Source organism: Schistocerca serialis, chromosome 3 (assembly GCF_023864345.2).
Source record: "Schistocerca serialis cubense isolate TAMUIC-IGC-003099 chromosome 3, iqSchSeri2.2, whole genome shotgun sequence".
Lineage (NCBI taxonomy): Eukaryota > Metazoa > Arthropoda > Insecta > Orthoptera > Acrididae > Schistocerca > Schistocerca serialis.
In genome coordinates, this window is record NC_064640.1 from 608,159,073 (window position 1) to 608,231,161 (window position 72,089).

The following is a 72,089-nucleotide window of genomic DNA, read 5'->3' on the forward strand; positions in this document are numbered from 1 at the left end:
GTTTGTGGCACAACTTGACCAGAAGAAGGGATCGGTTGGTAGGACATGTTCTGAGGCATCAAGGGATCACCAATTTAGTATTGGAGGGCAGCGTGGAGGGTAAAAATCGTAGAGGGAGACCAAGAGATGAATACACTAAGCAGATTCAGAAGAATGTAGGTTTTTGTAGGTACTGGGAGATGAAAAAGCTTCCACAGGATAGAGTAGCATGGAGAGCTGCATCAAACCAGTCTCAGGACTGAAGACCACAATAACAACAACAACAACGTATCATGATGCGCTGGATTCTTCGTGATTGTGCCTAATTAGCCTACTTAACATGGCTTGCAGCCTTTCACCCAATGGATGAAGCTATGTGTCTGCATATGAAACAACTTGGGGGCAGCGAAACGCGAAGAGGAACTGGTACATAGGGAACTTAGAGAGATCAAAAACACACATATTTACATTAACAAACTTCCTGAGTTGCAATGAAACCTTCGCAATCTCCGCGGTGACAGCTCCCTCATTAAAGATGGTGACCGTCTTGAAATTCGGTCTGGCGATTTACTCTTTCACGTCGGAGTTCCAGCGAGCCACGAAAGCAGGAATTCACGGAAGAGGTTATAACATCATTCATTATTTGTGAAGGGATCCACATTTATTAATTATTTTTAAAGCAATAGTACAACACAATTACAGCAGAATGATACCAGCCTAAAAACAGTTTTGAATTAGACATCCTCCGTTTAATACGGTCCTTTAAGAAAACTGACCAATTTAAAACAAAAAATTTTGAAAGTCAAATGTAACAACTACTACCGCAAATTTAGTACAGGTAATATGCTTAAAGCAATTTAGATGTCCCAAGCTAACAGAATGCTTTTCATTACAGTTCAGAATTTTTTAAGTTCAAATACACAAATTAAAAAAAAATTTTGCACCACCTCATTTCCGAGAGTTCCGGAACCTGTACAGATAATTGGAATAGAGATCAACATAAACACCATTTCCGCCATTTTTATTGCTCATGAAAACCACACATTGCACGTTGTATCACCATACAGCGATACCTTCAGAGGTGGTGGTCCAGACTGCTGTACACACCAGTACCTATAATACCCAGCAGCACGTCCTCTTGCATCTATGCATACCTGTATTAGTCATGGAATACTATCCACAAGTTCATCAAGGCACTGTTGGCGCAGAGTGTCCCATTCCTCAACGGCGATTCGGCGTAGATCCCTCAGAGTGGTTGGTGCGTCACGTCGTCCGTAAACAGTACTTTTCAACCTATCGCATACATATTCTATAGGGTTCATGTCTGGACAACATGCAGGTCGCTCTAGTCGAAAGATGTCGTTATCCTGAAAGAAATAATTCACAAGATTTTCACTATGTGGGCGGGAATTGTCGACCACGAAGATGAATGCCTCGTCAATATGCTGCTGATATGGTTGCACTATCGGTCAGAGGATGGCATTCACGTAATGTAAAGCCGTTACGGCGCCTTCCATGACCACCAGCAGCGTACGTCGGCCCCACGTAATGCCACCCCAAAACAGCAGGGAACCTCCACCTTGCTGCACTCGATGGACAGTGTGTCTAAGGCGTTCAGCCTGATCGGGTTGCCTCGAAACACGTCTCCTACGATTGTCTGGTTGAAGGCGTATGCGACACTCATCGGTGAAGAGAACGTGATTCCAATCCTGAGCGATCCATTCGGCATGTTGTTGGGCCCATCTGTATCGCTCTGCATGGTGTCGTGGTTGCAAAGATGGACCTCGCCATGGACGTCGACAGAGAAGTTTCTCATCATGCAGCCTATTCCGCACAGTTTGAGGCGTAACACGACGTACTGTGGCTGCACGAAAGGCATTATCAACATGGTGGTGTTGCTGTCAGGGTTCCTCCGAGCCATAATCCGTAGGTATCGGTCATCCACTGCAGTAGTAGCCTTTAGTTCACTCAGAGACGCCTCGACACTGCTCTTGTTGAGAGCCATTCCTGGCACAAAGTAACCATGCGGACGCTATCGAACCGCGGTATTGACCGTCAAAGCATGGTTGAACTACAGACAACACGAACCGTGTACCTCCTTCCTGGTAGAATGACTGAAACTGATAGGCTGTCGGACCCCCTCTGTTTAATAGGCACTGCTTATTCATGGTTGTTTACATTTTTGGGCGGGTTTTTGTGACATCTTTGAACGGTCAAACGGACTGTGGCTGTGATACAATATCCGCAGGCAACGTCAATCTTCAGGCGTTCTGGGAACCGGGGTGATGCAGAACTTTTTTTGATTTGTGTGTAACGACTAGCGCAATTTTAATAACAGGTAAAGTGTTTAAACAATTTGAATGTCCCAAGTTAAGACAATGGTGTTAAATCAGAAATCAAAGTTCTTGAAGGTCAAATGTAACAACGACTATCACAAATTTGGTAATAGGTAAAAGTTTCTAACAATTTTAAATGACCAAGATAACATAATGTTTTTAAATTACAAATCAAAATTGATACTGATTTTTGAGTAATATAACAAATTTAGGAAATACAAGAGCCAGCAAATGACACGGATGGCAAGGGAAAACTCGACACAGAAAGGGCACGACACCAAAAGGGATCCAAGCCAAAAGACAAAAATACGCGAACTCTGCAAAGATTTGAGCCCACGCGAACCAGGAAGAAAAACTTAACTTAGAGAGCAGTCACAGAGACGTAGAGCTGCTTCACACAAGGTAACGGCAACGGCGAATCTCAAATTTTGTCCAGTAATGTGCCGCCGGTACGCTCGCCCTAGACAGGCCGGGCCGATTGCAGGCATAGACTGCAGAAACAGTAGCTGACACATCAGGCAACAGCAGGGCCCTCGTAAAGTAAGTTTCATGCGACAAGAGGATGCCTAGAAACACCAGCAGGTCAATTAGTACGATAACACACTTCCAGCAAAAAGCTGCCTAAACAAGTAATCCAGAATAAGTTACAATACCTGGCAAACACCGATTTACAGATTAAACTACGAATTTCAAGAATAGTACAATTTAAACACTGGCGCGAACCAAGAATTATTACACTAACATAACCAAACTACAAATATAGTTTAAGTGGTTTCTAAACAACCATTTGAATCCTGGTTCTATTAGTAACATAATGGTCAGATACCAGTACAAGACGGCTCGCAGACCCAATTACACTCGAAAAATCAGGTAAGGAATCTCGTCTTACAACACTCAGATGTGGCGACACAGAAAATTTCGCACCTCTCCGGCAGTGCACCACGTACACTAGTAGATCTGGCCAGATAAGAATCTAAAACAGAAATGAAAAGCACATTAATCATAAATGTTCGTAACAGCACCAGTAGCACATGCGACCGCCGTCGCACTCTCACCGGTTAAACAGTAGGTGGCAGTAATAATTCTAGGCGTCATTTGGCAAGGAGAAACATGATTAAAACCAAATAAAAAAACTATCACCACAGTCATCACACCCAGGGATTACAAATAAGTTATTTTCAGGAAAAAAATACAGGACGCTCAACGAACACAGAGGTGGGCAACATCAAACAGATTCTATAAGCGAAACAAACTACACTACAAACTTCCCGGAAAGCACAAATTCACAACTCAGGGAAGAATCACATACGGCAGGGCAGTAACAAAAGAGCTCGATAATGCCACCAAAACCGATCAAATAACGCTGCCAGACAACAGCAAAGAGGTAACCTTTCATAGCGCGGGAATCTGTTAATCATAAAGTTGTTCCCTTTGCAACGGTTCCCTCAGATTGAATCGGCCAAGACACCGAACACCGCCGGCCGCTGTGGCCGAGCGGTTCTATGCACTTCAGTCAGGAACCGCGCTGCTGCTACGGTCGCAGCTTCGAATCCTGTCTCGGGCATGGATGTATGTGATGCCCTTAGGTTAGTTAGGTTTAAGTAGTTCTAAGTCTAGGGGACTGATGACCTCAGATGATAAGTCCCACAGTGCTTAGAGCCATTTGAACCATTTTTGAATACCGACCACCGGCGAGTGGCTATACACGTCTGCTCCGACAGACTTACTTCCACCTCGTCTCCCGGTGACTGTCTGTTCAACCCCTCGCCCACCTCGCCAAACTTTTCGAACTGGAAGACGCGACCAGAGGGAAAACGAACCAGAGATACGATTTGCAGACCGCAGTCGATACGAGCTGACACGACTCCGGCCCATAACGCCCATCACACTGGTAGACTATATGATTTAGAGTTATTCTCTAACATTTTTCACCTTTAATCCAGAACATGAATTGTTGTTTAACTTGTAAAAAGCTTTATCAAAGTCAAAAAAGCGATAGCCCTCTGTTCAGTTATAGCACCTATGCACTCCCTCAACTAGCAACACTGCTTGAAGGTGATGCTACAGGTGGTACTAACAAGTCCCACCCTAAACCTGAGTCAATGATGGAGGTTTCTGTCGTGCAGAATATAGCGTTGTTTGTTTCCCAGCATTATCAACAGCTTCTGGACAGAACCATTTTACGGGACTACGTGCATCGGACAAAGTGGCGAGTCACTATACATGTCATGCAAGTCGGAAATATAAGACACTTCAACATCCAGAACATATCAGTATCCGCAGCCAAATCATGGATATTTTGGTTCGATCTGGTGATTGCTCTTTCAGACATCCACTGGAACCTTCCAAACCGTAGACTTACTTCCGTGGTGCACGCACAGAGGTAGTTTACACCCAAGTATAGGACGTAACGTCCATCGTTACTCCTTCTGTACTCCTGTACTCCTTCTCACTCATTCGTGGATTATTAATCTTGATGTACCCATATACACTCTGGCAAAGGCCCCATGAACCCACGTTCGAGTAAAAACATATTCTGCTAAATCAGGGACGTCAAACACCTGCCAAACATCCGTCGCGTGGTCATACTCTGCATCCATTACAGCAGTACCTATTAGTTTACTGGCAAATGCGGTTATGTCCAGCAAATTAGTATCGTAGAGTCTCTCCACGGAAACTTTGCGTCATGAGGATATGCGGCTTTGGTGATGTGCGTGTATTCCTGACGCAGTGTTTCAGCAAGTTTTAAAGAACCGAGCATGAAGCGTAGTGAATCCATGAAGCGGGATTGATATACTTAGCTTAATTCTCTTGGAAAAGAAATATACTTTTCATCTGTATCATACATGACGCTGACCTTATCACTCTTCAAACGTTAATCACCCGAGTGCTGAACGGGAAAGTGAGCATAATATCCGCTTATATCCTGAAAAAAGGGGGTTATGTGCCATGGCAGTTGGTATTTCCGGTTACATGTGTTGTAAGCTTCGCTGCGGAATGCTCCGTTAGATGAAAATGCTCCTTACGTGGAGTTCAGGTCTCTCAATCGTCGCCAGCCCACAAGCGTGATAATCAACCACCTGCTTGTATAAGGCATCATTCTCTGGGAAATCGGTCAGGTGAACTTTGTATTGATAAAAGCCATCAACTTCCCACGCTAATTTTTCCAATTCAGCGAGCAAAGATCTCGTAGGTTTATCCTTGACATATGAGTCGAATTTTTAGCGACGGGAGTCATATAAGCATAAAGTTTATAAAGTTGATACACTGCTGCATAAGGTACATGTCATTCCGTGAAGGTAGTATTGGAGTCAGTGGGGCCGCCTTCACAATGCGCCATGGAAGCTAGGAGGCTCTCTAAGTCGTTGTATACAACAAAGGGACATAGCTCATGGTGGTAGAGACTCTTAAACTTTAAGAACTTCTTATCCTTGGTAGGCATTTCCACACGTACAGGCTCCTGGCTCGAGCAATCAGTGAGGCGTTTTCCAAACACTCACTCTTTGTAAACGAGTTGAGACATCTACAGCAAAATGTCGTTTATGTTCTTTTTTAGTCAGTTACGTAGTGTTGCTCTTAACCCTCGAAGAGTTGCGACAAATTTACATTGTGCGGGGGAGGAAGGGGAGGGGTTGACAAGTTCATTTTGGAAAGTAGAGAGGTACAATTATTTTATGCTTAACTTCGTTTTTCCTCACAGAGTTGTGATGGTCATCTTCTTTCTTGCTGTCATCAACACGCAGGGTATGTATGTAAAATGAATAATCGGGATTCTACCTCTCGGAATTTGGTAGGTCCTGGAGTTCAATGGGGAAAGAAATTACTTTGAAATTATAGTGCTCGCGGGTCTCAGCTGCTTCGTATTTATTTGTACACTGGGCATGTTTCGGGTAATTTCTATTGTTCGCCAGATGTGACCATGGGGAACAATATTCATCCCCCTCATATAGATTCTGGATATTCGTAAATGCCTGTTTGGCAGCAACATCTTTCGGAAGGGGGATGAAACTTGATCTCCCATGTGAGTATACGTCATGTACACAGGCAGCTGCACCTTACCCGATCCTCTTTCCTGCATGTTGGAAAATTGGCCGAGTATTGCACTCCTCAAAAAAAGTTTTTAACCATTCTGCAATTGAATTACCGCACGATATTAAGGCAGTCCTCCCCCTTCCACACCCCTCCCCCCAAATTTGGATGATGTTGTTATCTTTGGAAACATCTCTCCCCTATTTTGGGGGGAGCGTGGGATTACAATATAGAGCTGTGTTACAGCCAAAGGCAGGATACTGCAAGTCATTGACAATTTCGTGGAGCACCCTTTCCAAAACACCTTGACAGCCACTGAGAAAAGTTCCAAGAACGCAATAGACCTCATTCAGAACGCCAGTATGGACTTCTGAGATCCTGCCCCCAAAAGCGATAGGAACTGCAGAGTAGTCAAGTGCCACTGCTGGACATACTTGGTAATCCAGAACCGAGTGGGCGTGGGTAGTGCTGCTGCTAAAGCCAGCTTGATGACGAAGCGATGTCTGATGTTATGAAGGTCCATGATGATTGCGAGATGGTCCACAGTGCAACTGCATTAGCAAGTGACGTCGTGTCATTGGCCTGTACCACACTGGTCATTACGGACCCGACTGCGGTGGTGTTTGCGAACGAACCAAATACATCATTGACGAACGAGGCTGGGGCCACGAACGCATCATACTTCGGTTAGATGGTGGAGTAGTTGCGGGTGAAATGCTACATCTGCATTCTCCCACTATGTCATATGCAAGAGAAACGAAAATATTTATAAGTACCATGCATAGTTACAAAATGATATACGTAGGCATCTATAGTAGTTCTGGTCACATAAACTTGCACCCTACGCATAAGTCTACGTCGTTTTCTGCAGCGATAGCGTGTAATACCGTATGCTGCCGATCCATTGCAAATATTAGTAACGAATGCTTCTAGAAACGAAGATCAATAGTGATTGTGAGATAGCCCAGGACACGGTTGCACTGGCAAACGACTGGTGTCTTCAGCCCGTACCATGGTCTTTATGATGTACCGGACTGCGGTGGTGTTTGCAGGCATGACGAATAAATCGTAAGCGAATTAGGCTGGGGTTATGAGTGCATCATCATATTGTCAGGTCATGAAGTAGTTGTTGAAGGTGTAACTCTGAGTCCACACACATCCATCACATCTGCAGCAGAAGATGAAGAAGAAGAAGATAAAGATATTAATCATCAGAAGGCATCTTTAACGCACAAACATGGAGAAAAAGGTCATCTTAACTACACATCTATAGGATCATTGGAGTCAAATCAATTAATTTCCATTATTGCGTGAATGACTTCTCGTACCGAAAGGGCTTGTATTTATAACAGAAAACATATGCCTCGGCATACATTCACCAATGGGAAATGAGTATTCTTATTTGTTGTCACGTAATTTTAGGCAGGACTGCGTATGCTGGGGACAGTGCGCAGGTGACACAGCTTTACACCGCTTCCGCTATTGTTCTTATATGCAATATTATGTTTCAGTGACGGTGTGCACTCTGGTCCAACACGTTGACGATGCATCCACAGTGGACAGAGAAGTGTAATTTAGTGACGCTTTGAGACCTGCAACGTACCACGGCCGCTATCTGCAGAGGACTACCCACGCGCCGGCCGGCGCTGTTAGCTCTGTTCAAAGGGTTCACGGTAGGCTTGCACAACGTTCAATAGCAGTGGGAAGCCGCTATCGCGTGGAGCCTGCCCACGCCCATGTGGGCGATATCTGGAGAGACAGCTGCCCGGCTGAATGAAGACACTTCTAACCCATGGCTTGTGTGTTTAAAAAGTGATAAAAACACGAACATTTTTTCGTAACAGCACTCTGTGAAGAGTTTTTATAAATCGTTCTTTGCTATTTTACTCGAACCTACGAATAGCACTAGTTTGCATAATCGATTTCCATGTTAAATAAGTGAAATTATAGGCAGACAGAGAATATTTCCGATTAGACCCCACGTGTCAAAACAGTTTACTACGAAAAGGACGGCTAGACATTGGTGAGATCTGCAATTGTAGTAATATTACGCAATTACGTAGCAATTGCGAATATTTTTGACATCATATTCTGTTAGGTATGGCAATCATACCTGTTGGTGATAGGCTAAAATTTTTGCTGCACGGGGACTCTTATCTGGATTTCCTACTTATTGCGATTGGTCACCTTAACTTTCTCGGATATCCGTCCACATTTTCAGAACTGATTCAAACCTTCATATGCCACAATGTCTACATCCTATTTTGTAATAATACTACAGCTGCAGATCGTCATCAATGTCTGTTTCTTCAGAAATGAGTGCATGCATATATGAAGGAACGGACGTTGTCATAATACGTATTACAGCCTAGATGAGCGAAACGTCTATAGTACTAACACAGGACACGATTGTCTCATTAACCCTGTTGCCGGAACTGAGGTAAGTTTCTAGCAGTGGCAGTCTACTCACTGTGGCGTATGGATTTGATTGGTCCTGCAAGTGAGCACAGGTAGCCCTGATGTTAAATGTGACTTGTAGTGATAAGCGGGAAATTCGAGTTCAAATTTCGGTCTAGCACAAATTTTCATGTGTCAACAGTACGCATGATTTTCACACCTAATACATCTCATGTCAAAAATGTTCGCATTGTTACAAAATTTCGTAAATAAAGTTTAGTCGATGATTCTTATCAGCAGCAAAAAAAATCTGGGTAAAGACTCAAGCTGGCAACAATTTCGGTCATACCCTCTAAGTGTGGAGGTAATTACGTGTTGTTGTGTGTGAGTGCGTGCTGCTACATGACTACCCCAGGCCCAGGGCTAGTGCAGATGTGATTTTTTTCTGTGTGCATGATCTTATTCAACACACAAAAATACATAGTAATGGAGGAAACTCGCTTTGAAGTTACCCAAGTATACCCCGCGTGCACTTTTATGCAAACATGTCCGCATTTTCGACGTTTCATGTAGTATTCGCGTACATTCTTACGATCTCTGTTAATTAATTTTTTTAGTTTTGGAAATTAGGATTTTTAATTTTTGTTTCCATTTCGTATTGTTAACAATTTATACACTTTCTGAATTCAATTATTGAACTCCATCATTTGTTAATTGTTTACAGTCCGTCTGTTATACAAGTAAAGCTCGAATTATCGATTTATGTTCCTTACAATAGACCTTCCTATCCTTTTAACTTAGAGACAGCTGCGATGTCTGCGTTCCTTGCTTGTGATAGTTTTCATTGAAATGTTTGTTTTTGTTGAATGCACGTGTTCTTAGCGAAACGGTATATTCTTCCAGCTCCACCTTCTTTAAATTATATACTACTTTCGCAGAAAATTGTCTTACTGGGTACGTTTAGTAGCCCCAGGCACAGAAATATTTTTATTACATAAGTAAAGGTTTTTTTTTACAGTTGAACGTTGTGTTTTGTCCATTCTTTTTAAGATAATTTGATAATTTCTCATCATGGTGAAGAGAAAATGCACATTTATGGATAAATTGCGAGACAAATATCGAAGATTTCCTCCCAGAAGAGTAGAACAGGAATCATAATATATGGTTTGTTGCACAGGGACCTATGTTTCAGTATCAAATCTTGGCACCAGCTACCTGAAAGTCCACTTGTAAATGGAGAAACGTATGATATGTCTTGGGGAGCAAGTTTATCAAGTAAAGTGATTTTTTTTTTGTAATGTCCTGTTCTGTACTGGAAACTAAAGTAAGTATTGCTGAAGGCAATCTTGCTTATCATAATGTGTCACACAACAGCAGTTATAAATATATGGATTGTACCACTGGACCATTGAGAGACATTTTCCATTGCTCATCCATATCATCAAAAATTCGTATGGACGTACCGAAACGGGAGCGACAGCACATTCAGTTCTAGCGCCTCATTCAGCAGAATGCATCATCAGAGAGTTAGAATGCATTCCTTTTTGTTGGTTTCTCGGTCGTGGGCATATTAGAATGATCCTCATTATAGTTCATTACTTTGACCACAAGAATGGAGGACTGCCAATTAAGCTTCTTAACACAGATAGTGTAAGTAGGCTGTTTAGGTTTTCTTATTGGCAACGTTACGTAGCACTCTGTATGAAAATCACTGGCTGTGCGGTGTGCAGTCTGTAGCTAGTTTGCATTGTTGCCTGCCATTGTAGTGTTGGGCAGCTGGATGTGAATAACGCGTAGCGTTACGCAGTTGGAGGTGAGCCGCCAGCAGTGGTGGATGAGGGGAGAGAAATGGCGGAGTTTTGAAATTTGTAAGACTGGATGTCATGAACTGCTATATATATTATGACTATTAAGCTGGCAGTAGTGGCGCTCGCTGTATTGCAGTAGCTTGAGTAACGAAGATCTTTGTGAGGTAAGTGATTTGTGAAACGTATAGGTTAATGTTAGTCAGGGCCATTCTTTTGTAGGGATTATTGAAAGTCAAATTGCGTTGCGCTAAAAATATTGTGTGTCACTCTAGTGAATGTTTGAGTACGTTCAGTTTTGCTCAGTTGTTTGAAAAGCAAATAATGTAAGAGGTTTATCAGCACAGTAATTCAGAAATTTTTCTAAGGGGATGTTTCATATGTCGACCCTTAGCCGAGGATAACTCACTGGAATCTACTGATTTTTCCTTGTAGTTTGTGTAATTAGTGTAGCTATTGTTTATTGCTAGCGCGTAATTGTAGAGAAAATCTCCTTTGTAGTTGCAGTCTTTCATTGTTGTTGTGGCATGCATGTAGATTTGCAAGAAGTATTTCGCAGCTGCGCTTGAAATTAACTAGATATTATTTTCAGTGCTATGTTAATGTGTTCTCTTATTTTTGCTCTTCAAATTGTGTTTTTCTGTGTTGTCGTGTGAAATATTGTGACAATAATGGCGTGTGAAAAACGTAATACTAGGCTCCAAAGTAAACTGAGAAATGACAGTGAAGACGAAAGCAGTGTGTTAGCGCCACCATGTAATGAATTAACTACTGTTCAAAGTAGTAATTTGGTAACTGTGCATAGGGAAATGGAGCGCGCTGCAAATAATGGTGTAGGCAGTGAAACAATTAGTGAACAGGGAAGCATTATCGATCGATCGGTCGGCAACAGCTCGCCTCAGGATTCCGAAAGGACAGGACACAATCTTGCAAATACTGTAGATTCAGGTTTTGCGTCCTCACCGTTTTCTAAAATAAATCAAGACACATTTTCTGCTTTTCAAAATGCGAATATTGCCGGCTCAAATGCACTGCCGAATGGAACTGAGGAACATGTTTCAGACACCAGTGCACTGTTATTGCAGTTAATGCAACAAATGGGAAATAGGCTACAAAAGTTAGACACAACGCTTGAACAAAATCAGGAACACATGGGACAAAATCTTCAAAAGTTAGACACAATGGAACAAAATCAGAGACAAACACAGCTAAAGCTTCAAAAGTTAGATACAATGGAACAAAATCTTCGGAAGTTAGACACCACACTTGAACAAACACGTGAAGGTTTAACTGCTGAGTTACTTAAAATCGAAGCGAAATGTCAAAAAGTCTGTAATGACGTAAAAACACAAATTTGTGAGCATTTCCGACCTATTTTTTCGCGGCATGAAAATGCATTACAGAATCACGAAGCAGCCATAAAAGAACTGCAAACTATTGTTCATGAAAATCATGAGACCTTGCAAGCAAAACTTGACTCAGTTGCATCTACCGATTCGGTTACGCAACTTGCAAAAACTCAGGAAAACTTAAAGGACACAGTAGATACTCTGAAAATTGATTCAGAAAGACACTTGGAGGAAATTAGTTCATTATCAGAGAAAGTAGTTGAACTTTCGGATCAGCTAAATAATTTATCTACGAAGGTAGATGATAATCTGAATGACACAAAACCGGTAGTCTTTAATGACACAGAAGAGTGCGAACAAATTAGGAAATTTAAACAAAATCAGAATCAAATTAATACGCAACACCAAAGACGAATCCAGGAAGTACAAGATCAGCTGACACAGGTAATACAAGAATTATGTATTTCAGAGGACACTCGCGCCCCACTACGGGAAGAGGGACATAGAAATACGGAACAGCCACAAAATAATAACACAGCGCATTTCGGAAATTATGAAAGAAATTGGCAAGGTGCACCGAATTTTGAAATGGAACCGCCGAAACGACGTAACAATGACCGATATGCGACTCGCCGACATGATGATTTTGACTATAAGCTGTTCATCACTACACGTAAATTTAAAACATTTAAGAATTCTGGCAACGACTTTCATCCACAAGCGTGGCTCCATCAATTCTCTCATTGTTTTCCTCCCAACTGGTCATTACAGCACAGATTAGAGTTGATGTGTGGTTATTTAGAGAATGAACCAGCTGTAAGAATGCGATCGGTCATTCACGATTGTCACAGTGAAGGAGAATTCTACTGTGCCTTCCTCTCAGCATATTGGTCTCAAGCTACACAAGACCGAGTAAAACATAGCATCATAATGATGAAACATTTCGAACAATCTGAATTTTCCAGTCTTGTGAAATATTTTGAAGACATGTTGCACAAGAATTAGTACCTGTCAAACCCATACAGCCCCTCAGAACTCATCCGCATTTGCTTAATCAAACTACCTGAACATTTACGACGTATTATTTTGGCAGGACGTTGCAAAGACCACATTGAAGCTTTTCACCGACTCTTACAAGAATTAGAAATTGACACTGACAATCGTGGAATGCGAAAACAGGAACACAACAATTACAGGTCACATCCGTCGCAATTCTGCGACGAAAGAAATAATAACTGGACACGACAAGGCTATTCTCACAACACAAATCGTGACCAAAACAGACACCACCCGTATGACAACCGTTGGCAGAGTAGTAATAATTACAGGGAAAGATCACCTCTCCGCAGTAGTGACTACCACAGAGACAATCAGAGAAAAAGACAATCTGGGAACCAAAATAATTATTATCAAAGGAGACAGAATAACTTTAGACGCAACGGTCCAGCGCGCAGTTACGATTCATGGAGAAATTCTCCACCACGTGACCGACAAGAAAGAAACTATGGAATCTACCGACATGACAAGGACAGACGATATGATCATAACGACAGAGCTGAATTGCATCAGAACTGGCGGGATTCAAACAGAGCAGGGCCCTCTCGACAAGGTCAATTTGTAGAAGTTAGGTCTCCAAATTCCAATAACGACGCGCGCCACCAGAGGAACAGACAATGACTCGCACCGCAGGCAGCCGCATGCGCCAGCTGGCTCAGAGAAAAATAACATAGACGCTAACCTTGAGAAAAATTCCAGTATTCCTTACCAACGTATACCGCATGATAATTCCGTTCAAGTTGAACCTCTGCGTACTAGGAAGAGTAAAGGATTGCACCACATTTCACATGTAAAACCGTTTATTGAGAGAGAATCTGCTTTTTAACTTTGTCTTTGCCATAAAACTTTTCACTTCACATTACTAGTATGCTTTGTCAGACTTAGAATCTGTTAACATGCAACAATGTTTGAAGTTAAATATCCAATCAAGAACCAAGAGAACTTATTTAAACAGAAATTACGAATGCATTGTTATAGTGGACAGACGACACAGTGTTGTTACTTGTACATTCTTGCTTTGTTAGTTGCACGATTACGTAACGACTATAAGGCTTACATACTTAGAAAATTTACCAGTACTGCTAATGAGCTTTTAATGCAACATATTGGTTTACTTGAAAATACATTCTGGATTTAAAGTACTTTCTGTGAGATACCAGATGACACAGTGGTTAGTTTATGTCACAGCTACACGATTTTATCGCGACACTACTAATGAGTGACAATTTACAATGTTGCTTTTGCAGTGTTTCTGTTTTATATCTGCACAGTTTTTCTGTATTATTCTGGAAAGTAAAACATGTTTTAGTAGTAACTTTTGTGGTACAGCTACAATGAGACAGCCTTTTCCGTAGCACAACAATACGTTACAGCACAGTACTTTCTTCATCACGGCAATAAGCGTAATAACTAAGATATCTATATGCAAAGCATTTCACTTTTGTTTATCATGAGGTAAGTACACTGACTTTTGCGGAACTTAGCTTTCGGAGGACGATAACTACGACACTTCCACAGAGATTATCTTACAAGACGCACAGTTTAGCGCTACAGTACACGTATTTGAGTGATTAATTTTGTACTTAAACCATTTATTTTTAAAGATATTTGAAGTACAATGATACAAAGGTTTTCCGTGATACATTTCATTCCATTGCTGTAATCTGTAACACCTGAGGGTATAATTACATTAATCCTCAGGGGGGTACACACTTACTTTGTGTACCATGTGTTTGGCGAGCACAAGGAGCCCTAGCTAATATGGTATTTGCTTATACAACTTTACACATCGGTACCATATTTCTCTAACACACAAATTACACAGCTATCAGATCATTTAACTGAGAGATAAACATTTTTTTTACTATGTCAGTGACACATGTTTACGCAGTTACAGAGTTGGATTACTTCACACTTACGAAATTGTGTTTTGTCTGTACTTTGTGAACTGTTCATATTTTTTTGGAACTATTGTGATACTATGAGAGCATTGAATGATGTATTTGGTAAGGGAGCATGATTTTAAAGTACATTTGAGTTAGATGACACTATTTAAACGAGCAGAGAATATTTTTTAGGGTTTGAAATTGTTGGAGGAAGCTACGACGGTTTTGAGATTTGACTGAGATGTTATGATGTTATTTTTACGACGACGATGTGTATTATGCTCTGGAGGTATGTTTATGATCAATAAGATGATGCTACCATATATGAGGAACTTGATTATGCTACGTATTTATTATCATGAAATATTGAAGAAGTGTCGACGAATACGTATATGAATAATGAGTAGTGTTTAGGGACTCTGATTTGTAAAAAAGGATGTTGGAAACCAAGAATCGTACTTTAAGAGTTATGAAATGTATGTAAATGCGTGAATGTATCACAATGCCGACGAAAACTTTTTGAACACTGTTATATTCATAGGATTTTATTACTATACATTTGCAACGCAAATTCTCGACCTGTGAAATTTTTTATATGAGACTGTCACTGTAATGCAAACTGATGTCATAAATATTTCAGTAAGAAAGTTAAGTGACCACCTTCACGTAATGAGTCGTGGGCACCCGGCTGTGTGACAGTCGCCTGGAAAAAAAGCCATTAGTGTGTGCCTTTCAGAGGCACAGGTGGAGGAAAAAAAAAAAGAGGCCATTATCCTCGGTATTGACATTCCTTTGTAGAAAGCATCGCAAATGCGACACGTTCAAACTTGAAATCATATGATTATACTGTGGAGCTCTTAATTTATGGTATTTACTAAAATGCCTAATGAAATGATGAGAAACATTTCACGGCCATTGTCTTGCTAGTTGAGAGAAATGCCATATGGCTTGCTTTATGTATTTATTTACTCATTTTGTTTAATATCTAGTTTCTAGCTGCAGTGCAGCATTGGTTAAAATAAAATTTAATAGATCTACTAATATAGTTATTTTATGCCTACAGATCCAGTCAATTATGAATTTATGATCTACTTCCAAGAAAACGAGGGCACATAAATAGACATTTCCCTTCACAGGAATTGCATAAATAATTTTTTTACGATTTGGTAACTTATCTGCTAGCGTAAGTTCTTGTGATGCATCACCCTAGTGTTAAAATGTGACATAGGTATTAAACATGGCCTTTCTACTGTAATATTTTTTCAGTTTGAGCTATGTCATGTTTAGATGTAAGTTATTGCATTTGCTGCTGCTGTTTGCCAGGCATAGTGCTACTGAATTTCACTTTGTATTACTCTGTTAAGCCAGTTCTACTACTGATTTATTTTTCTTGTTTGCTACAGATTGCCTTATATTAGTTGTAATATTGCAATTGCTTTGCTAATTTCTATAATACTGTTTGCTTTGCAAATCTGCATTTTTTGTCATTGCTGTTTGTGTTAATTGTTTTGTGCTGCTGCATTGCCTTGTCCCTTAGTTTAGCATCTGAGCTCAGTAGATTTAAGTTAGCTTAAGATGGGGTAGGCCATGTAAGAGAACAAGTAGTGATGAATTGGAAGAAATGCATTGAGATGCTATAAGAAAATGGTTTGGCCAAAAAAGTATTTTGGAAGAGGATATGAACCAAAAAAGTAGGGTTTAGGGATAACAGGTTTAGGTAGGATTTTCTTGGAAATAAATGATGAGGTAAGATAATGGAAAATAAATAATGAGGCAGGAAATATGCAAACATATAAATACAGAAAGCATGCTTGGATAGAATTTTTTTGGTGGAAACAAATGTTGAAATAAGAGGAAAGATATATGGAATGAAGTTTTGGGGTGGACTGCAGTACCAAATGTCACACTGAAAACAAACCCTGTCCTGTATTTTTGTGTTATTACACTATGTGAATTTGTGTTTTTCCTGTCTTAATGTGGTTAGCTAATAAGAGTTATGTTGTAGAATTTTTCTGATAATATGTTATTTTCTTTGTAAAGATGTTTAGACATTTATTCTGTTCTGTTTTAATGCTCATGTGTGAAGTTAATGTTTCGAAAGTTATTCTGATCTTTTATGTATGTACTCATGTCATAATTCCTGTAACACTGATGTATATGTTATTTCGATTCTTTTGTAAAGCCTGTACTACAAATGTTATCTGTATTGTTATGTTCTTTAATGATGTATTTTGTACCTTTGTAATTGTGTTCTTATGTTATAAAATTGTAATTGACACCAGTCCATCATATTGTTAACTTGTAAGTTCGATTTCACTGCACACGTTTCTGTTGGTCATAGTATATGGACAATATGTGAGAAGTAAGGACTGTTAGTGTTTGCACGTGTGTTAATAATTCAGCAAGGGACTGGATAACAGCATTGCTGATTCTAAGGACAATTCCAAAAACTTTGTGAGTACACAAGTGGTGAGTTATGGACTTGCTATATTATCTGCAAGACTCTTCAATGGTGATTGTGCACCTGCACAGTCACAACAGATGGCTGCTGTCCATCTCTACAAGGACTACAGTGGGTCTGCATCTTTGATGACCCACCAATACCATTATTTCTACAAGGACTACAGTGGGTCTACACCTTTGCTGACTCACCAGTACCATTATTTCTACAAGGACTACAGTGGGTCTGCACCTCTGGTGGCCCACCAATACCGTAATCTCTACCAGGACTACAGTGGGCCTACTCTGTGATGACCTACCTGCCAATATTCTTCAAAACTTCGAATGACTCTGCTGTGGGTTTGCTCTGTTGTGACCCATTACCTGTCAGCATGTCAAGAGTCAGCATTGTCTTTCTGTTGGAAGGACAACACTACTTCTTCAAGACTGCATGGAAATCCACTATTTCCATGTGCATTTTCTTTTACTGCTCAGACTTTGAGAAAAACACTGCATGATGAACAATCTGGACTGTCTTTATGGACTGTGAGAAAATTCTAGCTTTTGACCAACATTGTATCAACAAGTGTGTGCTTTTGATATCTTTGTTATTGTAATTATGAAAAATTTTATCAAATCATTATTGGCCACTGCCCAAAACAATTTGTAAAATATTTTGTGGGGAGCATGGGGGCTATGTAAGTAGACTGTTTAGGTTTTCTTATTGGCAACATTACGTAGCACTCTGTATGAAAATCACTGGCTGTGCGGTGTGCAGTCTGTGGCTAGTTTGCATTGTTATCTGCCATTGTAGTGTTGGGCAGCTGGATGTGAACAGCGCGTAGCGTTGCGCAGTTGGAGGTGAGCCGCCAGCAGTGGTGGATGTGGGGAGAGAAATGGCGGAGTTTTGAAATTTGTAAGACTGGATGTCATGAACTGCTATATATATTATGACTATTAAGCTGGCAGTAGTGGCGCTCGCTGTATTGCAGTAGCTTGAGTAACGAAGATCTTTGTGAGGTAAGTGATTTGTGAAAGGTATAGGTTAATGTTAGTCAGGGCCATTCTTTTGCAGGGATTATTGAAAGTCAGATTGCGTTGCGCTAAAAATATTGTTTGTCAGTTTAAGGACAGTCATGTATAATTGTTCTAAGGGGATGTTTCAAAAGTAGACCAAATTAAACTGCAGAAACTGTTGCAACTTATATCACTCATGCAACTGAAAAATTGAAAATTAAGGAAAAATATGTGGCGCTTGATGCTCAAAATTGTAACACAATTTTCGGGGGTATTAAAAGAGGTAATGGTCGTAATGTGCTTGCTAACTTCAAGAGGATGCTTAACATGGTGTTGGTTGGAGCAGAATGCCCTGCTCATGTCCTCAACTCTATTAAGGTGTTTGTTTTACACATACACTTAAGATGTTCGGGTCAAAAAGGACCCAGTTTTTTCTGATTTCTGTAGGTATACTTTTACACATTTGTGTACTGCAATCATAAACAATGTTATTACTTACATAGTTTAATGTATTAACCATTCAAAATGCATATTAGAATAGTACAATAACATACTAATCGAGTATTATAATTATGTTTGTTGATTTTACTTCACTATGCCCAAAATTACTTAACAATTTTTACATGTGTATGTAAAATGTTTTTTATAAGTGAATGTTTTTCACTTAACACGTTTCACTGAAATTTTGTTTTAGTTTTTCCACAAAGCCTCTCTTCTTTCTCCTAGGCTCCTTTTATTCCGGTATGGACGGTGCTGATTCAAAGGATGTTCTTCTGTGTAAGTTTCTCTTCCAGCATTTCCTCTTGGAAGATAACCTCGTCTCTTCATATCCCCATGAATTAGATGCTCGCCAAGAGTTTCTAGGAATAGTGTTCTTCAGTATAGGATGTTTGTTTTCTATTGCGGGTAAGCTGCCTTGTATAGCGCGTAAGAGTTATATGCAGATGTGTCGATGATATCGCTTTACTGCATAATTCACCACCATCTTCTCTAGTATGTCCATAGTTCCTTTCAAGCTTTGTAGTCTAAAATAATTTGCAGTTTTCTCTTGATGCTATAACTGACTTTTGCATTGTGGTACAGAGTGCTTTCCACAATAACACAATTCTTTTTACTTTTCGGATGTATGATAAAAACGTAATGCCCTTTCTAAAACCAAATGTTGATAAGCAATTAGGAACCCCCCTGGTCTGCAATAATTTTGGTGGGATGGGAGGCTTGTGTCGTTGCACGTTTCCAATTATTGCGATATTTCAGTTCATTAGCATTTTTCCTAGCTCGTGGGAGGCGACAAAGTTGTCGCAGGTAATGTTATCTCCTTTCAAGCCATAAGACAAGTCCGTTACAACCCTTGGACTATGGTTCTTTTCAGGGGCATTACCTGATCGTTTCACAGTATAGAGATGACTATTTCATACATAATTTGTTTCATCGTCACAAAGTATCCAAAACTTGATGCCATACTTTGCCAGTTTACTAGGTATATAATGGCAGAAGGAACGCTTTCCCCTTAATGCAACAAGCTGTTAGTCTACTGTACAAAACATATTGGGATGGAATAATTTAGGCAATCCTATTTCTCCCACAAGTTCCTTATAGGCGCAAACGTATCTTGTTCACTTTTTTGTAGCCATGTCTCATGGTCACCAAATAGGATAACACTTGATATCTTTTCGAACGTTTCTAGTGACACTGTAGCTCTGAAAACTGGGTGACCTTTGTGCTCATCCCATTAACTTTCGGTAGATTTATTATGTGACTTATAAACTGCTAATAACAACAGACCTATATAAGCAACTAGATCAAGAACATCTAATTTTTTCCACTTATCTCCATGCAAACACATTCCTTCAGCATTAGAGTGAATGAGGATAATGTTTTCAATTCATGGAGGAAGGAACAATTTGAAAGTTGAGTATTCATTTTTAATGGTCCTGAAGTCAAGTGAACTATGTTACTTGCCACATGCCTGTCAATTGAGGTAGAGGTTGTGACTTCTGCTTCATTAATTTATCCTTCGAAAGCGCAACTGCACTGCTTACCATTTGCTGTTCTGGTGTATCATCTGCACCTTCTAGTGAAGATGAAGAGCTGGATTCGAAACATGATTGTCATCCTCCATAACTACATCATCACTATCAGATATGTTTGTTACTGTTTCTGCTGTTTCATCATCTTTTTAAGATGCCATTATCTCAAAAAAAGTTAGAAATTACGTGAATTGTAAAGGTAGATACCTAGTGACATGAATAGAAGCGAATTACTTTACTAACTGATTTGGTTACAGGAGAAAACAATTATTCGCACCCGTCCTTCCCTCCATAGAAACAGATATTCCTTTGCTCGAAACAATAATGACTTCACTTCTTTATACCCACCTTACTGCTCCCATACACGTTACAGTGTTGTCAAATTGAATATGTCTGTGTTTGCTGTAATAATGAGGGTTAAAATGCGCAGGGTCTAAAAAACCCATGCACCTTCGGAAGTAGTATTTCTGTGGATGCCAAACCAAAGCTCCAAATAATTTTGTTCTGTCAGAATACACTTCACTAAGGAGCAAAAAAAGTCAACGAAGGCAGTTTAATTAAAACCAAATATTTTAAGAATTACAGACCATCAAAAGTCCTTATGGGTCAAACTAGATTCGAACACCTTATGAGGGTTAACAGCTGCATTCAGCATACAACTGACATCCTTGAAATTCACTTACAAGGTTTGAAGGTTGGCTATAATTTCGCACCTTACAAGCACTAATCTACATACTTTGCTGTGATTTACATCTGGAATTAGGTATCATTTGACACGTTGTACACGGTATATGTGAATATTTAAAGAAGGCTGACACTGTCACATACACCTTGTAAATAGCTGTAGACGCTTAAATGCATGAAAGGTGATGGAGTGTCTTTATTATCAAAACGGCATAATGAATGATTGCCTGTACTAGGCGAGGTTGGAACGCCAGTGGAAATGAAGCGGCAGGCGTAACTCAGGCCCTGGGTGGAAAAGCCCGCAAAGGTGTGTTGGTCCTGCTTAACACAGGAAGTAACCCAAGACGAACGGTCAGGGCACCTGAGCGCTGAAGCACAATACAGCGGCGGCCAGCCGATATTGTAGTGGGGCAGGAAGGATAACTTGATAATACTCCGGAAACTCTGAAAATCTTGGACGCAGCAGAGAGGAACGAGGAAGCGTTACCTCTGAAATCACACTGGCTGGGTTATTTCCGGGAATTTTTACTCTGAGAAGCGTACCATTGTATGTATTCCTAATCAACGGTGGTAGGTATTTCCTCGCAAAATTTCCACGCTGGACGACAAAAGACTAAAATATGGATGGTCGGCGTTCGGAAAAACTTGTAGAGAGGGAGAATATTCCATGGTTTAGAGAATATACTTCACTTTCTGGAGTTACGAGGGAGGGGAGCTGAGCTTTTCTGGGAAGCCAGCGGTGGAGAGAAAGAGTCTTCCGTTTTGAGCGCAGTATTTTACGGTCGCTCAGTGTCAGCTTTTGTTGGTACAGACGGGCTTGCTGTCTTTGCTCTCAGGAGATTTTATGGTTAGAACGGTTAGACACTGCCTGTTGCGAACTTCTACGATTTTGGACTTCACCTCCGGATAGGGAGTCGTCGTTGAGTACGCAGCGTTCAGTGATTCAGAGCACTTCTTGTGTCTATACTCACGTTGAGGCGTTATCTGAATTCTGTCTTTGTGGCTGGGAGTTAGCGTTTCTTGTCTGCAGAACACAGAGAGGGGAAGACAGTATTAGATTATACTAGTCAGAGGACCGCGTTCTGCCGACCTAGTGTTTGAATGAGTTCTTTTTATATTTTGTGGCTGGAGTTCTTCCGTCGTCGCAGACATGTACGAGGACCATCACACTGATGCACCGGACGCAGTACAAACTGTGACATTGCTAATTGCTTCGGCTTATTAGGGCTATGAAGTTAAACAGCTGTGATCACGTAAGTTTTATTTTCAGTGAGGTTGCACACCACTGTAGATCATCTTTGAAAGTAGTGTCCTCTAGTGTTTGATACATAGATTATGTCAGTCATCTAGTGTTATTTATATTAGATCGCGTAGCCATAAAAAGGGGCAGATTTGGGCAATAGATCCGTAATATTAGATAGGAAAGATAAACATTTGTAATACAAAGGGGTTTTTAATCCACACTAAATGTATAAACAGAAACAACATTTATCATTTAGTAGTGACTAGTTCCCTTAATCATTCGTTTATGTTTAGGTTGTAATTTATATGTTAAAGAGCAAGAAGGAGGAAATAATATCACAATTACGAGATCCTAAGATCTGCTTCAGGGGGGTAGTCAGACAAGGCCAAATCTTGATTTTCGCGTTCAGTATTTTCCGTTGCGCACATTCATTTTACACCCGCGTGCAGTAGCCTCTTGGAGGTTTAATAATGAAAATATGCAACCATTTTCAATATATACTGCCTGCATCAAATCTGTAAGGAAATTTCTTACTTATTTGAAACAGAGTACAAAGAACTTCTCAGTCATAGCAAGGGACGATGGCTGTCACTTTTTAGAATTATTTAGAGATTTACATAGAGGTCTTCTGCTCAGAAGTCCTTCTTCCTGTCTTAAAACAAACCTCCAGCAGTTCTCAATAACTTTATGGACTCTATCAATGAGATATATTTGTGGAAGAACCAGTCTTTAGTTGGTGTTTTTCATAATTATATCAGTAACTGAGAAATGCAAGAAAATTCCCTTACTGATGTGATGAATATACTACATTCTCTTCATGAAGTTGTTCAACACAGAAAAGATAATAATTGCCGGCCGGGGTGGCCGAGCGGTTCTAGGCGCTTCAGTCTGGAACCGCGCGACCGGTACGGTCGAATGTTCGGATCCTGCCTCGGGCATGGATGTGTGTGATGTCCTTAGGTTAGCTAGGTTTGAGTAGTTCTAAGTTCTAGGGGACTGATGACCTAAGATGTTAAGTCCCATAGCGCTCAGAGCCATTTGAACCATTTTTGATAATAATTTTATATCTGTGAGTGTGAATGAAAGGATGGTTCAGATGGAAATGATGGTTATGTTGATGCATCAGAGGTAAAGGAATTTGAGAGCAATTTTAGAATCCTCTATGATGGATGTTTAGGGTATCAGAGTATGTGAATGAAACAACTTAATGAACTTTCTTCTTTAAAGTGACACGATTTTGCTGTTGTATCATGGACTTATGTGGGAGAATCTATCACTTTTTTGTTGGATAAACATACGGAAATTGAGGATGAAAAGTGTTTTGATCAATCTTGAAACTAAAAAGAAAATGTAGTCACATTTGATTGAAAATCTGAACCAAGCCAGAAGAATGATGAAAATACATTGAGTTATGTAGCAGTGAGGAACAGTTTACCGAAATAATTACAATTGTGCACTTCTTCTTTTCAATGCTACCCTGTAATGGTTGTGTTGAGAGGCTGTTCTCCTTAGTACAGGCACACTGGACGAAGGAGAGGAATAGACTGACACTTGGAACATTAAAAGGGATTGTAATGGTGAAAATTAAATTTAGACATTTGAACTGAAAAATGATTTTTTGATATTTGTTTCAACAAAACGAGCATTTGAGAATGGTTGAGTCCAATGAAAAATAAACATGATGTGTGTAATGTGTGTAATACTTTTACTTTCCTTTCGTTTCATCTTAAAATACAGAAAGTATCCTCTTTCTTCTGCCCGCCCGGCTAGCTGCGCGGTAAAACGCGCTGCTTACCGAGCGGGAAGGCGTGCCGGTTCTCGGCACGAATCCGCCCGGAGGATTACTGTCGAGGTCCGGTGTGCTGGCCAGCTTGTGGATGGTTTTTAAGGCTGTTTTCCGTCTGCCTCGGAGAATGCGGGCTGGTTCTTACTCCGCCTCAGTTACATTATGTCGGCCATTAATACGCAAACACTGTCACCATACACCATAATTCATAATTACTCTCCTATGTAAACATCTGGGGCTACGCTCGTCTGGTATGAGAAGTTTCCGAAAAGGGGGAGCGGGGAAGGGGGGAGGGGGGGATGGGGGGAGTCCGTTGTTGGCCGAACCGCACAATACCCATTGGTTCGGTTTGGGGCGGCGGTGGGGTGGGTGGACTGCTGTGGCCTGTTGTGGGGTTTGTGAACCACTGAGGGCTATGGCGGGACAAAGCCTCTCTGTCGTTTCTAGGTCCCCGGTCCAATACACAATCCTCTTTTTCGCATTCTTAAATATGGGAAACCTACACTCAGGTCCACTTGATGTCAGTAGTGTAATTGCTTGTTTAAATAATAATAATGTACTGCAGTAAAATGGTAAGCACTAAAACCATAGATTGGCGACAGGAGCTCGCAAGCTGGCAGATGGAGCTATCGAATGATCTGACGAATCAGCAGTGACAGGCTCAACCGTCCACACAGTGATGATGAGATATGGGCAGTGTCAGCGCTGAATGCATCTTCGACCTTCTTCTCTAACGTGCATTCACTGTCGTACAATACACTGAACTGAATGTGTGTCTAAAGCAGTGACTTCCCCACAGCTGATGCTGCCGGAGAGAACAATCGAAAAAATGGTTAAATGTAGGATAAATAGTATTAATAATTCGGCAAACGCAGAGCTATAGCATTACATGCTAATATAATTCGTGTAGATATAATGTATGCTACCCATGATCAGGAAACGTCGCGTCATTTCATCTACAGTGACGTCAATATGTGATACATGTTTATCGCTTTTCGGTTCTGAAATGATACCGCTTTACATTGCAATCAAATATTTTTACTATTCCAAATACATATGACATGGTGTCACATCTGTTGTGGGAGTATACCATAGCATTCAGAATAAAAAGAGAACACTATCGTTTCCTCACACATACGGAGCTAGTGGTAGTATGACGAATTCGTCTTGTCAACATTTCTCCCTAGAATGCACCGTCTTTCCATTATTAAAGCACGTATGGTGCCATTTTCTCTCTTGTGTCTACTTGTTACAGTCTTTCTCTTCCGATTACTCAATCTGTATAGTGCTTTTTTATTTCTAAGTGTATCAGTGACAATGTCTCATCACCCATCCCTCTGTATAAATAACAAATTCCGGATATTTTTTTCCGAAGCAGATGATACTGTGAGTATCAGAGTTCTCTCTTCTTTGGTATAAACTTGTGGCTTTCTAGGAAAGTGTCGAAGACATATCCAGTCACTTTGATCTAGTGCTAACGGCACAAAAAATGTCGACTGCGTAGTAAGTATAAATACATATACCAAGTATGGCATGTGGTATCTAGAATTTACCGGTATTCTCTACTTTTTTCCATATTTTCCGATTTTTGCCGTATTCTGTGAATGTAGAAATGAATACATGCTATTACTGCTTACATTTGTAGGGAGGCTGTTTAGGTTTCATGTGCTCTGTATGAAAATCGCTGACTGCGCTGTGTGCAGTCTGTGGCTGCTTGGGCTCACTGTTGGAACATTCGCTTGTGTAGTGTAGTGTTGGGCAGTTGGATGTGAGCAGCGCGTAGCGTTGTGCAGTTGGAGGTGAGCCGCCAGCAGTGGTCGATGTGGGGAGAGAGATGCCAGAGTTTTGAGCGGACGATCTGGACGTGTGTCCGTCAGAGAAAGGAAATTTGTTTAGTTGGTTTTTACAAAATTATTTATATATTATGACTTTTGAACGCTATTAAGGTAAATACATAGTTTGTTCTCTTTCAAAATCTTTCATTTGCCAACTATGCCTAACAGTAGTTAGCGCCTTCAGTAGTTAGAATCTTTTATTTAGCTGGCAGTACTGGCGCTCGCTGTATTTCAGTAGTTCGACTAACGAAGATTTTTGTGAGGTAAGTGATTCATGAAAGGTATCGATTATTGTTAGTCAGGGGCATTCGTTTGTAGGGATTATTGAAAGTCAGATTGCGTTGCGTTAAAATATTGTGCGTCAGTTTAGTGATGATCAGAATAAGTAAAGAGAGAACCGTATGAGTACGTTCAGTTTTGCTCAGCCATTTGAAAATCAAATAACGTAGAAGTTTACCAGCACAGTCATTCTTAAATCTTCAAAGGGGACGTTTCACATTTCCAGTAAATTGTGATACAGAGTCCCAAAAATACATGTATATGGATTTGCAGGGGATACTGAGTGTTGACACAATTCTGTTGTAAACAAACACACACACACACACACACACACACACACACACACACACACACACACACACACACACATACGGGATATTGCTCATGGTGAATCCACAATGCACTATGTCCAGGAATAATATTAGGAGTGGATGCAGCATGTGCTATATTCAGGATTAGTTGTTGGTGTGGATCCACCTACACAAAGTCTAGGATAATGCTTTGGGCAGATCCATCTACACAAATTCCAAATTCCAAGCTAACTTTCAGGGTCATCCATCTGCTTAAACAATTCTTCGATAATGTTCGGTATTGATCCACCCATATATAATCTGGGGCAGCATCTAGAAATGGATCCATCAGTGGCAGGACCGAGATGCAGGGTGGGGGTTCCCACAGGAGCATGTATTAATACCCACCGTCTAGATAAGGTGTATGAATACTGATTTGCATGGTCACTTGTGCCGGCAGAAATTACCTGAACCAAACCCACCGTACAGATAAATACGAAATATCTAATATCGGCGAGCATTATAATTTCAAAGGCATTTCTTTCTCCATTAAACTCCAGGACTTCCCAAAATTAAAGAGGCAGAACCCTGATTATTCAATTCACGTACAGCCTACACCATAGATGTTAATGATAGTAAGTCAGAAGATTACAATGTGTACACTGTGCTGAAAAAAGAAGTTAAGCATAAAGTAGCTGGACTACTCTGCTTTTATAAATTAACAGTTCAGTGCGCAAATATGTAGATTTGTCGCTATTCTCCCAGGATGAGGAGCAACACTATGTGTGAATCAAAAGCTTTTCGCACCTAATTTCTCCCAGCTGAGTATATAAAAAAAAACTACATTTTTGCTGTAGATGTCTCAACTCGTTGATTATCTTGAAAGTCACCTCAGTGACGAGCCAGTAACCTGTACATGTGGAAATGCCTACTAGGAATAAAAAGGTCTTAAATTTTAAGATTACCCACCACCAGGAGCGATGTTCCTTCGTCATATATGACAAATTCGAGTACCTCCTACATCCTGTGGCACATATTCTGAAGGTGGCCCCATTGCATTCCACGTGTCTCTACAGAAACTTGCTGAGACGATGCATCAGGAGGACATGCATGTCACTGGACGCACATATCCAGAAGAAGCGAAGTTTCAGCTTGTGACAAAGAAGATAGTTTTTCCATAAGAAAACTTGGGTTCAATGGAGACATTCTATGAAGCCACGTAGTCGAACATAACCCTATTCTGCAGTAATCTAACCATCGCTGCCATAATGGATGTGGATTATGAGCACACAGCGAATGTTTGGTAGGAGTTTAGCATCACTGACTTAGGAGAATGTGTAAGGTTATATATGAACACCAATATACAGGGTGATTATAATTAAAGTTAAACTTTCAAAACGCTGTGGAAATAACACCACTGGTCAGAATGACATCAAATTGCAACTGAATATTATTGGAGAAGGGGGAAAACGTACGGCGGAAGAAAAAAAATTATGCAAAAATTGATCAATAAATGGGGCTGTATGTGTCAGGATACCAAAATGAATGGCTAGCACACTGGACTCGCATTCGGGAGGACGACGGTTCAATCCCGCGTCCGGCCATCCTGATTTAGGTTTTCCGTGATTTCCCTAAATCGCTCTAGGCAAATGCCAGGATGGTTCCTTTGAAAGGGCACGGCCGACTTCCTTCCATGTCCTTCCCTAATCCGATGAGATCGATGACCTCGCTGTCTGGTCTCCTTTCCCAAAACAACCGCAACCCCAACCAAAATGAAAACACCTGTCATGCGCACGACGTTCGCCGCGACTGTCTGAATGCAGGATCGCGCTCAGCTTGTAAAGCTGTGTTTCAAGAATGATAACTGTACACGCGTCGCTCTGCAGGAGTTCAGGACACTGAACGGTTTGAAAAATGGTGTTGATTCGATGATTGCCGCGTGTCTGAAGAACATGATTCGGAAATTCAAAAAGACGGATTCTTTTGGTGCGCAACCTGGTAGAGGGAAGAAACGAATTGATTCGACGTCAGTGGAAGCAGTGGCCACAGCAATGCAGGAGGAGACCAATGGTGGTGTGAAACGTTTAGTGCACAGAGCATTGTCCGAACATTGGACATACCCGTGAGCACAGTGCGCAAAATCCTAAGAAACAACCTTCTTTGTTATCCATTCAGAATTACCCACGTGCACGAATTTCTGCCTGTTGACATGCCAGCAATAGAGACCTTTGCTTTACAATTTCTTGCTCGCGTGGGAGTGGACAATGATTGGCCGGGGAAGATTTTGGGGACAGACGTAGCCCGATCCCATCTGACAGGGTATACAGAATTGTCGAATGTGGGCAATGGAAAATCCGAACACAAATCAACCAGTGCCGCTTCATCTGGAAAGGTCACTATGTGATGTATAATTTATCATAGCGCTATATTTTGTCGAAGAGCCACGTGCTTCCGGTCCTGTTACCTGTACCGTCTCTTGTAAGCGCTATGAGTGTCTTTTGCGCAACCACGTCATTCCAGCTTTTCAACAACGTGGATGTGTGGACGGGACCATTTTTACGCACCGCACATTACAAATCCAGTTAAGCAGCTGCTGAAGCGCAATTTAGGAAATGCTAGAATTATCAGCCGCCATTTCCTTACAGCCTGGCCGTCCCAATCACCTGATCTTAATACGAGTGAATTCTGGCTGTGGGGCTAACTGAAAGATGTTGTGTTCAGTGTCGCGATTGCAAACTTAGCTGCGTTGAAGGCACGCATTACGCAACACATTCTGAACGTGACTCCATAAACACTTCGATCAGTTGTGGAACAATCTGTTTTTCGATTTCACCTTGTTGCAGAAAACGGTGGACAGCATATTGAACATGTTTTGCGCTAGTCACACTGAAATTAATAATCCAATTTGAATTTTATTCATGCTTTTTATGTGCTTTTTGCCCTCAGTACAATTAAAAACCGATCTGATTGATGCTTTTTATGCGGTTTTTGGCCTCAGGACAATTAAAAACCGATTTTTTCCATCCAATTTGATATGACCTTGCTGTGGTGGATGGGCTTACGTAACTAACAGTATCACACCTGTACACCCATGCATACTGTTTAGTACAGTTTGTTTAACGTCAAACGTACACCTCAGGCATTGTTGTATGATTCATTTTGTCATTTGCAGTCGACCACTATTAAATTAAGATGCTTACAGCGCCATCTATTGCTTCATTTTGTAACTATTTATTTTTCTTCTGCCATACGTTTTCTCCCTTCTCCGACAATATTCTGTTGCAATTTGACGTCATTCTGACCAGTGGTGTTATTTCTACAGCGGTTTGAAAGTTTAACTTCAATTATAATCACCCCGTACATCTGCTCACGGGCATTGTGGAGCTATTCTGGATTGCATGCCTGCGCTCATACTCTCTGGAACCTGCCTTCTATTACTTAGCCTCACGGTTTTCGTGGGATGCAATATTAAAAAGAACATGTGTCAGCATGGAACTGTTGACCGATGTTGACATGCTGCTTTTTTTTCGAATGCTGGATTCATGAGGGCACTTTGCCAGTGCACAGGTATACCATAGCGAATGATCCGTGAATGAATGACAAGTTATACAGGACATCTGATAATTGCGTTACATCCTTAACTTGGATGTAAGAAATCTTCGCAACTGGGAAATCTCCAGAATGAAGGAAAAGATCCATTATTTGGCTGCGGGCGCTGGTAAGGGATATGTTCCTGCGGTAGAACTGCCAAATCCTGCCCATTTGCATGACGTGCATATCAACTTGTCATTTTGTCCGGATCACCTAGTCCCGCGAAATGGCTCCGTCCCAAAGCTGTTGACAATGCTAGGGAACTAACAATGTTATATTCTACGCTACAGACACCTTCACCATCGTCTCATACTGGGAATGGAACTTGTTAGTGTCATCTGTAGTATCTCCTTTAAGCAGTGTTGCTGCTTGAAGGAGTGCATTGACGTTAACACCAAACAGAGGCATCTCGTGAAGTGTGACCTGTAAAAGAATTTTTACAGTTTAATGAATGAATAATACAATTTTCGGAAGAACAATGGAAACTGTTAGAGTTGAAACGTAGTACTTTAATTCTTCTATAAGGAACAATGAAAAAGTTTCCATTTGAGTGCATTGCTGCAGTGTATATGCAATCCCGCGCGATTCCGATGTAAACATAGAAACACTGTAGTTAGAAACTTTTTGATCACCCCTTGTAGCTTTAGTGTAATGTACACGACAGTCATAAGTCTTCAAAAAATAAAAATTACAAAAAACAATGTATATCGGGTGCGATGCTTAAATTCGGACAAATGAAACTTTCTCTAAAAGCAAATTTATTAAAACGAAATACAAATGAAAACGAAAATCCTTTTACATATAAGTAGTGGTATCATTCAGGAGTAACATTACTCGAATTAATCCCCCTCAGGCGCAATGACCCCCTACAATCTTGCCTTGAAGCAATCGCAGGCACTCTTTAAAACAGCGCTGTCCATATTCGAGAATACTGCTTCGATAGCTGTGCGTAGACATGTGGCGTTAGAGTGCCTTGTCTCATTGATAACTCTTTCGACTACGCTCCAAACGTAGTAGTCGAGGGAATTCAAATCCGGGCTGATGGGGTCCCAGTACTCCTTTGACTATAACATGACAATGTTATCCGAGAGCCAGTTTCGGACTAAATGGCTCGTATGAGGTCCTCCTTTGCCATCCGACGCATTGCTCGCTCGCTGACATTCAATACCGACGAGAATTTCCTCAGTGATTGCCCCGAGTCCTCCGAAATCAGCGCCTGAGCCTTTTCGATGACTGCCGCTGTTCGTGACACGCGCTTTCTTGAATGAGGTATCGTCGCTCGGTTAGCGGAACCTTCCACAGACTTCTCCGAAGCATTATACTTGGCCACCATATCGTAAACAGTCGATCTCGGGTGCCCGAAGAATCGAACTACTTCAGTGGGCTAAAACCCAACGCTAAGACTTTCGATAATCGCGGGTCTTCGGTTGTACTCTACACTTGTCCGTCACACCTCGGTCAGTTTGAGGTTCTGAATGTTTACTACATGCCTTCAGCTTTCTAGAACGCCAATCGCGACCTCCGGCGAAACTACGATGTTGCCGGAAATTCAGATTGAAATTTGTCCGGATTTGAGGGCCGCATCCTGCATATACTTAAGAGGAAAACAACACAAAATGTAAGTCACTTTATATAAGAAAACAATTGGTTTGTAAAGAAAAGCACTGTGTTTATCACAAATGGATTTGTAAATAAAATGAAAGTGTGTTAATAAACAACAACAAATTATTATAAAAATGGATTGCAAAAACAAAGTTGTTAATAATGTACTCTAAGTTAACTTGTTATACAATTTTTATTATTTTCAACTCTGTCACTATAGAAGTTTTGCCCATAACAAACCTGTACCTCTTCCCATGATGCACAGACCTTAAATGAAGAGGCCTACACAATTGAACTATTTCTAAAAGATGATAAGGCGAGGGGGATCTCGAATTACGTTGATCCAGATGGTAGGGGATGATTTCCCTCCATTTGAATGTGCTCCCATTTCCTAGGGGTTCCCACATATTTTGTATCACATTATCTGTACTGAGTTACGTCATGGCCTAGTTCACTTGACTAAGGTGTGTGCGTAGTGCGGGGCTTGCCCTGGATGACACTGATCAGTTGTCTGGAAGGAGTGGAGTGGGGGCTAACCTCGAATATAAGTCACCGAAGTGTGTAACATGACACAGGAAGTCCTTATCAGTGACCTTGGGTAAGAACGTCATCTGGGCCAGAACACAGACAGGTAACCTATTGCTTGTCAGCTAGTCTTATAATGTCACTAGATGTACGGGCTGCCTCTCCTCCATGCCACTGAGCTCATACTATCACTGAGATCCTACTCATATCTCAAAGGACTTGACCTTTTGTTTTGCCCCTACGCAACATCTACGTAGTCCTTTATAGTTTCTTATGCTTCATTGTTGGCTCCTTGGATTTCTCCTTTCCATAAGGTTTCGTCAATTAAGCAAGTCCCGTACAACTGTTCCTGCCAAAGGACAGATAGTTACCTCAACTTTAAGAGTTAACCTCATGTCTGGTAGGCTGTGACTGCTCGCAATGTTCAAAATTGCCCACAGACCTTCTTGTCACAACGGCAGCTAGTGAACAGGGCTACAGAAGTGCACGATGGTCTTCTTAAGTGAACATAGCAAAAAGGATAATTACTCGATTCACGGAAGAAAGCATTTTAATTTCCCTCTGTAAACCTGGAAAGGTACTCAGTTGCCCAAATAGCTAACGTCATGTTACAAACATAAGCTGCATGACAAATACCTTACAGTGAATGACCTCCCGCCATATTCCCTGTGCCTTTGCACCAAAGAAGCTCTTCATTCGTCTTCACTGTGTGTTCAAGTGATATAACAGGACTTTTGATAATACTACCTTCCTGGAGGCGGCTATACAACAGGCTTATGCTATCACTTGTCTATTACGAGCGTGAAGCAATGGGAAGTACCAGTCGGTTTTGTATTTCCTACAGAAAAGTCGCTGTGTGTTGCTTCAACCATCACTACTCTACTTTTAACCATATTTAACGCAGAATTAGAATCACGTTTATCAATTTTAAATATTATACGTTGTTACTGGACATCATGTTTTGACCAGAAACTTGCTTGGCTGTTGCACCTGAGTGACCTGGGAACAAAGTCCCTCAAAGAACGTAATGTTTTAAAACGATTGCACATAGGACATGAGGAGCAGACCGATCTTGGTTATAGATTCATAACGTGCGGATCCACATGATTCAAGATATTCGATGTACCCCAAATTAGAGACTTAGGCCGGTCACCAAGAATTCTGATTATGCCCATCAGCAGCCGACGTTCTTGTGCTGGCGAACCACCAGTTGACAACACCCGTGTGTGGTAATGCAGTAGTTTACACGTGTACTCTAAACTAGCGATCAGGAGCAACGCGATTCACAACGCCATCCAGCCTCTACCGTTTCCTGCGTCACTTGACGAAGGTGTTTTACATGAGCAAGATGCGACGGACATCTTCTTCCCAGTCTTACTTTTGCACCCTCTGTAGCTATCTGCGCGTCGACGAGACGCTAAACACTAACTTACCTATCTGCATTTCTATATAGATGTTGCTCACTCTCCAGAAAAGTCATTATCGTCATTTTTTAAATTATCAGTTACCGGATATAGTCCTCTTCCAGACTTTTCTATGCTTTCCTATTTTCAGCTTTTCACATATAAGTTTTTGCTGCTTGTTTATTTAATTAAATTTACTTCAACAGACAGAGCTCAGTTTCTCAAAGAAAATTTCAGTCTATTCGTGCTTTCATGTTTATTTCTTTACAAAATCCGCTTGTTGTTGTCAGTTGTTCTAAATATAGAATTCTAAGTATAGAATATAATCATCGCTTACCATAAATTATTATTTTTCTATCAGCATAATGATGGTATATTATTTTGATCTTAATGCTGTTATTCCTTGGGCGTAGCGTCGAACTTGCACTATTCAGTTTCTTTTTCTAATGTCCTACTGAAACCGAACCATTAGTTCATGAGCCCACTCGAAGCGTAAATGGTTGCGAAAGCATACTTGACCTCTTAGCAACAAATAATCCTGAGCAAATAAGGAGTAACGTGACGAATACAGGTATTAGCGATCACAAGGCAGTTGCAGCTAGGCTGAGTACCGTAACACTTGCAACCATTAAAAAGAAACGCAAAATATGTCTATTTAAAAAAGCTGATAAAATGCTCTTAACGTCCTTTTAAGAGACTCCACTCCTTCCGATCTGATCATGTAATCGTAGAAAAGTTGTGGAATGATTTCAAAGGAATAGTATCGACGGCAGTTGAGAGATATATACCACAAAAATTAATAAGTGGTGGTACTGATACACCGTGGTACACAAAACGGGTCAGATAGCTGTTGCAGAAGCAACGAAAAAAGGATGCCAAATTTAAAAGAACGCAAAATCCCGAAGATTGGCAAAGTTTTGCAGAAGTTCGAAACATAGCACGTACTTCAATGCGAGATGCTTTTAATAATTTTCACAGCGAAACTCTGTCTCAGAATCTGGAAGAAAACCCAAAGCGATTCTAGTCATACATAAAGCACACCAGTGACAAGACACAATCAGTATCAGCACTGCGCAATAGCAACTGTGAAGTCACTGATGACAGTGCCACTAAAGCAGCGTCATTAAACATTGTTTTCCGAAACTCCTTCATCAAAGAAGACTAAGTAAATATTCCTGAATTCCAATCAAATACAACTGCCAAGATGAGAAACGTAGAAGTAGATATTCCCGGTGTAGCAAAGCAGCTTAAAACACTTAATAAATGCAAGGCCTCCGGTCCAGATTGTATACCTGTCAGGTTCGTTTCAGAGTATGCTGATACAATAGCTCCATACTTAGAAAATACATACAACCACTCGCTCACGGAAGACCCATACCTAAAGACAGGAAAATTGCTCAAGTCACACCAATACCCACACAGGAAAGTAGGAGTATTAAAGGCCCATATCACTAACGTCGATTTTCAGTAGGGTTTTGGAACATATACTGTGTTCGAACTTTATGAAGTACCTCGAAGACAACAATTTATTGACACGTAGTCACCACGGATTCAGAAAATAGCATCCTTTCGAAACTCAACTACACTCCTGGAAATGGAAAAAAGAACACATTGACACCGGTGTGTCAGACCCACCATACTTGCTCCGGACACAGCGAGAGGGCTGTACAAGCAATGATCACACGCACGGCACAGCGGACACACCAGGAACCGCGGTGTTGACGTCGAATGGCGCTAGCTGCGCAGCATTTGTGCACCGCCGCCGTCAGTGTCAGCCAGTTTGCCGTGGCATACGGAGCTCCATCGCAGTCTTTAACACTGGTAGCATGCCGCGACAGCGTGGACGTGAACCGTATGTGCAGCTGACGGACTTTGAGCGAGGGCGTATAGTGGGCATGCGCGAGGCCGGGTGGACGTACCGACAAATTGCTCAACACGTGGGGCGTGAGGTCTCCACAGTACATCGATGTTGTCGCCAGTGGTCGGCGGAAGGTGCACGTGCCCGTCGACCAGGGACCGGACCGCAGCGACGCACGGATGCACGCCAAGACCGTAGGATCCTACGCAGTGCCGTAGGGGACCGCACCGCCACTTCCCAGCAAATTAGGTACACTGTTGCTCCTGGGGTATCGGCGAGGACCATTCGCAACCGTCTCCATGAAGCTGGGCTGCGGTCCCGCACACCGTTAGGCCGTCTTCCGCTCACGCCCCAACATCGTGCAGCCCGCCTCCAGTGGTGTCGCGACAGGCGTGAATGGAGGGACGAATGAAGACGTGTCGTCTTCAGCGATGAGAGTCGCTTCTGCCTTGGTGCCAATGATGGTCGTATGCGTGTTTGGCGCCGTGCAGGTGAGCGCCACAATCAGGACTGTATACGACCGAGGCACACAGGGCCAACACCCGGCATCATGGTGTGGGGAGCGATCTCCTCCACTGGCCGTACACCACTGGTGATCGTCGAGGGGACACTGAATAGTGCACGGTACATCCAAACCGTGATCGAACCCATCGTTCTACCATTCCTAGACCGGCAAGGGAACTTGCTGTTCCAACAGGACAATGCACGTCCACATGTATCCCGTGCCACCCAACGTGCTCTAGAAGGTGTAAGTCAACTACCCTGGCCAGCAAGATCTCCGGATCTGTCCCCCATTGAGCATGTTTGGGACTGGATGAAGCGTCGTCTCACGCGGTCTGCACGTCCAGCACGAAGGCAGGTCCAACTGAGGCGCCAGGTGGAAATGGCATGGCAAGCCGTTCCACAGGACTACATCCAGCATCTCTACGATCGTCTCCATGGGAGAATAGCAGCCTGCATTGCTGCAAAAGGTGGATATACACTGTACTAGTGCCGACATTGTGCATGCTCTGTTGCCTGTGTCTTTGTGCCTGTGGTTCTGTCAGTGTGATCATGTGATGTATCTGACCCCAGGAATGTGTCAATAAAGTTTCCCCTTCCTGGGACAATGAATTCACGGTGTTCTTATTTCAATTTCCAGGAGTGTAGCTCTTTATACTCATGAAGTAATGAGTGCTATCGATAGAGGACGTCAAATTGATTCCATATTTTTAGATTTACAGAACGCTTTCGACACCGTTCCCCACAAGTGTCTTCTCACCAAACTGCGTGCCTATGGAATATCGCCTCAGTTGTGCGACTGGATTCGGGATTTCCTGTCAGAAAGGTCACAGTTCGTAGTAATAGAGGGAAAGTCATCGATTAAAACAGAAATAATATCCGGCGTTCCCCAAGAAAGTGTTATAGGCCCTCTATTGTCCCTGATCTATATTAACGAAATAGGAGACAATCTTAGTAGCCGTCTTAGATTGTTTGCAGATGATGCTGTCGTTTACCGTCTTGTAAAGCCATCACATGACCAAAACTAATTGCTAAATGATTTATATGAGATATCTGTATGGTGCGAAAAGTGGCAATTGACCCTGAATAAAGAAAAGTGTGAAGTTATTCACATGAGTACAAAAATGAATCCACTAAATTTAGATTACACAGTAAGGCACACAATTCTGAAGGCTGCAAATTCAACTAAATACTTAGCGATTAAAATTACAAATAACCTAAATTGGAACGATCACATAGATAATGTTGTGGGCAGAGTAAACCAAAGACTGCGATTCATTGGCAGAACACTTAGAACGTGCAACAGGTCTACTAAAGAGACTGCTTACACAACGCCTGTCCACCCTATTCTGGAGCATTGCTGTACGGTATGGGATCCGCATCAGGTGGGACTGACGGATAACATCGAAAAAGTTCAAAGAAGGGCAGCTCGTTTTGTATTATCGCGAAATAGGGGAGATAGTGCCATTGACATGATACGTGAAATGGAGTGTCAATCATTAAAACAAAGCCGTTTTTCGTTGCAACGGGATGTTTTCATGAAATTTCAATCACCAGTTTTCTCCTCCGATTGTAAAAAACATTCTATTGGCACCCACCTACATAGGGAGAAATAATCATCACGATTATATAAGAGAAATCAGGGCTCGCACAGAAAAAAATTAAGTGCTCGTTTTTGCCGCGCAGTGTTCGGGAGTGGAACGGCAGAGAGACAGCTTGAAGATGGTTCATTGAACCCTCTTCTAGCACTTCATTGTGAATAGCAGAGTAATCACGTAGATGTAGATGTAGATGAAGGAAACAAAACAACTTTAACCTTCGACGTACTCTCTCTTCTTTTACGCACTCTCAATGAGCAAAAGGGCTTAAGTAATTGCTTGGCGGATTTTTGAAGCTTATTTTATTCGTAGGTGTCTAGCGAACAACCACATGCCCGTCGCATTCCCCTGTCACTCTTCTGTTAACTTCCTTTAACTTAATTAAATTCAACTAAATTCAACTCCGCCACACAACGTCAGGTGGCTTGCGGAGTATGGATGTAGATGTAGATGTAGATGTAGAAATGGCAAGCAAGATTATGCTTGGCAAACATTTAGTGTACTAGTGCTTAGAAACGGCATATAGTCGTGGGGTGTAAGACGTAACACACAACCCACAGAATACGTGTACGTGTATATGTGTGTGTGTGTGTGTGTGTGTGTGTGTGTGTGTGTGTGCGCGCGCGCGCGCGTGTGTAAATTCCTAAGGGACCAAACTGCTGAGATCATCGGTCCCTAGACTTACATACCACTTAAAGTAACTTATGCTAAGAACAACACTCACACCCACGCCCGAGCGAGGACCAGAACCTCCGGCGGGAGCGGCCGCGCAGTCCAAGACATGGCGCCTCAAACCGCTCGGCCACTCCGCGCGGCATATATTTGGCGAAATGAATAAATTTCTTTAACTCAATATGGGTACTGCTGAGTAAATAAAGTGTTTATTGAACCATGGCTTAACCCTGTGAGTATAGCGACAGTTTTATTTGCCAGATCGATGAGCAAGGCATTAAGTCCAGTCCACCACATGGCTGTTCCGTATCTAAAGTACAACTGTAGAGTGGGTGTTCAGACTTATTTGGTCACCTCGTTTTTCCCTTTCCTGTCGTGCCATTGGCTATTCTGTACCTTTACTATAATTGATTTCACGTATGCAGCAGGCGTGAAATATTTTTATGGCCTCTGAATTTTTTGCCATAGTAGCACCCATACGCCATGCGCTGTCCAACAACGGCATATTACTTGCTGCTCATCTAATAGCCGAATTACTTCGTAGTCCCTGTATGTCGTCTGCTGGTCAGAAAGACTGCACTACATCTTACCTTCTCGCGAGCTACGTTCTGTCAAAGCAGAACGCCTATAGTCGCTCGTGTATTTCATCTCACAATCTGCAAATCCAAGGATGTTCTGATAAGATCCGTTTACCGTTCCTTATAGAAGTTTAATTATGTGAATACCTCTTCTTAGACCGCATAGCATAACTGTGACGAAATGGAGCCCCTTGCCTTACTCCTTTCTTGGTTTTGAACTTTCCCAGCTTTTGATGTAAGCGAGTGGAAACTTTAGCTTTATTCTATGTATTCAACAAATGGTTGTAGGTTACATTACATTCTTAGGTTATTAACTGTTGTCAGTATATTTCTGTTTTATTTATTTATTTATTGACAGAAACAAATACTTTCTCGTAATCTCGCATTCAAAGTGGTGATTGATATTGATCGTATGTTTCTGTAATTTCGTTGGCCTGCAGATTTTCCATTCTCCTGTAACCATTTCCGTAGACAGCTTATTCTACTCCTTGGTCAAAATCTAATGCTTTTTGCTGATGAATTTATCAGTGAGAAAATTCTAATGAGCCGGTAGCTCTTCGCATCTTCCATGCTCCATTTTTTGACGATTATAATAATTATTCCAACCATCCGGTATCTTCCTCATATGCAAACATTCTTTGAATAACTTTGTAAGGTCTGATTTAGCTACCTCCCCTCCTATTTTCATAATTTCTACTGTTGTCCAGCCTTTCCAACGTGTTTCTCCTTTTTCTATGAGCCAAATTTTTTCCCTACCTTCCCTGGTACTTCGTAATGCACTGATTTTATTAGAGTGTCCCTTTCTGTACGTACATTGTACAGATTTTGTTTAAGAAACTGTCTAAAATTTTTAACATGGTCTCACTGTTCATCATAACAGTGCCATCTGACACTCTAACTGGTGTTCTAAGGCAAAAGTTCCTGTTTAGGTCCAATTCTTCAGTATACCTTATATATTATTTTCATTATATTAATCTCTTCTGGAAAACATTTCTGAATAGTTTTGTCTGTATCAGTTACCACTATTTATTTTCGTTCATCATTAATTTTAATTCTTTCTTCTTCCTCATCAGCTGCCGTGTGGCCTCTGAAATTTGGTTTTCTTTCTTAACCTTATCTCCTGCGACATCTTTAGCGGATTCCAGAATATTATTTGTTAAAAAATCATATCTCAGTATACGTCTACAGTTTCTTAATTCTCTAGACTCTTAAGGGGGGTAGGACATCAAACGGGCCAACTTGGAGCAGGAGAGGCACCACAGGACATTTTAATTTCTACTGTCTATACTTTTACAAATAATTTCATAAAACTTTGTCAGCAGGACCAGCAAGGATTGAGGACTCACACTCATAGCAGTGGATGTTCAAAAACGTAGCAAAATACCTTTTTACATGTGAAATTTCATCATTTTTTCACTTACTACTGACTGCATTTATTGCTATAGGTACTCTTTTCTTCCCAGGTGGGACAGATTCTCCGATTAATTTTGCACAGCATACAAACAGTACTTACAGGTCTATGAACCTCTAGAATTTTTAAATTCGATTAAAAACTGTCGTAAAAAATGGGATAATTAACTATATGATTTGAGTTTTTTCTAAACATAAAATTTAAAATGTAACAGTTCATTCATTTTTTCACAAATTAAATAAATTCTAGAGTTTCATACACCTGTAACTATGGTTTGTATGCTGTGCAAAATTCATCGAAGAATCTCTCTTTCTTAGGAAGAAAAGTGTACCTATAGCAACAAATGTAGCCAGTAGTAAGTGAAAAAATTATGAAATTTCACATGTAAAAAAGGCATTTTGTCACGTTTTTGAGCTTCCACTGCTCTGAGTATGAATTCTGAATCCTTCCTGGTCTTGCTGTCAAAGTTTTATGAATTTCTAGAATGAAATTTTCACTCTACAGCGGAGTGTGCGCTGATATTAAAACTGTGTGCCGGGCCGAGACTCGAACTCGGGACCTTTGCCTTTCGCGCTTGCCCGCAAAAGGCAAAGGTCCCGAGTTCGAGTCTCGGCCCGGCACACAGTTTTAATCTGCCAGGAAGTTTTTTATGAATTTATTTGTAAAAGTATAGAAAGTGGAAATTAAAACGTCCTGTGGTGCCTCTCCTGCTCCAAGTCGGCCCGTTTGACGTCTTACCCCCCTTAAACCAGTTGTTAACTGTAGTTGGCATTCGTACAATTTTATCAATAATTTATTTAAATCAGTAAAACTAGCTTTATGATTAATGAGTTTAGTTCATTCTAACTTAGCATCTAGTTTCATTTTGCATCTTACTAGCCTTGATGCATTAAAAGATTCTGAACTGGTATGTCGCAGCGGATCAGCGGTGGTACCTGAGTGATCGCGGCGAGTTTTTTTCTGATACCCCAAATTTGACGCGTGGCACAATACCAGTTTCAAGACCTGCCAATCCCACAACGAAATACCATTTGCAGGCAGTCACAGTGACACGTCGTCTGGCGAAGACGTGACTCTTCTTTTACCTTGATGAAGGTAAAAACTAATGCGATTTTTTTCTTTTTCGGTAATTGTGAGTCCTGGATTCTCTCATGAACTAGGTTTGTGTTTATTGGTTTCAGTTTTCTTTCAAAATGTAACCTCCTATCTGCCAAAAGCGTTGAAACACTTGACCTTGTTTATTCTGGTGACAATTAATTTAATGAGTCTGCCTTAGTAGCTGTTGACATATAATCGCGTTGTTTACTAGCACTTCTGAAATATGACCCTTAATTTGGAAACCCATCATCAAAAAATGAAGGCTTAGCATCTTTCCTAGTTAGTCTCTTAGGGGCTGCAAACTTTTTGTGAATACATGGTTGGCAAGAATGGTGCTCCAAGCCATTATAGTACTTCTTCATTTGCTATGCTGAAAGTTTACTCCCTTGCCTCATCTTTTCTCCGACTGCGTGAAATCATCGTATGGCATTCATGACCGGGAGTTCCCATCTATGGAAGTTCGGCCGCCGAAATGTAAGTATTTTCAGTCGACGCCACACAAAATAATTGCATGTCGATGAAGATGAGATGATGATGGAGACAACACAACATCCAGTCCCCGAGTGGAGAAAATCTCCGACCCGACCGGGAATCGAATCCAGGCCCGCTACATGGCAGTCAGACTGGCCGACCACTCAGCTAAGTATGGTCACTTTCCCTCGACTTATTCTATAAGATGAGTTCCCTGATTCGAACATAGCTCACTTTCAGGACGTCGGTTCAAGCTTCTTCCATTTTGTTCCCTCATTTTACAGCACGGGTTTTGGTTACTTTACGTTTGATCCCCAAATCTGTGTTCGACCGCAAACTTTTTCGAAATGTTTACATACTGAATGGGCGTGGCGTGTGGGGAAGTTTGTCCAGTACGCTGACACTCTTTCTCGAGTGGGATTACCAGTTAGAATGCTCCTCGAGGCCCTCTGCCGAGACCTCTGTCTAACCTGCTTAGAATGTACTTCCTGTGTCTTACCACACACCTTCACTTGATCAGTAATTTCGCCAGAAACAAGGGCCGATCTGTTTGGAGATGGAAAAGTTTCAGTCACCCCTATGACTTTTCGGCGTCTGTTCCTCTCTCTTTGCAGTAGAATCTGGATGCTGTCAATATTTACGCTGACTACTCTGCAATCATATATAGGACGAGATACGATTGTACTTCTCCTGTCGGTCACGAAAACATTTGTTGCCGGAAACGTCTAGTGTTTTTGCAGTGGAGCTGATAGCCATTAACAAAGCCCTACGTTATGTTAAACGGACCTTATTTGACGGTATTTGAATTGACATTGATACAATGAGCGTTCTCCAGGCCATGAATCGTTTCCGCTCTTGTCACAATGTGATATCTGCCATTCACAAACTTATCTCGCTTCTTAGTGGTACTGGCTGCTCCGTTGTCTTTTTCTATGCCCCTACTCGTGTTGGTATTCCTAGGAATGAATTAATTGACCATCTGGTTATAGTACTGAACATTATATTTGACGATCTCAGGTGCAGGTGAAAATAAGACCTCTCTACATTCAGAGATGGCATATCTGCTGGGCAAATGCCACCCCCCCCCCCCCCCCCAATACATCGCATAATATAGGATACTACCGCTGCATAAGAGCACTCCTTCCACTCTTCCTGGAAGGAATCCACTGGCCTATATCGCCTTTAATCGGTCATACCAGATTAACCCATACACTCTTTTACGCAACGAGCAACCATGATTTGTGAATGTGGAGCCTTAGTGACAGTAGTTCACATCCTGGTGGAATGGTCCCGTCTTCCGGATCTCCATGCCAAGCATGGATATTCTTTGCCTTTAACATTGGCGTGCGACTCACGAGCCATTGAACTGGTTCTCCGTGTTCTCGGTGAATGTGGTTTCTATTGTCACATGTAACATTTTAAACTACTTTCGGGATGGAAGTGATGTGGATAGCGTTGAGGGGTCTTCCGCCACATTCTGGGCCTGCAGGGCACTCTATGCTACCTCCTTTGCCATCTAAATTGGTTCAAATGGCTCTGAGCACTATGAGACTTAACATGTGAGGTCATCAGTCCCCTAGAACTTAGAACTACTTAAACCTAACTAACCGAAGGACGTCACACAGATCCATGCCCGAGGCAGGATTCCAACCTGCGACCGTAGCAGTCGCGCGGTTCCAGACTGAAGCGCCTAGAACCGCTCGGGCACGACAGCCGGCCTTTGCCATCTGTCTGCTCCGTCAGCAGTTTAATTTCTTTTAGGTGTGGCCAGCCCCTTTCGCTGCTGCACCCAATTTTCAGTTCTTGGGTTAGCACTCCGATGAAGAGTGAGTGCCTTTCTCATTTTCAATGCTTTAACTAACGAATGGGGTTTGAGATGGCTGTGTGAGGGTCGGCTCCTGTCTCCCCGGGGGACACTCACCTGGCCCCGCCCACCTCCTGATCTGATTACACCTTTCACCTTATTTAATTATTGAGACTAATGATATGCATTTGGTTTCTAACCTTCTCACTTTTGCTACACGAATCTCCCGGCTAGAAGGCTGTCTCTACCGTGTAACTGTATTTTCCCTTAATCCCGTGGTGTGTGTCAGATATGATTTGGGTTTTTTTCACCACAGATGAGACTGGGAAACTCCTCGTATGCTCTGACCAGCTCGACCTATATACTTGTTCTCTTCGTTCAATTACATCTCAAATTTGACATCAAAACTACTTTAGTTTCTCGATTTAACCTTTCCTATGTACTTTCAAAATTATGTCAAATTTCTCGTAGACGTCACTAAATCCAAATAAAGTATCTCATGACCGATGGATAAAATCGCTGTTCAGGTACTTAGCTCTCAATCAACCATCCTCTTCGATATGCTTAGAACGGGTATTGGAAACTGAATGTAATGCAGTACCCCTGGATTCGAGACAAGGTCGACATGAATCCACACAAGGCAACTAGGTAGGAACTCCATGTGGAGCAACACGTCCTCAAATAACGTAAACTAATGAAAGAAGTGACTTTATAATGTGTAGCATTATTCATGAGCCGCAATAATGGAAAATTTAACTATTCATTCGGCTAAAAGCCGCGCAGTTTTCAGCAGGAAACCCACGTTTACAGTCTGCACAAGCGTTGACTTTGAAATGATGATGACAAATAGTGAATCGTAACAGAAGTGATACCTAAAAAATGAAAAGTAGACTTTAAACAAAGGCTCAGGCTATGCTCCGCTGGGGAAATCTCAGAAAACGAACTGTGGCTCTGCATGTATGGCGGTCTATGGACACACAGTCAAGATGTGTATAAAAAACATCGTTCCTGTGAAACACAACTAGCTCCTTATTCACATGAAATGTTGAGTGCTATTGACAAGGGATTTCAGTTGTTTGCATATGACGCTGTCGTTTATCGACTAATAAACTCGTTAGAAGATCAAAATAAACTGCAAAATGATTTAGAAAAAATATCTGAATGGTGTGAAAAGTGGCAGTTGACCCTAAATAACTAAAAGGGTGATGTCATCCACATGAGTGCTAAAAGGAACTCGTCAAACTTCGGCTACACGATAAGCCAGTCTAATCTAAAAGACGTAAATTCAACTAAGTACCTAGGTATTACAATTACGAACAACTCAAATTGGAAGGAACACATAGAAAATGTTGTGGAAAAGGCTAACCAAAGACTACGTTTTATTGGCAGGACACTTAGAAAATTTAACAGACATACTAAGGAGACTGGCTACACTACGCTTGTCCGTCCTCTTTTAGAATACTGCTGCGCGGTGTGTGATCCTTACCAGATAGGACTGACGGAGTACATCGAAAAAGTTAAAAGAAAGGCAGCACGTTTTGTATTATCGCGAAATATGGGAGAGAGTGTCACAGAAATAATACAGGATTAGGGTTGGGCATCATTAAAAGAATGGCGTTTTTCGGGGCGACGGGATATTCTCACGAAATTCCAGTCACCAACTTTCTCCTCCGAACGCGAAAATATTTTGTTGACACTGAACTACACAGGGAGGAACGATCACCACGATAAAATAAGGGAAATCAGAGCTCGCATGGAAAGATATAGGCGTTCATTCTTTCTGCGCGCTATAAGATATTGGAATAATAGAGAATTGTGAAGGTGTTTCGATGAATCCTCTGCCGGGCACTTAAGTGTGATTTGCAGAGTATCCATGTAGATTTAGATGTAGATGTAGATGTAGATGTAGAAGTTGACTGTCCAGCTTCCCACGAACAAATGGCAAATGCCGTGCCCAGAAAGCATTAACTCTCTCCCTTTGTTGGAAGACTAACAGCGAGTACCTGGCCTAAGAGTATCGCGTGGATCACACACATTAGTTGGTGCATGCAGCGTGCCACTTTGTGCCGGCCGTTTCCACTATTTAGAATATTTTCGGCTACGGCCTTTGAACCATCTTCTACTCGATTCTGACACTCTTTTCTTATCTCACGCCAAAAAGACATACAAAAGCTTGATTATGGTTGCAACTCTTTCGCTGTGATATTGCAATAATGGCCACGTAGTTGAGTCCCTTTACATTCACAGTCATTATCATCATCAGCAGCAGCAGCAGCAACAGCAGCAGTGGCATTTCACCGAGTGGGATCTTTCATGCTTGCAGTAAGCACCACTGACAATGTCACAGCTAGTCCGCACACTAAGTTCTACAATAAGGTGGTGTTCCACGGTGAATCTGAGAGGTACATGTTGTTTCATCATACATTTTCTCATCACCTAGTTTACCTTTTCAAGATTATTATATTTAATTTACAACTGTTTCTGAAATATTAAACCAACCAGCTTCAGTTTATATCGATTCTACTATGTTTGTAAAGTCTTTGTATAACGACTGCATCGGAAAATATCTCTGGTGAGCCGTTAACTCTCAGCCAGTCACGTTCATTGGTGGCAAAATATCCTTGTGCCTTCCTTGTTCGAAGGTCGTGATCGATTACCTTTCATGCACAATGCATGGAGTGTTAAGATGTAGCTGACTTTGAGCTATATTTGAAAAATCACGCTATTCTGGTGAAATTAATTTTGCGTGATGAAGAGCTGTGATGCTGAAAAATTTATACTATGCACAAGATTACTAGTAAAACAACTAAAATTTTCTTTATACTGCTCAATTTTGCGCTATCGTTTGTGGTGAGATAGGGCGTGACTAGTATTCTCCCGGGCACTGGTTTCTCTCACGTGTATTCACTTACTGATATGCATTGAGGTGACAAAAGTCATGAGATATCTCCCAATATTGCACCGGACCTCCTTTTACCCGGATTAGTGCAACAACTCGACGTGGCATGGAGTCAACAACATAAAAATTCCATCGGTTATTGACAACATGAATGTCATGAATGGCTGCAAATGGTCACCAAGTAGCCGAACCTAGCTGTTTAGAGTCAATAATCGGTTCAGTTCGACCGGAGGACCCAGTACATTCCATGTAAACAGAGTCCACAGCGTTATAGAGCCACCACCAGCTTACAGAGTGCTGTGTCCATGGCTTTGTGGGAGCTGCGTTTTGCTCAGGTGTTACTATGACCCTACCACTACTATAGTAATTTAGTATGCTTTTACCTAAATAACAGAAAACCGTCTCTCTAAGTTGCCACGTATACTATACCCCAACAGAACAATTAGTCCTGTCATGCGAAAAGCCACGTATAACCCTCTTAATTAAATTTAGTTGAGTTTGCAAATAAAGTGCACTATAGGAGGAAAGTCCTGTCAATAGGAAAAGCTAATCAATAGAATTACCCTTTTTACAGGATTTGTCTAATGGATAAGTAAATCAGACTATTCAATTCTTTTCCTAAGAATTTAGGCAGTGGTTAAATAGAAACGCAGTATGAATAATATTATAGTGAATCTAGGATAACTCAGTTCCATGTTCACTTAGTGTTTTAAAAATGTAATAATGGTCGCCAGCCTATCCAAGCAATGAAACGGTGAGGTATTGGAAAAGTAGAAATATGAATTTTGACTATTTTCTTCATACTGTTTAATTTGGTTCTGCAAATAAATATTACTCCACGCAAACAATGTTGGTCCAGACATTTCAAATTCTTTTTGACTACTACAAGCTTATGCATTACCGTTTTGAAAAAGAAACAGCCCATTTGATAACCTCAGTGAAGCTAAAAAAATTTGGCCATTTTCTATAATAAACAAACTTAAATACTTAAATACTTAGATACTAAAGCTCACACTTTTGATACTGATCACTTCACTTCAAGAAAACCTCTTTCTTACTTGAATTTTCTGTCTAAAGCTATTATTCTTTGAACTAACTCTGTATAGTCATTTACCAGAATCCAGTATCTTGGCTACACTCTGATTGAATTTTACTTAAGCAAACTTTTACTATAACACTTTGCAGTTCTTAAGAAAACACAAGAACAATTTAAATGGTGACTCTTTATATTAACTTGGCACTTCATACGTTTGTAAAAACGAGTACTCGGATTCATCAAACACCAGGAAGGAACCCTACATAGGTGTACGATTAGGATGAAATAACAGGGTGAACCGATTTCTTTAAAGTTCAAGAATTATTATTAAAACACAGTTTAAATTAATGGTTCACGAGGCACAAACGTACATTTACTATAAAAAAGTCTTATCTGGTGGCTGTAGACTTGGGTGTGGCGAACAATTATGGCGGCTAAACTACCCAGAGTACGGCCTGCAAGTCTCTTGCCGTATGGGCTTAATTTCTCTTCTTGGCGTCGTTAAATTCTACATGCAGTAGCCCAACAACTCGCACCTATGCCGTAAGCCGTTTGCAGTCTCCATCGGAGGCATTTTGTGCTAATTTGCAGGCAGAGCTACTCCTGCTCCACATAGGTGTTGCTTCAATAACTGCTGCCTAAAGACTGTGTAGCTTACTTCCCGCGCTTGCTCTAGGTAGCGCTCCAATACGCCCTTGCACCCTTTTCCATTCGCCACAGCCACTTTCGTTTTAAACAAAAGCACACTGGCTTTTACATAACACATATTGCTTACATTGTTGCTAAGCGTGACCATTTCTTAAGCTGTCAAATTTACACCAACATGAACAATTTATGCACACAAATATTTTTAAATACGGAAGGTCATCAGAAAATTATTTAACGTAATAAGCAATTTACGTAGTATTTTACATACATTACTCACATATAATACAAAGAACTTCAATCTCCAATATAGAACGCTTTAGTTTACGTATAGTACAAATATGCGAAAATTTTAAAGCAAAAGAAATTATAAAAAATTTAAACTAACCACAACAAACATTGTTATATTACCAACTGGCGAAACCACGGTTTTTCACTCGTCCAGTGTCCAACTGGTATCGTTACAAGCCCAGGAGAGGCGCTGCAGGCGATGACGTGCTGTTCGCAAGGGCACTCCCGTCGGTCGTCTGCTACCACAGCACAGTGACACCAAATTTCGTCACTCTGTCCTCATGAATACGTTCGTCGTACGTCCCATATCGGTTTCTGCGGTTATTTCGCGCAGTGTTTTTTCTGTTAGCACTGGTAACTCTACGCAAAAGCCGCTGCTCTCGATCGTTAAGTGAATGACACCGGCCACTGCGTTGTCCGTGGTGAGAGGTAATGCCTGAAATTTAGTATTCTTGACACAGCGGATCTCGGAATATTGAACTGCCTAACAATTCCCGAAATGCCCTTAGCTCCAACTACCATTCCGCGTTGAAAGTCTGATTATTCCCGTCTTGGTGCAATAATGACGTGTAAACGTTTTACGCACGAATCGCCTGTGTACAAATGACAGCCCCTCTAAAGCAGTGCCCTTTTATACCTTGTGTACGCGATACTTCCGCCATTTGTATGTGTGAATATAGCTGTTCCATGACTTTTGTAACCTCATTGTAGGCTGAGTGAGGGTGTGAATCGATCAAGTGTTGAGAAGCTGGTTACTGCATCCTTTCTAAGTTCATTTCATTTCATATTATAATCAATTCCTCCATCCTAAGTTTTATGAGAAACAAGATAGTTTTCAAGATGATATCGGATTTGTCGGCCAGTGTGGCCGATCGGTTCTAGACGCTTCAGTCTGGAACCGCGCGACCGCTACGGTCGCAGGTTCGAATCCTGCCTCGGGCATGGATGTGTGTGATGTCCTTAGGTTAGTTAGATTTAAGTAGTTCTAAGTTCTAGGGGACTGATGACCTCAGATGTTAAGTCCCATAGTGCTCAGAGCCATTTGAACCATTTTTTGAATCAGATTACGACTCCCGCGATGTTAACATGCATGTGATTGTAAACTAGCAGTTTGTATCTATGCTTTTGAGGATCGATATATTCTTTCTTAACCCATGGAGGAGAAATAAAAACTTTGAGATTTGTGTACGACATTGTAATTCTGTCAGAGACACCAAATGACCTGAAAGAGCAGTTGAACGGATTGGATAGTGTCTTGAAAGGAGGATATAAGATGAACGTCAAAAAAAGCAAAACGATGATAATGGAATGTAATCGAATTAAATCATGTGATGCTAAGGGAATTAGATTAGGAAATGAGACACTTAAAGTAGTAGGTGAGTTTTGCTATTTAGGGAGAAAAATAACTGATAATGGTAAAAGTGGAGAGGATATAAACTATAGACTGATTATGGCAAGGAAAGCGTTTCTGAAGATGAAAAATTTGTTAACATCGAGAATTGAGTTAAGTGTCAGGAAGTCTTTTCTGAAAGTTTTTGTATGGAGTGTAGCCATGTATGGAAGTGAAACATGGACGATAAATAATTAAGACAAGAAGAGAATAGAAGCTTTCGAAACATGGTGCTACAGAAGAACGCTGAAGATTAGATGGATAGATCACGTAACTAATGAGGAGGTACTGAATAGAACTGGGTAGAAGAGGAGTTTCTGGCACAACTTGACTAGAAGAAGGGATCAGTTGGTAGGACATGTTCTGAGACATCGAGGGATCACCAATTTAGTACTGGAGGGCAGCGTGGAGGGTAAAAACCGTAGAGGGAGACCAAGAGATGAATACACTAAGCAGTTTCAGAAGGATGTAGATTGCAGTAGTTACTCGGAGATGAAGAAGCTTGCACAGGATAGAGTAGCTTGGACAGCTGCATCAAACCAATCATTCGACTGAAGACTATGACAACAATGTTATTAACAGCACGTGTTGCACAATATTTTCTAGTCAGATCATTTTTTTTATTCGTGTTGTGCCGGGTGCAATATTATTGACCTAAAGTTGGATGAATAGGCGGCGAAAAGGAAGTTATATTGTTGATTATGTTTTTCAATTTATGTGTACTATGAATTCAAGTTTAAAACCGATGATGGGTTTCGGCGCATTATCTTTGAATGGTAGTCATTTTCACCCATCAAAAACGTGTAAGGCATCGTGGGTTGTTGTTGGTGAACATCGGGCTGTTAAGTGCGTTAACACTGCATCACGGAATCTTATTCATTATACGTACGAGACGTGTGGAAGTGTTATGGATTGGTTATTATTCAGATGTTTGGCTATTGCATTTACTGTGAATGGATGAGAATATACACTCCTGGAAATGGAAAAAAGAACACATTGACACCGGTGTGTCAGACCCACCATACTTGCTCCGGACACTGCGAGAGGGCTGTACAAGCAATGATCACACGCACGGCACAGCGGACACACCAGGAACCGCGGTGTTGGCCGTCGAATGGCGCTAGCTGCGCAGCATTTGTGCACCGCCGCCGTCAGTGTCAGCCAGTCTGCCGTGGCATACGGAGCTCCATCGCAGTCTTTAACACTGGTAGCATGCCGCGACAGCGTGGACGTGAACCGTATGTGCAGTTGACGGACTTTGAGCGAGGGCGTATAGTGGGCATGCGGGAGGCCGGGTGGACGTACCGCCGAATCGCTCAACACGTGGGGCGTGAGGTCTCCACAGTACATCGATGTTGTCGCCAGTGGTCGGCGGAAGGTGCACGAGCCCGTCGACCTGGGACCGGACTGCAGCGACGCACGGATGCACGCCAAGACCGTAGGATCCTACGCAGTGCCGTAGGGGACCGCACCGCCATTTCCCAGCAAATTAGGGACACTGTTGCTCCTGGGGTATCGGCGAGGACCATTCGCAACCGTCTCCATGAAGCTGGGCTACGGTCCCGCACACCGTTAGGCCGTCTTCCGCTCACGCCCCCACATCGTGCAGCCCGCCTCCAGTGGTGTCGCGACAGGCGTGAATGGAGGGACGAATGGAGACGTGTCGTCTTCAGCGATGAGAGTCGCTTCTGCCTTGGTGCCAATGATGGTCGTATGCGTGTTTGGCGCCGTGCAGGTGAGCGCCACAATCAGGACTGCATACGACCGAGGCACACAGGGTCAACACCCGGCATCATGGTGTGGGGAGCGATCTCCTACACTGACCGTACACCACTGGTGATCGTCGAGGGGACACTGAATAGTGCATGGTACATCCAAACCGTCATCGAACCCATCGTTGTACCATTCCTAGACCGGCAAGGGAACTTGCTGTTCCAACAGGACAATGCACGTCCGCATGTATCCCGTGCCACCCAACGTGCTCTAGAAGGTGTAAGTCAACTACCCTGGCCAGCAAGATCTCCGGATCTGTCCCCCATTGAGCATGTTTGGGACTGGATGAAGCGTCGTCTCACGCGGTCTGCACGTCCAGCACGAACGCTGGTCCAACTGAGGCGCCAGGTGGAAATGGCATGGCAAGCCGTTCTACAGGACTACATCCAGCATCTCTACGATCGTCTCCATGGGAGAATAGCAGCCTGCATTGCTGCGAAAGGTGGATATACACTGTACTAGTGCCGACATTGTGCATGCTCTGTTGCCTGTGTCTATGTGCCTGTGGTTCTGTCAGTGTGATCATGTGATGTATCTGACCCCAGGAATGTGTCAATAAAGTTTCCCCTTCCTGGGACAATGAATTCACAGTGTTCTTATTTCAATTTCCAGGACTGTATTTTGGAAGACGGCTCCGTTGCACTGTGAATCGTTACAAGCGTGAAGCTAATACAAATTAACAGTATCAGTTACTTCCATAATTCTCTTTACTTTCATATTCTCTCCTAGACTGAGCCATGCAGATCCTTTATTACCCCTGCGTTAAATTATATGCAAGTGTACTCTGTGTAAACACATTTAGGGATTACTAGAAGTCAGACAGTGTTAGTAATCCTTTATGACCGTTATAATTTTCTATTAGCAAATCATTATAATATCAGGGTGAGCAAGTCACTATCTCTGAAAAGGATTAAAGCTTACAGACAAACATTTTTCAAGACAGACAGCTAAAAGTCATCTAATTCCTCAGAAAATTGACGTTCGGGGGATATATCTGCACGTCTGCACATTGGTATTGTAACCTTGCTTCCGACTGGAATGACCTACACTTTCCTTTTATTGATCGAGGTAGAACAGTGACAAACTTATTGGATTCGCATTCGGGAGAACAAGAATTCAAATTCCAGTATGGTCATCCCCCTTTTTCTATTCCGAAGTTTTCCTAAACAACACAAGAGAAATGTCGGAATAGTTCCTTCCAAAAGGAAATAGACCATCTCCCTCCACATTTTTCCTATAGTTCGACTTCTTGTTCCGTCTATAATCACTTCGTCATCGATGGGCATGAAATCCTTATCTTCCTTTCTTTCTACGTCTTTAGCCAGTAGCGTCGCTCGGTCCGTTGATCCTGCGGTAAAATGATGCTAGATGAATGTCCAGTTGCTCCCACTATTCAATATCAAAAATTCGTCCACTCGGCGCAGGTCCTGTGGTGATTCTTTTATCGAGTGGTGCGGTTTGTTTCTCGATTTCGCGATTTTTTGTGTCTATATCTGTCGTTTTTTCAAACGCACAGAGCTGAATATGTGATATTTTTCTCTGAAGCTATCTCAAGTGATACAGTTCAGTATTTCGGATTTCATATTAACATATGTCGTTGTGTTGCCATCTAGGTCAAAGAGCATTTGAGCTGAAGACTTTGTTATACTGAAATGGAACTAAAACTTTTAGCGTTATTTTAACAACTACATCTTTCCAACTACTTAAACGTTTCTCGCATTGGTCTCATTACGCTTGGATTGACTTTTATTTATAGCAACGATTCCGCTTCCTTTGAATCTTCTATGCAAGTATCTTTGTTTTCGCTGTAATTTTCAGTTGTTGGTATTGAACCACTGTGGTTCCTTCCCATACCTCACTATCTTCCATGGAACCGTACTGCCTGGTTTATGATAAAAAATTTCCACATTCGCCTCTGCAACGCTGAATGATTGCTACTGACTGCTCAGCTATTTTATAATCATTTTCGAACTGCAATTGTTAAGCAGAGATATCTTCTTACTTTATTCTGCTTTTCGTTCAACACTAGTTATCCGACATGATAGAATAGTCTTATAGTCGCTGCAAACTGTATCAACGTTTTGTTAATCAATAGATAGAAACCTATTTATTAGCAACCGAAGAAATATGTTCTTCTTGTGAGTGATTTGTTCAAATGGCTCTGAGCACAATGGGACTTAACATCTACGGTCATCAGTCCCCTAGAACTTAGAACTACTTAAACCTAACTAACCTAAGGGGACATCACACAACACCCAGTCATCACGAGGCAGAGAAAATCCCTTACCCCACCGGGAATCGAACCCGGGAACTCGGGCGCGGGAAGCGAGAACGCTGCCGCACGACCACGAGCTGCGGACGAGTGATTTGTATCACCAACTGCTTTAAATATGTTGCAGATTGGAACCACCCCCGGATATTATGGCATCATCACGATATTCCGAAACAACGAAAGAAAATTACGGTTTAGAGTCCCGCCACCATGGGTGCCATTAGGGATGGAGCGTTTGGGTATTTGCCTGAACCGCTGGTGGAAATTTCGCAAAACGTAAGTCCGAATGCTCAGACGGGGATTTGATCTTCGGTTTCCCTGAATAACAGGCCGATGTATTACAACTCCACTCTCTCGGTATGATATTTTGAAGGATTTAATGAAGCATTCCAGTTAGTTCATGTTTGTGAACGGCAGTAGGATCCCATTGCTATTTGAGACCCACCTTTGCCGCTTATCTCCAGCACACACACTTTCCTCTTTAGCTCGTGGCGCGAAAAATTTGTTCCCTGTCATTCTACTATTGGAACGAAGGTTCAAATGGCTCTGAGCACTACGCGACTCAACTTCTGAGGACACCAGTCGCCTAGAACTTAGAACTAATTAAACCTAACTAACCTAAGGACATCACATACATCCATGCCCGAGGCAGGATTCGAACCTGCGACCGTAGCGGTCGCTCGGCTCCAGACTGTAGCGCCCAGAACCGCACTGGAACGAAGGTATAGTGTTGGCACTGCTCACTCGGTTTTCAGTTAAGATGAAAAAATGCACCGACGACCCGTTAGAAACGAGACAATATTTAGGCTGATATATTTCTCCACAGATAGCTGATTCACGGTTAAGAATCTGTTAATTAGAAACGCCTCACTTATGATATTTCTAGAAGTAGGGGCCGCTAATGTAACACCAAGAAACCAAGCCATGCATCATACGCAGATGAAACCGAAACTAAACCAAAACGTTGTCCCACTTTTGATCTTGACCAGTATAACCTGAGTATGATAAACTATCTAATTCCGACTTCTCTCTCTCTCTCTCTCTTTTATTTTATTTTAGTTTTTATCCACGATCGGTGGCACCCTCCATCCGTGAAATCTCAGTATTGTGTCTTCACTATAACTCTTCACTGTAAAAGAAATGGATGGGTGAATGTAGACTTTAGTACAATGGTAGTCATCCTGTTCAAAAATGGCTCTAAGCACTATGGGACTTAACATCTGAGGTCATCAGTCCCCTAGACTTAGAACTACTAACTTAACCTAAAGACGTCACACACATCCATGCACGAGGAAGGATTCGAACCTGCGACCGTAGCAGCAGCGCGGTTCCGGACTGAAGCGCCTAGAACGGCTCTGCCACAGCGGCCGGCAGTCAACCTGTCTTTGCTAGGAGGTGGGAGGGTGTGGGCAGGAGACGACCGGCCGCGCGGGGTAGCCGTGCGGTTAGATGCGTCTTGTCACGGTCCGCGAGGCTCCCCCCGTCGGATGTTCGAGTCCTCCCTCGAGCATGGGTATGTGTATCGTCCTTAGCGTAAGTTAGTGTAAGTTAGATTAAATAGTGTGTAAGCTTAAGGACCGATGACCTCAGCAGTTTGGACCCATAAGACCTTACCACAAATTTCCAATTTCCAGGAGACTACTCCTGACGGCAAATACGAAGTCTTCGTTTCAGTAACAGGTAATTACAGTTGTTCAACGGCCCTGAGAAGGAATTTTCATCTCCTCGAAATACACTGGCGGAGACTGCGGCTATCCCCACGCAACGGGAGTGCCCGGCGCGGCGACGTGTTCCTGATCTTGCCGCAGTGGCATGAGCCACTGTGGTGTAGAGCGGGCCTCGGCCTTTCGCGGACGCTGCGTTTGTCTAGCCACGGAGCGATTTTCGCGGACGCTGCGTTTGTCTAGCCACGGCGCGACTTTCGCGCCCGGCACAGTCGGCGTGGCGCGACGTCAACAGCTGCAAGCGAGTCTGCGTGCCGCCTAGTAGTGCCGGCACAGTAGCTCAGCGTGTTCGGTTCAAATGGCTCTGAGCACTATGCGACTTAACTTCTGAGGTCATCAGTCGCCTAGAACTTAGAACTAATTAAACCTAAGGACATCACACACATCCATGCCCGAGGCAGGATTCGAACCTGCGACCATAGCGGTCGCTCGGTTCCAGACTGTAGCGCCTAGAACCGCACGGCCACTCCGGACGGCCAGCGTGTTCGATCAGAGGGTTATCACCCCTCTGTAATAAAAAAAACTGAGTGAATGGCTCAATAATGAACTTCAACGGGAGTCAGAGAACGTCCGCCACGAACAATTGCAACGAACTAGAACGATCAAAATGAGATTACAAAAAAATAAAGTAGACCATCTTCCCAGCGGCGGTTGTATGGCGGGCGGGCGGGCGGGCCTGAGTCAGGTGATTCCGTGGTGGCAGTGGCGCCGGCTGGCATAGGTGGTGCGTCACTCGATTCCCCAGCTGCATCCGACCGTGACTAGCTGTCCTGCGGTCGTTAAGTATGCTTCTCCTCCGCTGATATCTCCTGTTTTCCTCTGCTCAGTACGACGATGGGAAGCTCCAGCATGGGTTGATCCCGCGGCTGATATAGTTGGAGAACGGTTACTGCACCTCTTGTCGTCACTTTGGTGTGGAGCGTGCCGTCAGTCGTGACGTAACGCACTTGTCTTCCTCGTTTTGTCATCGTGTCCTCTGACCCTGCTGGACAGCGATCCACTTACGATACCCTCTCGTTCTCCTGAGTTGCTAACAGAAGTCACAGTACTCCTTCAGACCTTTTCAACGCTGTCAACCTATTTAATCATTTTCTCTCTTCATTCCTCCGCTTCACTGAAGAAATCTCCCCGAATTCTACTATTACCCAAAAACACTAAATGCACTACTTATATTTAAAATTGCTAGGTTATTCACTTTTCTGGTGCATGTGTCATAGTACAATGTTCTTCACTGCTTCTATTCATGAATACGCATGTATTTACGTTTCGTACATGATGGCACATGTTTCGCTGTGGCCGTATACAGTCACACTCGGCTCATCCTTATATGCTGTGCTCATTGTTCTTATTGGCTCTTTAGTTGGTGTCATTCCTACTTGTCCACACCGTTCAGTTCAAGGTCGGCAGGGGCGGGATTTGGGCAACTTCCTTCTTGAATGGTTAGTACATTGCTCCTATGATAGCATAAAATATACAGGCAGCTGTGGTCAAAGACAATTATTATCGGTCGTTGCCGCTGTCCACGCTGGTAATTCCTTACATGTTCCATAAGGCGTTCCTTGGCGATTCGGCCGTGCTGCGAGGCAATAATCTGGTCCAGAGAGGCTAGTCTCAGCCGGCTACAATTGTTAACCTGTGCCGCCACTTGCAACTATGGTTTTATTATTCTGTGATAACTGTCTGCCTTTATATTCTTGACTCAAGGAGCAAAAACATGTCATTTGATGATAGCACTGTTGCTGAAAATTTAAGAGTTGTCATGTGATTTCATGTAACTTTTACCATTTTGATGCGTATAGTCTTACAGCTATCGAAACCCACTTAATGTATTGTTGAAAAAGTTGTGTACAAACGGTTGGCTGACTGTTGCATTTTATATAATTAACTAATGGTTTAGCGGTTAATTTTGGACCTAATTTCAAATTATTTAACGTTACTCACTGTGTGATCATGTCATTCGATAGCTGTTGAGCTACTGAAGGCCGACTTCATCATCGTCGATTAAAAAGGAAGATAACGGAAGGCACCGTGATCACGATTAAAGGTTAATCACGATTAAGTTGTCCCTGTGCTGCACCAGTGTTAGACGTCAGTTATCAAAACGCGTTTAGCTAACCTTGAGTTTTATCGCAGATACTTCCGTGTGTTACAAAGGAAAGTGCCCATTACAAATGCGAAGATAATGACAATCGCTGTCTGTCCTCGATTTTTGTTATGGTCTTCAGTCCAGAGACTGGTTTGATGCAGCTCTCCATGCTACTTTTGAGCCGCAGTGCGCCTTTTCTGGCACACCAGCTCTTTGGCAAGTGACTATCGATTACCCGGCAGTACTGCGATCTTTACCCCTGTTGTGATCTTGCGGCTGTTTTGGCTGTCGGAGAGTTGGGGTGTGCACTCGCAACGAGGCGGAAGGACGTGCTCGCGGGGACGAGGGAGGAAAACACGTGGGCGGCGCGGCCGGTCTACCCCGTAAGACGGGCGCAAGTTTGTGCGGTACCTGCCTGATGTCTACTCCGGGCGTTGCTCGCCGCATTGCTTCGGTGCCTGTTTTCTCGGAGAGACCCATCCCTAGAGACCATCTCGAACAACGCTCTGTACCGAAGCTGTAAGTGGTTTTGGTTCCTTCGTTTCGTTGAACGATTTGCATTCCAGCGAGTGTACTTGTTCGTCCGTTGCCGTAATGTACGTGTTGTTGAAGTAAGAGCAGCCAGCAAGGCGTGTCACCACATGGAGACCAGCAGTCACTACCTCCTTTAAAATATCAGTGTTCGCAAAAGATGTAGTAACTGTAAAGTATTCAAGATGGTAGGTCATAGTCTAGTTATAATTTTCTGCATGCCAGGCTTACACAATTGGCATATAAATCGCAGACCTGTGCAACGAAATTAAAGAGCACAAAACCTAGTATCGTCGTGAAGTTTTGCATTTGAATAACGTGATATTATCTTGAAATTATTTCCATTTCATCTTTGTACACATTGTCGGCTTTAATAATATGTGGAAATATTGTTTGACAAACTATAAGAGTGTAAAAGTCTATTATATTTTCAGCACTGGATTTGTGTACAGTTCTTACTTTAAATGTTTTACAGCATTGATATTGCTGAAAAATTTGACTCACTTTTATTGAAAGCATTTATTGGTTCATCATTTATATTGTTGTTTATTGATCTCTTAACTCATAGTAATTGATGTTTGCTTGGTGTTTGGCGTGTTTTCTGCGGTCTGTTTATGTTCCAGATCTGCGAGTTGGAGAGTGTGGGAAGCGGCGCCACGCTCTGCTTCGGTGCACAGAAGCTGTGACGTGTCGTCTGATGGGAAGTGACTCCCGGTTGGGCCCCGGCGTTTAGTTGTTGTTTTGGACGGCTGGTCTGTTGCTTCAGACATTTTAAGTTAAGTCACCTTTTGCCCAGGGCAGTCTGGCGTCACTGCCCGTTTCGTAGTTATTGAAGCTATTTTATGTATATGTAAGAACATGGGTTTTTTAATTTACTTGGGAATCAGTTGTATTCAAAAAATGGTTCTCAGCACTACGGGACTCAACTGCTGAGGTCATTAGTCCCCTAGAACTTAGAACTAGTTAAACCTAACTAACCTAATGACATCACAAACATCCATGCCCGAGGCAGGATTCGAACCTGCGACCGTAGCGGTCTCGCGGTTCCAGGCTGCAGCGCCTTTAACCGCACGGCCACTTCGGCCGGCAATCAGTTGTATTAATTAACCTGTTGTGCTCCTTGGGTTATTTGGGTTCGTAACGAACTGTTGTGTGTTGTAAATCCTTTCCATATTGTAGATATTGCCTTAAAAAAGAAAAAAAAGAAAAACCTATCTGTGCCACCTTTAAAATACCTTCAGATTGTAATTTGTCACTTAAGTCTTGAAACCTCCGTGGCTCATCTTTTATGTAAGTTGTTGTAACTGCACATTTTGACACTGTCTTAAGAAAGGCCACGTGTTGATTGCCTCTAATCTGATTCATAAAAGCTTGTTTGGAATAAATTGTTAACAATTGATTTGCTAGTTGTTGTGTTAAGGAGTGACATAGTAGGGCCCTTGACCTTCCATGCTAAGTGCACCCATCATCCCGACTTCCTAAGTCACAAGTCTATCCTGTGCAAGCTTCTTCATCTCTCGCATAGTGGCCGCGCTGTTTGAGGCGCCATGTCACATGCTGCGCGGCCCCTCCCGCCGGAGGTTCGAGTCCTCCCTCGTGCATGGGTGTGTCTTTGTTGTTCTAAGCATAAGTTAGTTTGATTTAGTTTAAGTAGTGTATAATTCTAGGGACGATCACCTCAGCGGTTTGGTCCATTAGGAATTCACACACATTTTAACATTTTTGGACTACTGCAACATACAACCATCTGAATTGATTAATGTGTTGATCCCTTGGTCTCCCTCTACGATTTTTAGCTTCCACACTTCCCTCCAGTACTAAACTGGTGATCCCTTGATGCTTCAGAATGTGTCCTACCAACCGATCACTTCTCCTAGCCAAGTTGTGCCACAAATACCTTTTCTCCTCAATTCTGTTTAGTATCTCCTCATTAGTTACGTGATCTACCCATCTAATCTTCAGCATTCTTCTGTAGCACCAAATTTCGAAACCTTCTATTCTCTTCTTATCTAAACTATTTATCATCCATGTTTCACTTCCATCAATGGCTACACTCCATAGAATTACTTTCAGAAAAGACTTACTGACACTTAACTCTATACTCGATGTTAACAGATTTCTTTTCTTCAGAAACACTTTCCTTTCCATTGCCAAATAGCAAAACTAATCTACTACTTTAAATGATTCGTTTCTTAATTTAGTTCCCACAGCATCATCATAATTAATTCGATTACAGCCGCCCGGAGTGGCCGAGCGGTTCTTGGCGCTTCAGTCTGGAACCACTCGACCGCTACTGTCGCAGGTCAGAATCTTGCCTCGGGCATGAATGTGTACGATGTTCTTAGGTTAGCTAGGTTTAAGTAGTTCTAAGTTCTAAGGGACGGATGACCTCAGATGTTAAATCCCGTAGTGCTCAGAGCCATTTGGACCATTTGAATCCCATTACATTCCATTATCCTCGGTTTTCTTTTGTTGATGTTCACCTTGCATCCTCCTTTGAAGACAGTCCATTACTTTCAACTGCTTTTTGTCCGCCCCTGGTATCTGAGTGGTCAGTGTGACGGAATGTCATACCTAACGTCCCGGGTTCGATACCCGTCTGGGTCGGAGATTTACTCCACTCAGGGACTGGGTGTTGCGTTGCGCTTATCATTTCATCCCCATAGACATGCAAGTCGCCAAAGTAGTGTCAACTCGAAGGACTTGCACCAAGCGAACGAGCTACCCGACGCGAGGCCCTAGCCACACTGCATTATAAACTGCTCTTCCAGGTCATTTGTTGTCTCTGACAGAATTAGTGTCACTGGAAAATCTCAATGTTTTTATTTCTTCCCCTGGATTTTAATTCCTACTCAATTTATTTTGGTTCCCTCCACTGCTTGCTCAGATACAGATTGAATAACATCGGGAATAGACTACAACGCTGTGTCACTCCATTCTCAACCACTGCTTCCTTTTTATGCTCCTCGACTCTTGCAACTGCCATCTGGTGTTTGTACAAATTGTAAATACGCTTTCGCTCCCTGTTTTTTACGCCAGCCACCTTCATAATTTGAAAGAGTATTCCAGTCAACATTGTCAAATTCATTCTCTAAGTCTACAAATACTACAAACGTAGGTATGCCTTTCCTCAGCCTATCTTCTAAGATAAGTCGTAGGGTAGTATTGCCTCGCGTGTTCCTACATTTCTCCGGAATGGAAACTTACCAATCCTGATGTCCGTTTCTAAGTTTTTCCATTCTTGGGTAAAGGATTCGTGTTATTATTTTGTAGCCGTGACTTATTGAACTGATATTTCGGTAATGTTCACTCCTGTCAGCTCCTGCTTTCTTTCGCATTGGAATTATTATATTCTTCTTTAAGTTTGACGATATTTCGCCTGTCTCATACATCTTGCTCACCAGATGGTAGTTTTGTCATGGTTGGCTCTCCCAAGGCTATCTGCAGTTGTGATGGAATGTTGCCTACTACCGGGTCCTTTTTTTTGACTTAGATCTTTCAGTGCTCTATCAAATTCTTCATGCAGAGGAAAATCTCCCATTTCATCCTCATCCTCATCAAAAAAAAAAAATTGTTGAAATGGCTCTGAGCACTATGGGACTTAACAGCTGTGGTTATCAGTCCCCTAGAACTTATAACTACTTAAACCTAACTAACCTAAGGACATCACACACATCCATGCCCAAGGCAGGATTCGAACCTGCGACCGTAGCAGTCGCTCATCTACGTCCTCTTCCATTTCCATAATATTGCCCTAAAACACATCGTTCTGTATAGACCCTCTGTTTTCCTTCCACCTTTCTCCTTTCCCTTCTCTGCTTAATACTGATTTTCCATCCGAGGTCTTGATATTTATAAAGGTGGTTCTCTTTTCTCCAAAGGTTTCTTTAATATTCCTGTTGGTAGTATCTATCTCACCCCCTAGTGATATATGCCTCTATATCCTTACATTTGTCCCCTAGGCATCCCTGCTTAGCTTGCACTTCCTGTCGATCTCATTTTAGAGGCGTTTGTATTCCTTTTCGCCTGCTGCATTTACTGCATTTTTATATTTTCTCCTTTCATCAGTTAAATTCAGTATCTCTTCTGTTACCCAAGGATTTCTACTAGCCCTGGTCTTTTTACCTACTTGATCCTCTGCTCCCTTCACAATTTCGTCTCTCAAAGCTACCCATTCTTCTTCTACTGTATTTCTTTCCCCCGTTCTTGTCAATCATTCCATAATGCTCTCTCTGAAACTCTCCACAACCTCTGGTTCTCTCAGTTTATCCAGGTCCCATGTCCTTAAATTCTTACCTTTTTCCGGTTTCTTCAGTTTTAATCTGCAGTTCATAACCAATAAATTGTGGCAGAGTCCACATCTGCCCCTGTAAATGTCTTACTATTTAAAACCTGGTTCCTAAATATGTCTTAGCATTATATAATCTATCTGAAACCTTCCAGTGTCTCCAGGCTTCTTCTACGTACACAATCTTCTATCACTGTGCTCTCTGTAGTAGCTTAGACGCGCTCCTATTTTTTTTATTCGTTATCAAACTTACTCCTGCATTTCCCATAATTGATTTTGTATTAATAGCCCTGTATTCACCTGAACAGAACTCTTGTTCCTTCTGCCACCGAACTTCACTAATTCCCACTATATCTAACTTTAACCTGTCCATTTCCCTTTATAAATTTTCTAACCTACCTGCCCAATTAAGGGACCTAGCATTCCACGCTCTGATCCGTAGAAGGCCAGTTTTCTTTCTCCTGATAACTACGTCCTCCTGAGTAGTCCCCGCCCGGAGATCCGAATGGTGGACTATTTTACCTTCGGAATTTTTTTACCCATGAGGATGCCATTGGCATTTAACCATACAGTAGAGCTGCATGCCTTCGCGAAAAATTACTGCTGTAGTTTCCCCTTGCTCTCAGCGATTCGCAGTACCAGCACTGCAAGACCGTTTTGGTTGATGTTACAATACCAGATCAGTCATGCAGGCTGTTGCCCCTGCAACTACTAAAAAGGCTTCTGCTGCTCTTCAGGAACCACACGTTTGCCTCTCAACAGATACCCCCCCGTCGTGGTTGCACCTACGGTACGGCTATCTGTATCGCTGAGCACGCAAGCCGCCTCACCAACGGCATGGTCCATGGTTCATGGTGGGTGGGGGGGGGGGGGGGGGGAGGTGGTCTGTGGTAGGAAGGTTAAATTTTTGAACCTCCTTGTCTGTGTTCCTTAGGCATCCTTTTAGATTGTTTACGTGAAGTGGGTATTGTGACTGCATTTTGGAGGTCGAAAAAGGGACGGCGAATTTTTCTAGATTTGAAGCTGACATACATTCGGAGATCGTTTCCTGCAATACAGGAACTTTGAGAGTGTAGAAAAGATGACCGCTGAACTCTCAGGGAAAAACTGATTACCCGGAAAATATGACAACATAGTTTAATTCGATTCCAGTTAAGATGAAAAGTGATTTGAGCCATAAATTAATAAATTTTAGTTTCTAATTTAAATGGAAACATTACTTCCAGGGTGCTTAGGTTAATATGACAATAACAATTGAAGATACACAGAATACAGAGGTAGGTAAAAATGTACTTAACGGTTTCTGCGACATTTTCGTGTTCTCATGTTGGGAACTAATAGCATTAGTTAATTATCTTGTGGGAAACACAAAAGACAATTCCTCTCATTACATGTGGTTGGGCTTTGCAAAGACTATTGGCATCAATTTCCAGCATTCAACGATCGTTGTCAACATGAGCACACCACGCAAATGCCGCCGTCACCATAAGTAAACTACTACCTATAAATTAGGCTAGCAACTACAAAATGCGTTCATTTCAGCATGAAAGACTGGAAACGTACAATGAAAGTATGAAAAGATAAGTGAGGAAGGACTTGGTAGAAGAGTAAAAGTGTATAAGAGGGGGGGGGGGGCAGTTCAAAAACCAATCAGCGCGACGCAAAGCTGCTTGAAATAGTCGGGTCGTCACTGAAGCCTCTTGACAACCCATTCAATTCGGACTGACAGGTACAGTGTAATAATTTACCTGAATGTAGATGTTGTTGGAGAAACAACAGTTGACGATGCCATCAGTACGCCTATTCACGGTACTGTAATTAATGCTCAAGGGGCAGAAAACGTAATTCCACCTGATATTATTATGGATACTCCCGAATAACCTCGCCCCCAAGCTACAGCAAGTGGCACAACACCGTCTAGATGGAATCTGCGTAGAAACCTAAGGCAACTTCCTCGCTTCACTTGACAGTGTGTTGAGGAAGAGGGCTGAAATCCTCGAACAGCGGCTAGACATAATGCGAACTGAGCATCTTAAGGAAATGAGGATCAAAAACATAAACATATTGGTACTGAAAGAGAAATTTAATACTGGAAGGGGAAATGTGCGAGTGCGTAAATTTTCATATTTTGTCACTTCATTATAGGTTTCATTTTTAGTATAATAATTTAATTGAACTACAAATACTATTTCGTGTTAAATAAATTTATTGATTTTGAAAATTGTATTTTTGTGTTCAGCGTCCACTTCAATATTTCGTTACCTGTGCACAATAATGATCTAGCTAAATAAAAATGTAAATATTCATTTGTTCAAAATCGTGTATCTCCGAAAATACTTAACCGATTGCATTGAAATTTTGACACAATATTGCACTCGAATACTCTAGTTCTTTTATATACCTACTGGAACATTATCTGGTATATATGTAATAAAAGGGGAAAGATAAACATGTAAATGTTGTATTTTGACTAAAGTTCAGTCTTGATCACACTATTTATGTTTCAATGATATAGGTAACCGGTTTCGGTTATTTTTACATAGCCATCATCAGACCCATGGCTCCCTTAGGATGGTAGGCCAAGCTCTCCTCAGCTGCTACGAAGTTAACTGAGGAGAGCTCCGCCTACCATCGTAAGGGAGCCATGGGTCTGATGATGGTTATGTAAAAATAACCGAAACCGGTTACCTATATCATTGAAAAATACATGGTGTGATCAAGACTGAACTTTAGTCAAAACATAATAATTTATTGTTAACACTGTTACTATTATATATATATATATATATATATATATATATATATATATATATATTAGGGGAAACACTGTTACCGACAATCCCAAAATGTACCTTTCTTTACGACCGAGCGAGGTGGCGCAGTGGTTAGCACACTGGACTCGCATTCGGGAGGACGACGGTTCAATCCCGCGTCCGGCCATCCTGATTTAGGTTTTCCGTGATTTCCCTAGATCACTTCAGGCAAAGGCCGGGATGGTTCCTTCGAAAGGGCACGGCAGATTTCTTTCCTCATCCTTCCCTAATCCGAGCTTGTGCTCCGTCTCTAATGACCTCGTTGTCGACGGGACGTTAAACACTAATCTCCTCCTCCTCCTCCTCCTCTTTCTTTCCGATTTACTTCAAATTTATACACGTTACTATAATAAACGTTGACGTATATAGACTATATACTTTTTAATATACAAATATATGTATAAAATCTACGATAGTGATATGGTGTTAGCAAAGAGGAAAGTTGTATTCATTGTTCATTGGTCTAAGTTTAGAATACTACAACAGGATCTGAATTTGCAACAACAATGAACAAGCCTCACGTTTAGAGATAGCGGGGAAGGGAAGAAGGAGATGGGCCGAGAGAGGGGGCAGGAGGAGATGGAGAGACAGAGGACAGGAGAAGATGGACAGGGAAGATGGGAGGCAGTGATGGACGGAGGAAGGGGGAGGGAGATGGAGGGACAGAGGAGAAGATGGACAGAGAGGGACGAAGGGGTGATGGACTGAGAGAGGCAGAAAGAGGGGGATGGACAAAGAAATGGGAGGCAGAGATGGTCAGCGACACAGGACGGAAGGAGATTAGGACGAATTCCCTTACATATTGGAAACGTGTCCTTTCTCTCTTCTTTCTTTTCCGTTTAAGCAGACTGAGCCATAGTATAGTGTGTTCAGGCACAGCTAGTTTAATGTGAAAATAATTACGTATGTTACATGTATTAAGTAGCAGTTACCTCAGCGAATGTGTTCATTAGTTACAGTACGACGAACTGGTTGTCCTGGCATGGTATCATCACGATACATATTTTGGTCGGAAGGTATTAGCTTGTTGTCGTCGATGTCGTGACCTCCCCCCTGCAGGTCCGGGATAAGAATAGGCCGGAGGTAGTCCTGCCTGTCGTAAGAGGCGACTAAAAGGAGTTTCAACTGTTTCGGCCTTCCATGTGATGGTCCCCCTTGGGGTTTGACCTCCATTTTTCAAAATTCTACAGAAGTACGAGCCTTTTGGGGAAGGACGCCATACATGGTGTACCACTGGTCCTCAGTGCACTAAGACCTTGGCACTCAGCATTGTAACGGCGTTGTCACCATACCCATTATTCCTCAAATTGGGCCTAAACACATGATGGGTTGTCCAAGTTACGCCAATAGTGCGTCCCCATCTGCACCTACGATCATGATGGACTTTCCATGGCACCCGAAATCCAGCACGGTAGCCAGCCCGTTGTGGTGGGCTCGTCATGTACCCTCTAGGTTGTAGCCCCCTGACAACACAGGGATCGTACTGACGATACCAGAGCTGCACCCTCCCCATGTCGGCCAAGGAGTAGATGCCCGTCTCCTTGGGGCATCAGGACTCCCGGCAACGGTCATCCTGCCAGGTGGCCCTTGCTGAGGCTGGATGGCGCCCATGGGGAGAGCCCCTGGTCGGAGTGGGTGGTATTGGGGCGGACGTTTCGCAGATGAAACGTCAACACGTATCAGGTCGCTATGCGGCCGAGTCTTTCAAAAGGAAAGGTACTGTCTCTGGTTCTGGTTCTCCTGCCCTTTCCCCCTTGGCCACTCCCTGGGAGGAGGGACAGGCCCGCCGGCTTGGGGCGAAGTACTTCCCCCGCTATTTGGGCAGTTCTCGAACCGATGGGGGGATGTTCGCCACCTCCAACCCCATGTTCTTTGTTCAGCACATCGAGGACATCTTCGGGAAAATCGAGGCTCTCAGTAAGATGCGTTCGGGGTCCGTTCTTATAAAGACCACCTCCGCCACACAGTCGGCGGCGCTCCAGGCGTGCGACCGACTAGGGGACATCCCAGTGTCCATTGTCCCGCATCTGGCACTGAATAGAACGCAGGGGGTTATTTTTCATCGGGACCTCCTGCTGCAATCTGATGAGGAGCTCAGGGCCAACCTGGAGCGCCGAGGCGTGCATTTCGTCCGGCGAGTCCAGCGCGGCCCCAAAGACCGTCGCATCGACACCGGGGCCTTTATCCTCGCCTTCGAGGGGATGTTCTCCTGGAGAAGGTAAAGGTGATGTGCTACCGGTGCGACGTGCGACGTTACGTCCCGCCTCCTATGCGCTGTTTTCGGTGCTAGCGCTTTGGGCACATGTCGTCACGGTGTGAGGCTGAGCCCCTTTGTGGCGATTGTAGACGTCCTCTTCATGAGGAACATACATGCACCCCACTACCTCGGTGCGTTAATTGTCCTGGCATCCACTCACCTAGATCCTTAGACTGCCCCGCGTATCAGATGGAGAAGAAGATTAAAGAACGCAATACTTTGGATCGTCTCTCTTATTCTGAGGCCAGGAAGAAGTATGACCGCCTCCATCCTGTGACGTTGACCACTTCGTTTGCCTCAGTCGTGTCCACTCCTTCCACAATATCCTCACCCCTATCCTGTCCCCCCTCCACCTCCTCCCCCCATCCGGGGTCTATGCCTCCGCCTCCTAAATCGCTCCCTTCCAAATCCTCCTCCCCTGCAGCCCCCGCCCCCTCTGCCCCCCAGGGGCCACCATTCCTCCTCCTCCCCCCCCCCCCCTTCCGCCGCCTGAGAAGCGATCCTCTTCTCAGGCGTCCATCAGGGAAACGTTCCGGACCCCAGATTCAGAGGTCTGGCGTTCCAAAACGGACCCCGCGAGAGAGGACCTTCTTCGGGTCCAGCCCACCATCCCTGCTCCTGGCCGTCCTCAGTTTCGCCGGAACGCTCTGCTGCCAGGCGCTCAGCTGGCCTCTCATTGGTAAATGATGCTGCCCCTCCTACACAACCCGGGACAGCGGCTGCAGCTGGCGACGACTCGATGGAACAGGATCCGCCTTCCACCGGTTGTAGCATTGTTCCCTCGAAACCTGGCCCTCCGCGGCCGTCGAGGTGACCATCTCTTCCCCCGTCTCGTTCCCCCTCTTTTTTGACTAGCGATGGCCTTGTTACATTGGAACATAAGAGGTATTCGATCTAATCGGGAAGAATTACAACTGCTCCTCTGCCTGCACTGTCCGCTCGTCCTTGGTCTCCAGGAAACCAAGTTGCGCCCGACTAACCATATTGCCTTTACCCACTATACCTCAGAGCGGTATGACCACACCCATGTGGACGGTATCCCAGCTCATGGTGGGGTCATGTTGCTCGTTCGGGACGATGTCTATTACCATCCCATCCCATTGACCACCCCACTCAAAGCAATAGCTGTCCGTATTACTCTTTCTGCTTTTACTTTTTCAGTTTGTACCATCTACACTCCATCGTCATCCGCAGTTAGTCGGGCTGACGTGATGCACCTGATTGTTCAGCTTCCTCCGCCGTTTTTATTGTTTGGCGACTTCAATGCCCATCATCCCCTTTGGGGCTCTCCTGCATCCTGTCCAAGAGGCTCACTCTTGGCGGATGTCTTCAACCATCTCAATCTTGTCTATCTCAATACTGGCGCCCTGGCTTTTCTCTCGGACTCTACTCATACCTACTCCCACTTGGACCTCTCGATCTGTTCTACCACTCTTACCCGTCGGTTCGAGTGGTATGTCCTTTCTGACACCTATTCGAGCGACCACTTCCCCTGTGTCGTTCGTCTCCTGCACCACACCCCATCCCCACGTCCTTCGAGCTGGAACATACCGAAAGCTGACTGGGGACTTTACTCCTCCCTGGCGACATTTCCGGACCACGATTTTCTCAGTTGTGACAGTCAGGTCGAATACCTCACGGCTGTTATCATCAATGCTGCCGAACGTTCCATTCCTCGTACTACCTCTTCTTCATGTCGCGTTTCCATCCTCTGGTGGAATGAGGCTTGTAGAGTTGCTATCCGTGCTCGACGACGTGCTTTACGCACCTTTCGCTGCCATCCTACGTTGGCGAATTGTATTGAATACAAACGACTCCGAGCGCAATGCTGTAGAGTCATCAAAGACAGCAAAATGCTTGTAGGGCCTCTCTCACCAGCTCCTTTACCAGTTTTACTCCGTCTTCTGTCGTTTGGGGTAGCCTGCGCCGGCTGTCGGGCATTAAGGCCCACTCCTCGGTACCTGGCCTGACCTCAGGTAATGAGGTCCTTGTTGATCGTGTGGCTGTCTCCAACGCCTTCGGCCGGTTTTTCGCGGAGGTTTCAAGCTCCGCACATTACCACCCTCCCTCCTTCCCAGGAAAGAGACAGAAGACGCTCGGCGACCTTCCACTCGCTGAATCTGGAAACTTATAATGCCCCCCTTACTATGCGGGAACTCAAACGTGCGCTTGCACTGTCCCAGTCCTCTGCTCCGGGGCCAGATGCCATTCACGTTCACATGCTGGCACACCATTTTCTGGCGGGCAAAAGCTTCCTTCTTCGTACCTACAGTCACGTCTGGACCGAAGGTCAGGTCCCCATGCATTGGCGTGACGCTGTCGTTGTTCCTATACCCAAACCCGGGAAGGCTTGACACCTTCCTTCTAGTTACCGCCCCATTTCTCTTACAAGCTGTGTCTGTAAGGTGATGGAGCGCATGGTTAATGCTCGGTTAGTCTGGATTCTTGAATCTCGATGGCTACTTACCAATGTCCAATGCGGCTTTCGTCGCCGCCACTCCGCTGTTGACCACCTTGTGACCTTGCCGACATTCATCATGAACAACTTTTTTTGCAAAGGCGCCAAAAGGTAGCTGTGTTCTTCGATTTGGAGAAGGCTTATGATACCTGTTCGAGAGGAGGTATCCTCCGCACTATGCACAGGTGGGGCCTACGCGGTCGCCTGCCCCTTTTTATTGATTCCTTTTTAACGGATCGAAAGTTTAGGGTATGTGTGGGTTCCGTATTGTCTGACGTCTTCCTCCAGGAGAACGGAGTGCCTCAGGGCTCCACCTTGAGTGTAGCCCTTTTTGCCATCGCGATCAATCCAATTATGGATTGCATTCCACCTAATGTCTCAGGCTCTCTTTTTGTCGATGACTACGCGATCTACTGCAGTGCCCAGAGAACATGCCTCCTGGAGCGCTGCCTTCAGCGTTGTCTAGACAGCCTATACTCATGGAGCATGGCAAATGGCTTCCGGTTCTCTGAAGAGAAGACGGTTTGTATCAACTTTTGGCGATATAAAGCGTTCCTTCCGCCATCCTTACATCTCGGACCCATTGTTCTCCCATTCGTGGAAACAACTAAGTTTCTAGGGCTCACATTGGGCAGGAAACTTTGTTGGTCTCCGCATGTCTCTTATTTGGCGGCCCGTTGTACACGTTCCCTTAATGTCCTCAGAGTTCTTAGTGGTTCACCTTAGGGAGCGGATCGCACTGTGCTGCTTCGCTTGTATCGGTCCATAGTCCGATCGAAGCTGGATTATGGGAGCTTCGTCTACTCGTCTGCTCGGCCATCCCTCTTATGCCGTCTCAACTCCATCCACCATCGGGGGTTACGTCTTGCGACTGGAGCCTTCTACACTAGTACTGTTGAGAGTCTTTATGCTGAAGCTGCCGAATTACCATTGACCTACCAGCGCGACGTACTGCTGTGTCGGTATGCCTGCCGGCTGTTGTCAATGCCCGACCACCCCTCTTATCAGTCCTTCTTTGCCGATTCTCTCGACCGTCAGTACGGGTTGTATGTGCCTGCTCTGCTGCCCCCCGTAGTCCGCTTCCGTCGCCTGCTTCGACAATTGGATTTTGCCCTCCATACCACCTTCAGAGAGGGTGAGAGCCCGACACCACCTTGGCTCCAGGCTCCGGTTCATATTTATCTCGACCTCAGCTCACTCCCGAAGGAGGGTACTCCGGCTGCAGTGTATTGTTCACGGTTTGTCGAACTTCGTGCTCGACTTGCCGGTCACACCTGTGTGTGCCTTTGTCGTCGGGGCCGCCACCTTTAAATACCGGCTCCTCGACCAATCTTCCAGCTTTACGGCCGAGCTTTTTGCTCTCCATCAGGCCATTCAGTGTGCCTGCCGCCACCGCCATTCATCGTATGTGCTCTGCTCTGACTCACTCAGTGCTCTTCAGAGCCTTGGAGCTCCCTATCTGGTCCATCCCTTGGTTCAACGGATCCAGCAATCCCTCTATTCTTTCGCTGATAATGGTTCTCCTGTCAGCTTTCTGTGGGTCCCCGGACATGTAGGAGTGCCTGGGAATGAGGCTGCAGATGCTGCAGCCAAGGCTGCAGTCCTCCTGCCTCGGCCAGCCTCCCATTGTGTCCCGTCATTTGACGTTCGTGGGGTTGTTTGTTAGAGGCTTGTGTCGTTGTGGTGGGATGATTGGTCATCCCTCCAAGGAAACAAGCTCCGGGCAGTAAAACCGCTCCCAACTGCTTGGACAACCTCCTCACGACCATCTCGGCGAGAAGAGGTCCTTCTGACCAGGTTGCGGATTGGGCATTGCTGGTTTAGCCAAAGCTACCTGCTCTCCGGTGACCCAGCCCCGCACTGCCCTTGTGGTCAAGCATTAACAGTGCGCCATGTTCTATTGTCGTGTCCCTGCTTCAGTCAATCTCGTGTTGTCCTGTCCCTGCCATCTACTTTACCGGATATTTTAGCTGATGACGCTCGAGCAGCTGCTCGTGTTCTGCGTTTTATAGCTTTGACTGGCTTGTCCAAAGACATCTAACTTTTTTACTTATTTTATCTGCATCTTTGTCAG